Raw genomic sequence first — 72089 nt, forward strand, 5'->3', positions numbered from 1 at the left:
CCTGCATGTAAATGCCATGTTCTGTCATTAAGAAACCACTACCTCTTTTCTACAAACTTTAAAATTTCATGCCCAAACAGAATTCGCCTGCCCTTTCAAATCATGCCTGTAACAGCAGAAATGCAGAAGTCGGATCTGACTTCTCATTTTGCCCATTCTCCAAGGGTCTGTTTGCATTGGTCCCTCCCCGTTTCTCCCCTGCTGCTTCCTCCATCCACAGCCAGGTCTCACCCAGTGGAGAAATCCACTTAGCTAGCTCTCCTTCTTGTATCAGCTTTCTCATGCCGCTGCAACAAATTACCAGAATTTGGTGGCTATAAACAACACAAATACATTTCTAGGGGTCAGAAATCCGAAATGGCTCTTAGATAACTAAAATCAAGGTGTCAGCCGAGTTTCATTCCCTCTGGAAAACGCGGCACAGAATCTTTTGTTTGTTTGTCTCTTCCAGCTTCTAGAGGCTGCAGGTGTTCCTTGGCTAATGCCTCTCCTTCCATCTTCAAAGCACATCATTGCAACCTCTGCTTCCCTCATTCCAACCTCTGCCTCCATCATTCCAACCTCTGCCTCCATCATTCCAACCTCTGCTTCCCTCATTCCAACCTCTGCCTCCATCATTCCAACCTCTGCCTCCACCATTCCAACCTCTGCCTCCACCATTCCAACCTCTGCCTCCACCATTCCAACCTCTCCTTCCCTCATTCCAACCTCTGCTTCCCTCATTCCAACCTCTGCTTCCATCATTCCAACCTCTGCTTCCATCATTCCAACCTCTGCTTCCATCATTCCAATCTCTGCTTCTCTCATTCCAACCTCTGCTTCCCTCATTCCAACCTCTGCTTTCCTCTTTCCAACCTTTGCTTCCATCATTCCAACCTCTGCTTCCATCATTCCAACCTCTGCTTCCCTCATTCCAACCTCTGCTTCCCTCATTCCAACCTCTGCTTCCCTCGTTCCACCCTCTGCTTCCCTCGTTCCAACCTCTTCTTCCATCGTTCCAACCTCTTCTTCCCTCGTTCCAACCTCTGCTTCCCTCATTCCAACCTCTGCTTCCATCATTCCAACCTCTGCTTCCATCATTCCAATCTCTGCTTCCCTCGTTCCAACCTCTGCTTCCCTCGTTCCAACCTCTGCTTCCATCCTTCCAACCTCTGCTTCCATCCTTCCAACCTCTGCTTCCATCGTTCCAACCTCTGCTTCCATCGTTCCAACCTCTGCTTCCATCACTCCAATCTCTGCTTCCCTCATTCCAATCTCTGCTTCCCTCAAACCAACCTCTGCTTCCCTCATTCCAACCTCTGCTTCCATCGTTCCAACCTCTGCTTCCATCGTTCCAACCTCTGCTTTCCTCTTTCCAACCTCTGCTTCCATCATTCCAACCTCTGCTTCCATCATTCCAACCTCTGCTTCCATCATTCCAACCTCTGCTTCCATCATTCCAACCTCTGCTTCCCTCATTCCAACCTCTGCTTCCCTCATTCCAACCTCTGCTTCCCTCATTCCAACCTCTGCTTCCATCGTTCCAACCTCTGCTTCCATCGTTCCAACTTCTGCTTCCATCGTTCCAACTTCTGCTTCCATCGTTCCAACTTCTGCTTTCATCGTTCCAACTTCTGCTTCCATCGTTCCAACCTCCGCTTCCATCGTTCCAACTTCTGCTTCCATCATTCCAACCTCCTCTTCCATCATTCCAACTTCTGCTTCCATCATTCCAACCTCTGCTTCCATTGTTTCATCTCATTCTTCTGCTTTTGACTCTCCTGCCTCCCTCCTATCAGGCCCTTTGTGATTACACTGGGCATATTCAAATAACCCAGGATAATCTTCTCATCTTGAGATTCTTAATCACATCAGTAAAGTCCCTTTTTTGCCATGTAAGTCTATGTATGCACAGGTTTCAGTGATTATTATATGAATCTTTGGTGGGGGTTGGGGAGAAGGGCATAATTCTGTTTACCATGGGTCCTGAAGCCTTCTGGCTAAGCACAATTTTGATCACTTGCTCCTTTCACTGCTAAAAGGTATTGAGTTGAATGTGCCCCCTACCATGTCCACCCAGGAACTTAGAATGTGCCTTTTTTTGGAAATAGAAGATAAACATCTTATTCTTCTTCATATTTCTTAAAATCTCTGGAGATGCAATTCCTAAATCTCCCCTACCTTATAACTTTCTGCTTTAAAATGAATAAATAAAATTTTGTCAAAAGAAACTTGCAGCTGTCATAATTCATTTTTCAAATAAAGGATTCATTTTATAATTTTAACATAGTTTTTTGCAGGTATATTAGATAAAGATAAGGTCATAATGGATTTAGGTAGACCCTAAATCCAGTGTGACTGATGTCCTTATCAGAAGGGGAGATGTACACACAGACAGACACACAGGAAAGAAGGCTGTGAGACAGTGGAGGTAGATTGAAGTGATGCAGCTACAAGCCCAGCAATACTGAGGGATTGTTGGCAACTAACAGAAGCTAGAAAAAGGCAAGGAAGGATTATTTTCTAGAGGCCTCAGAGGAAGCATGGTCCTACTGACACCTTGATTTTGGACTTCTAGCTTCCGGCACTGTGGGAGAACACATTTTTGTTTCTCTTAAGCCCCCAGTGTGTGGTACTTTGTTATGGCAGCCCTAGAAAACTAATACAGTTGTGTAGGAAAAGAGGCACCCACTTTTGTTCATAGTCTAGTTTTCTCATGACAGTTTGACTGACATATCAGCTGACAACCCATAACAGCTTTCTTTGTTCCATTTGTAATACACAAGGATCTTCAAAAATTATCAACCCTGTCCCTGGGGCTTTTCCAGTTGAAACCTCAGACTGTCTTCTAGCATAGAGGAAATCAAGTGTTCTAGATCAGAGATTGGAAAAGAGTCTGTAAAGAGACAGATAGTAGATATTTTAGGCTTTGCAGACCAAGAGGCAAAAGTCTTACGTAACTACTTATAAAACAAGAAAGAAAACACATTTTCATGTATTTTTTACTGACAAAATTTAAAATATAAAAATAATTGAGTATAATTTTTTGTAGTACAGGTCTAATAATGACTGGAATTCTTTTGGGGGTAATAACATTTCACTGCATTGGGATTCAAATGTGATTGGCCCATCATCCATGTTAATTGCTAATGTTCATTTGTTAATGCTGATCTATGCTGAGATTGTATCTCATTGAGTATTGCAATTCCACAAGCGAATGAGTATTTCATCTTTGAAAATATCTTTTTACACAGATAAGAACAGCTAAATACTAATATTGATTCATGAGCATATGATTTTAATTGAGCATATTGATCACTTGAAAGGCATTTGTAGGGTTCTATTAAATGTTTCCCTTGACATTTTTAGCATATGATTACATTGCAAATTAATAGCTTCCAGTTGAAGTTTCAATGGAAGCCCTTCAACTGTTCAGTTAAATGGATTTTGAAATATGGAAATTTGTTTTGCCCTTGCATTGAGTCCAAAAGATGCTACTGAGACTGCAGTTAGAACTCAGAAAATATATCCACTGCAAATTTGCAAGGAAAATTGCATGGAGATCTCAATTCTTGTTTTATCTTTTAGTAACACTGGAAGTGTATAGGGCAGGTTGACATTCAAGTAATGTTAATTGTTGAAATGACTTTACTGCAGTATAAATTTCTTATATGAGCACTGCTTGGCCTTGTAATTTTAGGTGAAATTAATTAAGAAACACTGTGAAGTCTGCAGCAAAAACTAATTTCTAAAGACACTCAGTATTGCTTAGTAGTGGCTGAGGGCCGTTCTCATTTTAAACAATTTCAACCTCAGCCCTGAGCTCAAAAAAATCACAATAAAATGTTACCACTGCTGAACCACTGAATTGCTGTGTGGTACAGCAAGTCAGGATATTCAGCTTCTCTTTCTAATAAAAATTCATGGAACTGATTATGGTTATGTCCATGAGAGTGAATGAGTTTACCGTTGAAACTTGGATCAATGACACATACCAGATAAAAACATTTTCAGCAAAGAACACACTAATAAGTAACACAATAAATAAGTGTAGATTTTAAATGCCTTACATTTTCCCAACCTTTGTAAATTTATCCAACTAAGCATTTTGCAGCTTCATACATATTTTTACTACCATTAAGTGTGACATATCGTAGTAGATTCCGTCTCAGATTGTACTGGATTGGTATTTTCTCAAATTCTTTGAAAATCTCTTACAATTTCACACATATTTTTACTGCCATCAGATTTGATATATCTTAGCAGATTCTACCACAGATTGTACTAAATTAGTGTTTTCTCAAATTCTTTGAAAATATTCTCACCTCTAGTTGCTCCATGCAGACTATTTGTAGAAGCTAATTCTTCAGTCACTTCCAAATTGGCATTGACTCCTTGAATAAATAAAAACTGAGCAGTATCAGTAATATCGTGGGCTCATCAGGAACCAAGAAAAACCACTCTAAATAATTTGTCTTTTCTTTTTTTTAATTGACTATTGATGTTGCTTCCAATGTCCTCAACTCTCTGAGCAATTGTTCTTGCTGGAAGGCTAAAGGTCTCAAACAAGTTTGTTTTCTCTGGACACATTTCTTTGGCTGTTGTAATTGATCTCAATTTAGTTAACTCACCATGGGTAAACCGCTTTTCTTGCTTGGCTAACAAGCCATTCAGAAACTTTCTTTGGTTGCAAGCTCATTTTCATTTTTTGTTTTTGTGAAGAAATTCTGCTCTGATGAAAAATTCTAGTTTAAATTTTTCTAATCATTGCTTTCCTGTGAGATGAGAATGTCACGATGATTGTTCAGTCTGGTTATGGTGACATCTATTGTATTCTTTTAGCATAACTATAGTGTCATTGCATAGTAAGCAAAATGCTTTGCCAAGTAATTCTATTATATAGCAAAGTAATACACACTCAACTGTGTCTTAAAAGCTTGATATTCAAAGTCTACTTTTTCTTTCTTGTTATCACTTGATGGGTATTTACTGTTAATAATTAATAAGAAATAAACTTAAGAGGGGGAAAAGAGGAAGGAAGGAAGGAAGGAAGGAAGGGAGGGAGGGAGGGGGCAGGGGAGAAACAAAAATAAAGAAAGAAAAGAGGCCAGTCACGGTGGCTCACACCTGTAATTGCAACACTTTGGGAAGCTGAGGCAGGCGGATCACCTGAGGTCAGGAATTCTTCAAGACCAGCCTGGCCAACATGGTGAAACCCCATCTCTACTAAAAGTAAAAAAATTAGCTGAGTGTGGTGGCATGAACCTGTAAGCCCAGCTACTCGGGAGGCTGAGGCAAGAGAACTGCTTGAACCGAGAAGGTGAATGTTGCAGTGAGCCAAGATCATGCCACTGCACTCCAGCCTGGGTGACAGAGCAAGACTCTGTCAAACAAAGAAAGAAAGAAAGAAAGAAAGACAGAGAGAGAGAAAGAAAGAGAAAGAAAGAAAGAGAAAGAAAGAAAGAAAAAAAGAGAGAAAGAGAAAGAAAGAAAAAGAAAGAAAGAAAGGAAGGAAGAAAAAGAAGAAAAGGGAAGGAGGGAGGGACGAATGTCACTGTATGATGCTTGAAATACAGTTGAATTTTAACTTTCACTGCAATTTATAGCATTCCAAGCAGTAGTGCAAAGTGATGAGCACCATATACAGTCTCTGCCACAGCTACTCAACTTTACCATTATAGTGTGAAAGGACATAGACAATAGGGAAAAAAATGAGCATGACTGGGTTCCAATAAATTTTATTTGTGGACAGTGAAATTTGAATCTCATAATAACTTTCATGTGTCATGAAATATCCTGATTTATATTTTCCCCAATCTTTTATAAATATAAAAACCATATTTATTCCATGGCCATATAAAAACAGGTGGTCTGCCAGTTGTGGCTGGTGGGCTATAGTTTGCTGACTACTGCATAGATCATTAGGTCATTTCCAAAGTTCATCCAGCTCTGTGAGCCTAAGTTGCCCTTGAGACAGCAATCATCCTAGTTACTTCCTTTATGCAGGGCACGTGTCCACTTCTGTCTCCTTGAATATTTCAAAGAAAGGGATATGCAGTTTGCCTTACAACTTAACTTTTTTTTAACCATTTCATCTACTTTTATTTACTTTTGCCAAATTTATTCTTAGTTTGTTTTCTAATTGTTTACTTTTTTTAAGGAACAAAAAGCACAAAGGTGAGAGCCATAATGTGTTACATCATTTGGGATCCATACAAAGAAAAAGTCTTTTTTGATCTATTCATGCCCTAAAAATATACATTCCATAACAGTCCCAGAGGCTTCTCAATCCCACAAATGACTTAAGAACCAAAGTTCAAAGACAGACTAGTAGTTGTCAGGGTTGCAGGTAGGGAGAGAAATTAACTACAAAGAAGTAGCACAAGGGAATTTGGTGGTATGGGGGTAGCAGAACAGCCTATGTCTTGTTAGTGATGATGACTACAAGATTCCATGCATTTGTCAAAACTCACAAAACTACACCAAAAGAGTGAAGTTTACCATATGTAAATCTTAAGTGAGTAATAAAGAAACAAAATGTAACAGGGACATTGGTTTGAGCTCCAACATGTTAAGAACTTGGAAGTCATCTATGACATCAAAAGGAGAAAATTGATAGAGAAAATCCATAAAACCAAAAGATAGTTCTTTGAAAACATCAATCAAATTGATAAACTTCTAGCCAGGCTAACCAAGAAAAAAAGGCACAAATTGCTAGTATCACAAATAAAATAAAAATAACCACTACTAATCCCATGAACATTAAAAGGACAATAATAAAAGAATGCTATGAACAATTCTATGCCCACAAATTTAAGAGAGATATTTGTCTGTAGTTTCTCTTGCTTATAATGTCTTTATTTGGTTTTGTTATTAGGGTAATGTTGGCTAATTCTATGCTAACTTAAATGAAATGGACCAAATCTTTAAAACACATAAACTACTAAACTACTAAAATTCACACAAAGAGAAGCGGATAAGTTGGATAGTCCTATCTTATCAAATAAATTTAATCAAAAATTAATAATCTTTTAAAAAAAAGCACCAGGCCCAGATGGTTTTACTGGTTGAATTCATCAAACATTTGAGTAAAAATGATACTAGTTCTCTACAATCTCTTCCTGAAAACAAAAGCAGAGGGAACACTTCCAACTCATTTTGTAAAGCCAACATTACCCTAATAACAAAAGCAAATAAAGACATTATAAGCAAGAGAAACTACAGACGAATATCTCACTTAAGCATAGATGCAAAATTTCTCAATAAAATATTAGTAAATTATATCTAACTATGTATAAAAAGAATTATACAACATGATCAAGTGAGACTTCTTCCAGGTATGCAAGTGTATTAGTCAGGATTCTCTAGAGGTAGAGAGCTAACAGGATATATATAAAGCGGAGTTTATTAAGTATTAACTCACATGATCACGAGGTCCTACAATAGGCCATCTGCAAGCTGAGGAGCAAGGAAAGTCAATCTGAGTCCCATAACTGAAGAACTTGGAGTCCAAAGTTCAAGAGCAGGAAGCATCCAGCATGGGAGAAAGAGGTAGGCTGGGAGGCTAGGCCAGTCTAGTCTTTTCAAATTTTTCTGACTGCTTTATATTCTAGTCATGCTGGCAGCTGATTAGATGGTACCCACCCAGATTAAGGGTGGGTTTGCCTTTCCCAGCCCACTGACTCAAATGTTCATCTCCTTTGGCAACATCCTCACAGACACACCCAGGATCAATACTTTGCATCCTTCAATCCAATTAAGTTGACACTCAGTATTAACATCACAGCAAGGCTACTTTAACATTTCAGAACCAGTTAATGTAATCTATCGCAAGAGGATAAAGAAGGAAAATCATATGGTCATATCCACAGATGCAGAAAAGCATTTGGCAAAATCCAATACCTTTGCATGATTTAAAAAGAAAACAAAAATAAAACTCTCAGCAAACTAAGAATAGGGGTGATCTTCCTCAACTTGATAAAGAGCATGTAAGACACACCAATAAAAGTTATAGTTAATGGTGAGAAATGAAACACTTTCTGAAATTATCCTATAGCCTGATATAAAGAAGCCAGATAGGTGAAAGGCATTCAGAAAGATCACTTTCCTTGTAATCTCTTTAGAGGTTTACAAACCAAAATAAAAAAAACACATGTTCGTTCTTCCTCTTTCTATATTGTCACTTCATAGAATGGGATCAATAGCCCTCAAATATATCATTCCCTTCCCTCACCCATCAAACCATTTATCTGGGCTCTCTAAGCAGGGATCCATCTTTGAACAATCTTTTTACCTACTTGTGGTGTAACACACTCACTCCTCCCAAACTTTCAACTTTCAAAGTCCACACCTTCCAAGGTACCCTTCTTAACAACTTCCCCATTTAAGTTATATTCATTCCCAAGATACAGATTCTACGCCTTCCCTACATAAAAACATGATCAACTTGATTTTGAACAAAAACTACTCATAAATAGGACACATGTTTCTTCTTCCCATTGCACAGCAAGTTAGAGCCTATATTAATTGATAGAGATGATAAAATATCAGGACACAAAGAACAATTCTGATCTGTTGAAGCTTTTCTAGTTCAGCTCTGACACTAATGGTTGACTAGTCAACAGCTTGTGATTCTATCTTTAACTAGGTTGAAGAAAATGCAGCTAGTCAGATATTTAGAGTATAAAACTCTCAGACACCGAAGGGTAACTTATGTTGTCAGAGGGAAGTCATGTGCCGTCTCGGAGTTTACTTCTTCATTATTGTCGGAGGCATTCGAACTAGAGTGAACCCATCTTGAATAGCGACTGGGTAAAATAAGGCTGAGACCTAATGGGCTACATTCCCAGGTGGTTAAGGCATTCTTAGTCACAGGATAAGATAGGAGGTTGGCACAAGATACAGGTCACAAAGACCTTGCTGATAAAGTAAAGAAGCTGGCCAAATACCACCAAAACCAAGATGGTGACAAAAGTGACCTCTGGTCATCTTCACTGCTCATTATACACTAATTATATAATGCATTAGCATGCTAAAAAACACTCCCACCAGTGCCATTGACAGTTTACAAATGCCATGTCAATGTCAGGAAGTTACCCTATATGGTCTAAAAAGGGGAGGAACCCTCAGTTCTGGGAATTGCCCATCGCTTTCCCAGAAAACTCATGAATAATCCACCCCTTATTTAGCATATAATCAAGAATTAATAATAAGTATAAGCAGCCGAGGAGCCCATGCCTCTGCTCTGCCTGTGAATAAGCCATTCTTTTATTTCTTTACTTTCTTAGTAAACTTGCTTTCACTTTACTCTATGGATTAGCTTCGAATTCTTTCCTGTACAAGACCCAGGAACCCTCTCTTGGGATCTGGATTCAGACCCCTTTCAGGTAACATTACACATAGCTAAAAGATTACCTGTGAATAGCATGTCTGTCCTTATATTCTGTTGATTTTTTGGTTCTACAGGGTAAAATCCAGAGTTGCATAAATAATGGGTGATGCCACAAATCTTCACTGTTAGTCATTTGTTTAGATGTCAGTTTCAAAACCATGGTTGTCTAGACAGCTAAAACTGGCAGAGTGCAGGGAGTTTCCAATTTCCACAAATGGGAATTGATGGAAAGAGTCAGCTAAGGAAACCAGCCTGAAAGCATGATGTTTCTGGAACCTCAAAGATAAGCCATCAGCAAGCTGAAGAGTCACTGGCAACAGGTTATGCTTTAAATGGTTCATATATAGGAGCTTCTTAAATATAGCTTCAATATAGGCTCCACCTAATAACAAATGAATAGCACAAAGAGCAAAACTGAATCACAACAATGACAGCAATCTTTCCAGTAAAGAAGATACCAGGGAGATAATATATGCTGCACAAGCTGTACACTTGACAACTCTAGGGGTTGCCATTTACATTGTATTCCACATAAATCATGCCTGCTAGAGATGTGCAGCGCACAACTTGTGCAACCATAAGCAGAAAACCCCAAAAGATTCTGTCATTAATATATAATAAAAATGCACATGAAAAACAGCACAAATTTTATGTCTGAAGTTATAAGCATTATGAATTGTATTTATTTAAAAGAAAAAGACTGATAAATTGGATTTTGTCAAATTAAAACTTTTATGAAGGACACCTGTATTAGAACAAAAAGACAAGCTACAGACTGGGAGAAAATATTTGCAAATCACATATCTAGCAAAGATCTTTTATCCAGAATATTATATACACAAGTACATGAAAAGGAGCTCAGCAGTATTAACATTTAGGGAAATAAGGTGCCCTTACATATGTAAAAGAATGGCTAATATATATATATATATGAAGACAATACCAAACACTGGCAAGGATGTTGAGCAACTGCAACTGTCATGCACTGCTGCTGGGATGCAAAATGGTACAAGTACCTTGGAAAACAGTTTGGCAGTTTCTAATAAAGTCAAACATATGTTTTTCTTTTTTTTTTTTTTTTTTTTGAGACGGAGTCTCTCTCTGTCGCCCACTGCAAGCTCTGCCTTCCAGGTTCATGCCATTCTCCTGCCTCAGCCTCCCGAGTAGCTGGGACTACAGGCGCCTGCCACTGCGCCCAGCTAAATTTTTGTATTTTTAGTAGAGACGGGGTTTCACCGTGGTCTCGATCTCCTGACCTCGTGATCCTCCCGCCTCTGCCTCCCAAAGTGCTGGGATTACAGGCGTGAGCCACCGTGCCCGGCCAAACATATGTTTATCATATGACCTCACTCCAGGGTATTTACTCTAGAGAAGTGAAAACATGTTCACACAAAAACCCATACACAGATGTTTACAGCAGCTCTATTCATAATTGACCAAAACTGGAAATAACACAAATGTCTTTCAACAAGTGAATGGTTAAACAAACTCTGGAATATCCATACAATGAAATTTCGCTCAGGAAAAAAAAGGAACTATTGATATATGAATAATATGAATGTGTCTCAAAGGCATTATGCTGAATGAAAGAAAACAGTCTAAAAAATTAAATAAAATAAATTTCTATTTATATGATATTGTGGAAGTGCAAAGCTATGGAGATGGAGATCAGTGGTTGTCAGGGTTAGGATGGAGGAGGGGTTGACTACAAAGGGACAGCATTAGGGAATTTGGGGGGTCCATTGAACTGCTCTATATTTTGATGGGGTGGTGGTTATATGGCTCTGCGCATATATTAAAGCTCTGCCAGACATGGTGGCTCATGCCTGTAATCTCAACACTGAGACTGAGATGTAATTATTATATACTAATGACAGAATCTTTTGGGGTTTTCTGCTTATGGTTGCACAAGTTGTGCACTGCACATCTCAACACCGAGACTGAGATGAGGTGGAATGATTGCTTGAGCCCAGGAGGTTGAGACCAGCCTGAGCAACATAGCGAGAACCCGTCTTTACAAAAAATAAAGCTGGGCATGGTGGTGTACACCTGTAGTCCCAGCTACTCAGGAGGCTAAGGTGGGAGGATCACTTAAGCCCAGGACTTCAAGGCTGCAGTGAACTGAAGTCATGCTACTGCACTCAAGCCTGGGTAGTAGAGCTAGACCCTGTCCCCCATCACCCTCCTCAAAATTAAAACTCACAGCACTGCCCACCAAAAAAAGTTAATTTTATAGTAGGTTAATTAAACTATAAAAAAGCATTTTAAAACTCTCAAATCTCTCTACTATACCACTCCTGCCTCCACTCTCATTCCTGTCATTTTCACCTCTCCTAGACTACTGCAATTGACTCCCAGCTAGACTTCTCTTCAATTGCAATATTCAACTCTGTTTTCTCGATGAATTATTATGAAATATTTCTATTGCACAAAATTTTATAAAGAAAAACAAAATCAGTCATATCTAAATAGCTCTACCCTCTCGAGATTTGGCAGGTACTCCACTCCTTATGGTTTCCCCAAAACTGAGACCAAACGTGAAAATTAAAATAAGTATCCAAAAGAATATATGCTTGTATTATGTTACACATTTATACCATAGCTTAACAGAAATACAGCTTTATCATGGTGCTGGAAATAGAGTTTATTTTTATTTTTTATTACCTTTTTTTGAGACAGAGTCTCGCTCTGTCACTAGGCTAGAGTGCAGTGTCATGAACTTGGCTCACTGCAACCTCTGCCTCCTGGGTTCAAGCAATTCTTCTGCTTCAGTCTCCTGAGTAGCTGGGACTAAAGGTACATGCCACCATGCCCAGCTACTTTGTTTTGTATTTTTAGTAGAGATGGGGTTTCACTATGTTGGCCAGGATGGTCTCAATCTCTTGAGCTCGTGATCCGCCCACCTCGGACTCCTCCCAAAGTGCTGGGATTACAGGCGTGAGCCACTGCACTCGACCAGAAATAGAGTGCATTCCTATACCCAGCCTATTTTATTCATTTGTGGTTCATTTCTGTGTCTCCTGACCTAGCCCCTAAGCCTACTGCTTCTGGCAGGTGCTAAACTAGTCCTAGTTGAATTGAATTTTTTAGCTGTTTCAACTCAGCAGCTCTTTTGACCTGTTGCCTTTGTCATGTGAATGTGGAGAAAAACTGGATGAAAGAATTAACATGCTAGACTTGGCACAACAATACTAATGCCTGGAAAAGAGCAACAACATCCCAGAGATAGCATCTATTAAACAATTAATTGGCCATTTAAGAAACATGAGCTAGAAAATAGAAGAAAGAGAATTTCCCAATGGGCTACTAAAAAAAAATGCACTGGGGTTAAAAATTGAAAGAAAAATAAAACAAAAGTATTTTATCCCAATGTTATTTTAGGTGCTCCTGGATTAACTAGACAATCGTGAGGCAAGTGATTTTAAAACAAACAAAAAAATTGTAAAATATGCACTGGTATAATTTAGCAGATAATCAGAGCTGCAGCAGAAAACTACCTTTATTTGGAAATAATTAGTATGCCATAGCTACTCAGAGGAGCCACATTTATTGCTAATAGCTGATGCTCAGGTGGTGCTGATAGTTCTATCACCAAAACTAATTAAGGGTCTTAAAGAGGAGGAGGGAAACCACACGGGGAGACAGAGATGGCTGAACAGATGGGGTGGCTCAGAGGCTCCATCAAACAGGATGCCTTCATTGCAAAGTGAATAATTAGCCTGGAAATTCAAACACACACACAAGGCCTGCAGGCCCCAGCACTAGTGCTGAGAAAATTAGGGGTCAAGCAGAAGAGCTAACAGTCATTGAGCACTTACTCTATGCCAGGCACATTACCTGATGGAAGCCTCACAACCACCTCTGTTTGCAGAAGAAGGAATTGAAGCTTAAGGAAGCTTTGTAGTCTGCAAAACTCACACAGCTTGTAAAGTCATGCAGGTAAGCTCTACACCCAGTCATTCTGACTCCAGAGCCCATGACCTTACTCACAACATACTGTCTCATGCATCCAAAATCAAGCTGTGGTAACTGCTCTGGTTCAACGTCTTCTCCAAAAGACATGTTAAAATGTAATGGCCATTGTGACAGTATTAAGAAGCAGGACCTTTACAAGGTGATTGGGTCATTAGGGCTCTGTCCTCATAAATGGATTAATGCCATTATCATGGGAGTAGGCTAGTTATGTTGGATGTGGGCGACTGATTAAAGGATGAAGTTTGGCCCACATTTCCTCCCTCCTGTCTCTGCCCCTCACACCCTCTTGTGTGTACATTCTTTCTCACCATGTGATGCCTTCTGCCATGTGCGACACAGCAAGAAGGCCTTCACCAGATGCAGCCCCTTGATCTTGGAATTCCCAGCCTTCAGAACTATGGGCCAAATAAATTTTTCTTTATACATTGCCCAGTCTGTGGTATTCTGCTATAGCAGCAGAAGATAGACTAAGACAAAGATCCTTGCACAATTTCTGATGACTAGTTTCACAGATACAGGCCTTGACTTACATTCAGAAATTTTCTAATTGTAGTGCTCTCTCTCCACTCCAATTTGGAATTTACTTGTTTTCAGAACTCTGATCTCTGAGCTGAAATGATGTGAAAACTAAATTTGAAAAATAAATAATTGGATTAATGTATCAGGATGTTATTCCCTGATCTTAGCAACTTATTTACAGCTATCAGAAATATAATATGATGATAGAAAGACATATTGTGTCTAATTTCATCCATCGAGGCCATACCCTGGAAGAAAAGTTTTGGGGCCAGCACTTATTTTTCTTCAGTCATTCATCCACACCACATGAAGAGTTGCCTGCTTTGTCCATGTGTAGGCTTGTTGGTAATTTTACTTCAGGTTTCAAGAAACAGAGACCCATTCAAGCTGTCTTAAGTAATGGGGGTTTGTTGTAAGGGTGAATGTGGAAAAATACAGGATTCTCAACTACTGGATCACACTACAGAGAAAAAGAGGAACCACAACAAAGCCAGGCCTCCCAGACACTGTGATTAGTTCAGAAATTGGCAAATCGGTGACTGAGTTACCCATCAGCCTCTCAGCAACATGACCTGTTGATTCCTGTTTCAGAAGCTGGCTACTATTGCATTTATTTTCACTGTCATTTTTTACCATATTGTGTCTGCTCATTCAAATATTCTGCTCACTTGTGCTAACTGTAGAAACATATGGAAAATATAGAAGGTAAAACCACCATTCAGGTGGTTCTTCAGTATTTTTTTTACACATACACTATATTTTTAAAAATAAAAAGATCTACTCAGCAAGTGGTGCTGGAAGTAATTGAATATCTGCACAAAAAGACAGAAAAAGGTCAGGCGCAGTGGCTCATGCCCATAATCCCAGCACTTTGGGAGGCTGAGCTGGGTGGATCACTTGAGGCCAGGAGTTCAAGACCAGCCTGACCAACATGGTGAAACCCCGTCTCTACTAAAAATACAAAAAATTAGCCAGGCATGGTGGTGCATGCCTGTAATCCCAGCTATTCGGGAGGCTGAGACATGAGAATCACTTGAGCCTGGGAGGCATAAGTTGCAGTAAGCTAAGATTGTGCCCCTGCACTCCAGCCTGGGTGACAGAGCGAGACTCTGTCTCAAAAAACGAAAAAAAAAAAAGAACAAGAAAAAAGAAAGAAAAGAAAAAAACGAACTTCAACATTGGATCAGATAATATACAAAAATTAACTTAAAATGTGTCATAAACCTAAACCTAAAAGCAACAGATATAAAATTTTTATTTAAAAAAACATAGAAAAGTATGATGACATTAGGGTAGGCAAAGATCTCTTAGATCACAAGAAACATAAGCCATATTCATTGACTGTGATAAATGTATCATACTAATGTTAATAGGAAAAGGTGGGTGTGGAGCATATGAGAATCTTCTGTGCTATTTTTGCAAGTTTTCTATAAATCTAAAACTAAACTAAAAACTTTATATTGAAAAAGCATCAACCATTAAATTAAAGAATGAATAAATTGATAAATTAAAAGCATTTGCTCTTTGAAAGACACTATTATAAAAATGAAAAGACAAATTATAACCTGGGAAGAAATATTTGCTGATCACATATCTGACAAAGGAATTATATGCAACATATATAAAGAACTCTCAAAAATCAGTATTAAGAAAATAACCCCAATTTTTAAAAATTTGAATAGAAGTTTCACTAGAAAAGATATATGGATAGCTTATAAGCACATGACAAGATGATTGATGCTAGTCATTATGGAAAGGAGATACCATTACATACCTATAAGCATGGCTCAACTTGAATAGTACCTTGAGCTGAGAGAATACAAAGCAACTGGAAGTCTCATGTGTTGCTGGTAGGATTGAAAAGTGGTACAGACCCTTTCAGAAAGAGTTTGGTTTTTTCTTAAGCATACACTTACAATGCAACAAAATAATTCCTCTCTTAAGATGTTCACTGAAGAGAATTGAAATATACGGCCTATACACAAATATTCATAATCATCAGAAACTGGAAACAATCCAAATGGCTGGAGCTGGTAAATAAATAGATTGTGATATATCCATATAATATAATGCTTTTCAGCAAGAAAAGGAATGAAGTATTGATACACACAACATAAAAAAACTTCAAAAGTGAAAAAGTGACATGAAAAAGGCATATATAGTATATTATTTTATTTATCTGATATTCTGGAAAATGAAAAACTATAGTTTTCTAGTGCTATGGTCTAAATGTTTGTGACTCCCCCAAATGCATATGTTGAAACCTAATCTCCAATGTGGTATTAGGTGAGGCTTTCGGGAGATGATTAGTTCATGAGGGCTCCATCCTCATGAATGGAATTTCTGCCCTTATATAAGAAACCCCAGAGAACTGGTTAGTCCCTTTTACCATGTAAGGACACAGAGAGAAGGCACTGTCATGAGGAAAGGAGCCCTTCCCAGACACCAAATCTGCCAGTGCCTTGATCTTGGACTTCCCAACCTCCAGAACTGTGAGAAGCAAATTTCTATTACTTATGAGTTACTTAGTCTAGGGAATTTTGTTACGGCAGCCCATACGAACTAAGACAACCAGAGACTGGGAGTAAAGGGAAGATATTGACTACAGAGGTGCATGAGGAAACTTTCTGGGGTGGTGAAAAGAGTCTGTATCTTGATCATGGTTGTGGTTACACCACTGTATACATTTGTCAAAACTAATCAAAGTATATACCTGAAAAGCAAGAATCTTACCATATGTAAATTGTACCTCAATAAACTTGAGTTTAAAAAATAAAACTGAGATATCTTCTATATTATTTTATATAGTGTCTCTCTCTCTCTCTCACTTAACATCAGAGCACTAAATACGCCATGAAAACATGACTTTAATGACTACATCAAATTTTACTGTGTGAGTATATGGTAACTCATTTAATTATTGTCCTATTGTTCAACAATGTTTAGTTCCAATTTTTTAAACATATATTCTCACATGAACATCTTTGTATGGCAGTTCAGTCTTTCATTTCATTATTGCACTGGAACAAATTCCAGACATGAGCCAAGGGTATGAGTGCTAGTGTAAGGTTTTGAAAATTTACTGCCAATTTTCTTCCCAGACAAGCTTACACACCTATCATTGGAATAGTGGGTCTTTAATAAAAATCTTAAATATATCTTTTTTAAAGAACATGAAGCAATAACACAAACAGAGGTTTATTCAAATTACTCTGGGTTTGTAAGAAAATGAATAAATCTACAGAAAAGACAGTCTTCTGTGAAATTTCCAGAGGTCCTCTACAATCAGTTTTTTAATAATATTTTCCATTTAGAAGAGAGATTACTTTTTCCATTTATAATATATTGCTTTGCATGATGAAGAACAATTGGCAAAATAATTCATCAAAATCCTATTTACACTTGTATTTTCAAGAGCAACCATTTATTTCAAATAAGATGTCTCCCTTCTTTTAACCCTTTTAACCATTAGTGCCCACAACAAGTAAGATTGTTAGAATGTTCATAGGAATCTTTCAGTGTTACAAATCCTGTATTTCACAATAAAATCCTAAGCTCACAATATTTTTTCATGTTCTGATGCCATATTCAAGGCACAATTTATGCTAATAGATGACTCTTCCTTATAATAGAAAAACCCAACCTTATTGAGTTTCTAACAATGTCCCTACTCACACGTTAGCTCTGCTGCAACTAAGATAAACACATTGCTTACCTAACATTTTAACTATAAAGTAAGCAAAATAGAGCAATAACTCTTGACAAAGTTGAATTCAGTTTCAAAATGTCTTCATGATGAGTAAATAAAATTTCTAAACCTGGGTCATGTGATCCTGGAGTTCTGATCACCATCTTTCATTGCTGACTTTAAAGATAAATAATGTTTGTCTGAATAGCTCCATCTGAAGCCCTCTTTTCTGAATTATTTATACAGGCATGAATTTTGATAGTACAGTTTCATGCAGAACTTTAACCACATCATGAAACTTCAGAACACAAGGAACCCTGATTTGCCCAAATCCTCACAGCAGGTTGGCAGTCATAAGACTGTGAACTCAGATTCCAAGCCTTGGGATCTTCAGGCTCAGCCCACTCCACCTCTCTCTCTGTTCTACCTTGGCTTGGGTAACACATTTGACTATGCATGTCAGGTTTCTCCTGCCATATTGCTCAGTCTGTTAAGTGAATTAGAATTACACCAATGAAAGTTCTATTCCAAACCATCCTTAATATTCCATTACATCTTCCAGAGAAACCAAAGCCAACTTCTAAAATCAAAGAAATGTATTTAGGATTTTTTAACAATGTACACTTCTAGCATATCAATTTCTACATCTAATTTTATTAACTGTTATTTTTATGACTTTTTTTTAAAAAGGAAAATGCCACATTTTAAATAGACAATCAGAATAAATAAGAGATCCCTCCACTGATGTTTTCTTCGTCTCTCTCTCTATCACACACACACACACACACACACACACACACACACACAGAGTTTCCCACAGACTGTTGGTGTACACACCACCAAGGAACCTACCCAAGCAATACCAAGGCCATAAATCTCCCCCAGCCAACTGTTGGGTTTTAGACAAAGCCAAGTCTTTCCTCTCAGGGCTGAATGCCATGGACTGAGGACCATTCAGCTCAGACATTCTCAAGAAGGCCATCCCAGGCCAGGTGTGGTGGCTCACATCTGTAATCCCAGCACTTTGGGAGGCTGAGGCAGGTGGATCACTTGAGGTCAGGAATTTGAGACCAGTCTAACCAACATGGTAAAACCCCTTCTCTACTAAAAATACAAAACTAGCCTGGTGTGATGATGCATGCCTGTAATCCCAGCTACTTGGGAGGGTAAGGCAGGAGAATCACTTGAACTCAGAAGGCAGAGGTTGAAGTGGGCCAAGATCACACCATTGCATTCGAGCCTGGGCAACAAGAGCAAAATTCCATCACAGGAGAAGAAGAAGAAGAAAAAAAGAGGAGGAGGAGGAGGAGGAAGAAGAGAAAGAGGGAGAAGGAGGAGGAGAAGGAGAAGAGGAAGAAGAAGGAAGGAAGGAAGGAAGGACGGAATGGAGTGAGGGAGGGGGGCAACCATCCCAAAGCAAAATTAAAGGAGGCAGTGTGTCCATCGGTCCACTCTCCACTCGTAGCATTTCTCTCTCCTTGTGCCTTCTCTCCTTCCAGGCATCCAGGCCTCTTGTTCCCCTGCTGTCCCCAGTTCCAATTACCTGAGAAGCCTATCTCATGTTTGATTCCCACAGCAAAACACTCTAAAAACAAAAGTCTGAGAAAAGCTAAGCCTTCCCAGCCAAATGAATCAGCAGAAGAAACATTGGACAGAGGACCAGATGATGTGGATTCTCTTTCCAGCTACCCAACTCACTAGCTGAGCAACACTGGGCAAACCCTCTGGCTCTCTGGACCATAGCAGTGAAAGGAATGAGGTGGGCTGGGTTGTTTCAGGAGGTTGTACTGAGCCACACCTCTCATGGTCTAGAAAGGCTACACCTTAATTGGAATAAAGAGCCCTCCAGCATCAGGGAGTCAGTGAGTGATGGAGATACTTCAGGTGCAGCGGATGAAGCAGGTACACCCTGGCAGCAGCTCCTCCTGCCATGCTCTTGAGAGGACACTATGGAGCCCTCAGCCAACTGTCAAGCTCCACACTCAGAGGCTCTGTAGCCCAATCTGCATTTGTTCCCCAGGTTTGCATAGTTACCCCAAACTAATTTGTCTCTTGACCAAATACTTCAGCAAAAAGCCATTGAATGTTTATCAGACCCTCAGGACATACAATTTTGATGAGCCCCTTCTGGTTTATGTTGCTTTGTTTTAAATATCCAACTTGAGAGCAAACTAGATTTTCAACAACAAAGAGAGTTCATTTCACCAAGATAATATACATGTCCAGAAGTCCTTTCACTATAGCCATGTGTATCCCCAGAGCATTAGATTCTACCCCATACATAATTAAAGAAGCAGGCATTCACCTGCCAGTGACAATTAAAAAGCAGCAGAAGGTCACAGAGTGACCCACCTGGTGTAGTGGCTGTGGATACAGAACATAAGAAAGAATCACCTACCAGCCTGCAAGTGCCATGGGGCAGGGATTTTATCTGTAGAACAGATCCTGCACATACAGGCTGTCTTAGTCTTCTCAGGAAGTTATGACAAAATACCACACATTGGGTGGCCTAAACAACAGACGTTTATTTCCCACAGTTCTGGAAGTCTGAGATCAGAGCACTGGCATGGTCAGGCTCTGGTGAGGGCTCTCTTCCTGGTTTGCAGATGGCTGCCTTCTCACTGTGTTCTCACACAGCAGAGAGTGAGACAGCAGGCAAACTCTCGTGGCTCTTCTTTAAGGGCACTTATCCTATGATGAGGGGCCTACCCTCATGACCTCATCCAAACCTAATTACTTCCCAAAGGCCCTGTCTCCAAATGCCATCACATTGGTGGTTAGGGCTATAACATGCAAATTTGGGGGCTATAGAATCCATTCCATAACAGAAGGCTTCAATAAAATTTTGTTGAGTTTCTCAATAAAACCATAGGTGGATAAATGAACTGAGAAGAAGAAAGAAAGCAAAGTATGACTGATATAAATCTACCTGTTCTATGGAATTATAAGGAAAAATACAAGCTTTTAGCCAAACCAGCCATCAGATAAACATTACAGGGCAAGTTCTATCAGTGGTGTTTTGTTTCTCATGATTGCAAAGGGCAGTCGATCCATCCTACAGCTACGCAATGTGTGTAAGTGGATACCATGTGCTGGGGGCAACAAGTTCTGGTACAAAGGAATGCAAAGGTCAATTTTCCACCTCTGTTAGAATGTGAACTTGCATTTAAAGACTCTAGGAGTCCCCCTCTTCCTGTATCACCATCCCATTTACTCACACATATCTTGTTTTTATTTGAGTATTTTTTTTGGTCCCATGTCCATTATCCTGGGTTTTTTATTTATTTGTTCATGCTGTAGTTTATCTAAGTAAAACCTGGGAATTAGAACTTTATGAAGGTGTTTAGGAGGGAAAAGAGAATCAGAATGAACTCAGAACCTTGTCCACCTTGTCTCATAATGGTCCACAGAGTAGATATCATAATAAATTGGAAGAAGTGTCTGTAATGGGAGCTGTAGAATTCCAATACAGAGAGGCTCCAGGATGGCAACTGTGGGGAAGGAGGGCTTAAAGCTCTGTATGACTCTCCATGTTTAGATTTGTGAAGTCTATTTTTTATAGACTTTACAAGTAATTTGAGACAAATGTTATATTAAATAACCTTCTCTTTTACCTGCTTGTGGAAATTAGAAGAGGAGACATATAGAATGACTTTAGACCATACAGATTGCCACGAGATCCTCCACCAAACTAAACAATCTAATCACAGGAGGAAAGGAATTTGTGCTTTTGTTCATTCATTCATTCTTAGACTTATTCATTTCCCAGACATTGAGTGAACATCTACGCTGTGATGAGAAATGCAAAGGTGAACAAAACAGGGTTCCTAAATTGATTTTCCCCATCTTGGGATTTCACAGTCCTAGAGGAGGTTCCTCCGGGGCTGATTAATTTATTTCACTTCCTCTAAAAGTGTTTACAAAGATTAGTAGAGAAAATGAGATGAGACAGATGTGGTTTTAAATCCCAGCTCTGCCACTTAGATGTGTGATATTTGGCACATTTCTTAACCACTCTAAGCTTCAGTTTATTCATCTACTAAATATGAATGATAATATCTATCTCATAGGATTGTTGAGGTTTACTTTAAAAAAAAAAAAACAAGCATAAAGAGCCTGGGATAGTACCTGGTGCACAGTAGGAATTAAATCAATGTTAGTTTGTTTCTTCTATCACCCCATGTTTTCCTGATTATTTTGCTATCAGGTTGTGCTGAGTCTTGTACATCACTGCACTCCTCACAACACCCAGCATCCTTTCACACATACCACTTTTAGTGAATTGGACCTCAATCTCCCACATAAGTTTGGCTGCAACTGACATTTTATGGACTTCAGCCTTTCTTCTTTGCTTCTCACACACGCCAGTATAAAAATTTCAAGTAAGCTAACGGAGGCTTTATAAAGTTTTTTACATTACTACTAATAAAAGCTAACATTTATTGACTTGAGGCAAACCATGTTCCAGGCACTATTCTGAAGTGTTTTACATGTGTTACCTCATTGGATTCTCATAAGAGCCCTATGAGGTAGGTGCTATATTGTGCCTGTTTTTACAGCTGAGTAAACTGAGGAACAGAGAAGTTAAGTAGCTTGCTAAAAGGTCTGCTGCCAGCAAGAAAGGGAGGAAGGAGTTTTAAACCAGGCAGCCTGTCCCCCGAGGCCAGCCTCTTAACCACTGTACCACACTACCTTTTGCTTAGAGAGATTCTGAGGTAGTGATGATAAGTGGTATTGGGTTGCAGGTACAATAAGAGACATCAGAGTCTACAGCCAACTCATTTGGTCACAAAATGCTAGGAATTCATCAAAAGTGTATTTGATAGGTTTCTGTAAAAAATTGTAACTCCATTTACAGATTGCTTCTGTTACACATAAAACTGAAGCAACACAACTAGTTTTTCTGTAAGATTTGGGAGCCAGTGTTCCAGGTTTGTCTGAACTCCATAAACACAATTTATTCATTCAACACCACTGAGCACTGTGCACAAGACCAGCAATGTTGTAATGATACAGAGACAAGAAAGACGAGTCCAGCCAATGAGAAATTCACTATCTAGGGAAGATGAGAGAAATACATAAGAAAGTATAATAATAACAACATAACTGCCCAGTGTGAAGTACTGTGGACATGCAAGGGTAAAATAAATATCCTCCAAGACACTTTACTTAATAAGGAAAAGGAAGAACTTCCTTTTAGAGTTCTGGAGGCATCCTTCCAGTGGGCTTTCATGAGTACAATTTTCACTCATTTCACAACAATTGAGAGTTGAACTCTGCTGAGCCAGCACCTCCCAAGATAAAAGTCTCCTCTTCTCAGCTGACTTCAAGCAAACCTGAATATTCTGCACATCTTCAAACCCTCCCTCTCTGCCATCCAACTCCTAGACCTCTCAATGTCTAGCTTTCTAGAATAAACAACATATAATGTTGAATCAGACAGTTCTTTCCAGAGACAGGGTCTCCATTACACTATAGATCATTTCAATGGAATCCTGCCCAAGGACTAGAAGAAGAACACTATGAACCCAAGTCTCAAATGCTCGGTTTTATGACAATTTAAGTTTGCTGGGCTTGGGTTAACATAGTTAATGTTATTCCCAATCTTAGAGCTGGTTTTGTATAAAGGATGGAGAAGAAAATAACTAATACATAAAAGACTTTTTTTTAAAGCTCCGCTGTAAAATAGAGGAAAACATAGGGGGAAAATGTCTTTTCATTTCATTTTAAGAGCAGAAGGAACAAAACTTCTTTAGCTTTGAAGAAGAAAGGAAGAATAATAAAAAGCAAACTTTTTGAAGGCCAGCTTTATAAAAGTCCATGTATCCACTTTGGAAAACTGTTTGGCAGTATCTACCAAAGATGATCATTTGCTGTGACCCAGTGTCTCAGCAAATTCATTCCTAGATATATACTCCAAAAAAAAAAATACACGCATATGTTCACCAAAAGACACGTTTTAGAATATTCATCAAAGCTTTATTTATAATTGTTCCAAACTGGAATCTACCCAAATGCCCACCAAGACTTGAATAAATATATTGTGGAATATTCCCACAGTGGAATTCTATACACCAATGAGAATAAATGATCTACAATTATAGTATACACCACAATATAAATGAATCTCACAAACATAATTTCAAGTGAAAGAAGCTAGACACATTACCAATAATTCCATTTATGTAAAGTTCAAAAATAAGCAAAAAATATGCTGTAAGAAATCAAAATAATGGTTATCTTGGGCAAGAAGGTGAGTAGGTAATGACTGATGGGGTGTTAGGGAGGACTTCAGGGGTACTCATAACTGTATTTTTCTAATCCGAGTGCTAGTTCCATGAGCCTATTGAATTTATGAAAATTCCTCAAACTACATTTATATGTACTTTTTATACATTTGTTTTTGCTTCAATAATTTTTTTACTCTGTAAGATTTAGAACCCTAAGCCACACTCTTTTTTTTCCTGTACTCTTTAAAGAATATGTACTTGAAAAAAATCCTTGAAAAGAGAAATATGTACACATTTTACAGTTAATTGTACTACTTGGAAGAATGTCAATTTAACTTTTCTATGAATGCTTTCAGAAGCTAAATACATCCAGTTTTGGGTTCAGTAGACTACTTATTCAAATTTTCTGGGCTAAACATAGTGTTTGGTGTTTTTATGATTATTACCTTCCAATTGGGCTTCAGATATGTTTATGTTATAGATCATGGTTTAGAATGACATTTACCAAGACATAAGAGAGTGATGACAGTGAGAAGTCATTTCTTTTGTGAAATCTGCAATTAGGCTCAATTTTTAGCTTCTAGTTCTTGTATGACTTTCATCCAATAATTTTCCAGGAAATTATTTTGTGTCAACTTTAGATAACTGCAACTTTGGCTTGTTCACCAATTTAGAGGATGTTCTATTCTTTGTGCTATGAGGAATTAGATCTAAATTACAGGCTTTATATCTGACATCCAAAAATGAGTGTGTCAATGTTTCAAATACAAGATTATTTTTTACTTTCAGTAATAATTTTCTGGTGTTTCAAGCACAGCTATTGTACTCACCTTGTTTCCTTTAACACCTGAATTATAAACTTTATACAAACTAATTATAGCTTGGTTCTATGCATATAAATTAACATAGTTTATAAGCAACACTTACTGAGCTTACTCTAGCAAATATGTAGTCCAAAACTTTTGTAAGTTCTTGGATCAATAGCTTTAAATCTATTACTGTTATAAATTCTCAGATAGTTTAAAACACGTAACAGCACATTCAAATGTCTTTTAGAGATATAACAAAAGAAGATGTGAATCTTTAAAAAAAACTCCAACAATGAAAATTGTAATAAATCAACTTAATCCAATCTCCTACTGCATAGTCAGCAAACTAAAAAATTATATGATTTCCTTATGTCTTCGATTTTATTCATGCACAAATTCTCTTCTCTTCATTTATCTTACAGCTTTCCCAGACCACACAATATTCTTGGGATGCTGAGAAACCTGGAGAGCTAAACTCACAACGGACCACTCTCAGTATATATACCTATTCTCACTGTGCATACCTGTAATTACTAGCATTTATTTAGCACCTCCTATGTGTCTAGCATTACTACCCTTTGAAAGAGGTAGTTATTAATCTTTATAATATCCCAATAGTTTCTTTCACTAATCACATTTGATAGTTGAGGAAGCTAAGGCACAAAGATTTTAAGTAACTTACCTACAGTCTCAACACTTGCAAGTCACAAACGTATGCATAATAATTCCGCCCCAGCACTGTGACTCCACAACTATTACACTACACTGCCTCCAACTAATAGGAACTCAGGTACAAAGACAAATTCAGCCCACACAGTACTATCTATGAATCCGGCTCTTGCTGTGCTGTTCACTAATACTCCACTTCTGCCTTCTAGACTCTAATGAAAATTCTAGCTCTGCGCTTATTCTGTGGAACAGCCCATACCACTGGTATTCAAACGGAGCACTCTTACTTCCTTTCATGCTATGAAAGAGCAAGAGCTTTAGACCTTTTGTCATCGTCACAGGGGCACCTCAGGTCAGGATTTAGAGAATTCTAAATTTTGATGCATTTTTTTTCGTAGGATATTTTATTGCTGGCAAACTGGTTAATAAGTTGGGCTTGTAGCGCCATCCTAAAAATTCGCTAGATAATTAAAGAATTGATGGAACACAGACTCCCGAGATAGCACAAAAAACAAATCTCGAGATTTCTGGGAATTTGAAGTTCACAAAAAAGTCAAAATTTATCAAATTGTAAATTAAGATGTTTTCTGAGTCACATGCAAATACAAAATACCATTTCAAAAATGTTCAAATCATTAGAAAAACTAGACACTATGTATTCTCTAAAATTTATTTACAGTTAATAAGTTAAAAAGCAAAGTACAAGCAGATTATAAATCTCAACCATAAGCACATCAAACTGTCCAGGGAAACACTTTGATTCCATTACAAACAATTTTTTTCTAATGCGCTTAAGACATAATAGTCTATCAAAAAATATTTTAAACACACCAATAAAGTAAATATTAGGCATATATGTCCATTAAAAACCATTAAAGAGTCCTGTGGCAATCCTTAAAACAATGAAAAACTTTTGAGTTCAAAATTGCTCAGATATTTTGTATTCAAATATTTTTAAAATTTACTTAAGAGTTTTCTAAAAAATAGTACTATCATTTGCACACAGCAGATCAATAGGTGTCAGTCACCAGCTTAAGTTACAGTTGTCAATATTCAAACTTGAATAAAATACACATCACAACAGCGACACTTTGCACTATCAACAATGGAGCTTGCCCTCAACAATTATGACGTTACTGGTTTTAGTAACATAAAAATACATTGCTGGTTGACAGGAAGGATAAAAATGACATCAAGAATCTCAAAAAGTTATGTGAGGTGCCAGTCACCACATTTAGGCACTCAGGAATTAAAAATCAAATAAAAGCATAGCAAGGTGATGAATTTCCTCCTGGCTTCCCCCTCTACTTGTGCCATATGAGATAAAAAAGAAGGCAAGAGAATGAATGAAGATCATGAGATTTCTTTCAAAAACTATACACAAGCTAAGCTACAGACTTCACTTCAGAGGACAGTAAGTGGATGCCTGATCATAAAGGCCACTATGCCAAGTTTCTTTTCACTTTCTGTGACAAAGTACCCATGAAACACTTTCACTTTCCTATTAGTATACCAGTCAACTATATTAGATGTTGCTTCACATTTTAAAAGTTGTAACATAGGTTTTTACCAAAGGAAAGGGCAAAAATAAAGATTTTTCACATCTTATTTCACAGACTAGAAATGGCATAATTTTTTAATAGCCCAGATGAATATCATATTAAATTCAAGATGGACAATCAGCTCCAAAATGGAATCAGACAGCCCATGTAATCCAAAGAAGCATTTATGTGAGTTCAAGTATGCTAAAGTAACAAGGCATAGGAGAGAAAAATGTCAAGAATCTCAGTTAAAATAAATGAATGGTGTCAATGGTTATGTTTCAGTTGTGTGCTGAGCAGTTATCCTCCCAGTTAAGCCAAATTTCAAAATCCTCTGGAAAACTATCTAGATAAGCTATATGTCAAAATTGCATTCTAATATGGCCATTGGGTTTATTTTTCATTATTATAAAACTATATACAATAGTGAAGTTGTACAAATACATTTTTTCCAGGTGCTAGTTAGCTATAAAAGTTAACAATATATTTTTGGGAAGAAAACCTTATGCATCTGAAATACAATTGGCAATGGAAGCTAATAACCAAAAGATATGTCTAAGCTTCCTATCACAAATATAATTTAACATTCTCCATCTTCTAAGGAATTATTCATTTTATTTACTCGTGACAGTGTTTGTACAATGCATTATCATTGAGTAGTGAATAAAAGACTGAAGCTTACTAGAAAACTGGCATCAAGTTACATGTATGTGTGTATATATATATAATTTTTTTTCTTTTAACAAGAACACTGAAATTAAAGTCACAACACTCCTATATGGACTACTAAACTTGAAATACTCATTTAGAAAGCTATGCCATTTGAATCCTAGGAACACAAGAGTCAAAATTCTAACTCTCATTATTCTCCTAAAAAGCTGCCAAGCAGAGATAAGCTTTAGTATTAAAGATTTCACATGTAAGTTCCAGCCCAGTATGGATCGTTTCATGGCAGAATACTTAAATTTGAAATAACAGTGGTACAAAAACACTACTTGACCCTTTAGGTATTGCAGTAAAAGCTGGCTGTGGCACTGCTGGCTAAAAACTATTAAGTTTTCCTGCCACAAATGACCAAAGGCACTTGGATAATCAAGAATTCCACACTGGGCCATATGGTATAAACACTATAAAAGCGTAAAGAAGGGTCAATATTCTGTGTGGCTCGCCTGTTTGATTCCTGTGGTCTTCAGCTGTCAAAGACCTAGAACTGCAAACATATAATGAGTGGCAAAAAGGTTAAAAAAATGTTGGGACAAAAAAGTCTTAGAACTAAAAGTCAACTAATTTTCATTATGTTTGTAAAACTGATGAATATTAGTCTAGACATTTCTTGTTATCCAACAACAAAAACAAAAAGGAAATAGATTTATTTCGCCCAAAGTAACCTTAACCAGTTATTTGATACCAAGAAATGCCTCCACCCCTCTTGATCATTAATAGTTCTAAGAATTCTAATGGGTATTCTGTTTATCATTTTAGTCATAATGTTTACACACATCCATCTCTCCTATGCAACTCCCATTTTAAAATACATTATCCTTGTAAAATACATTACAAGGATAATGTATTTTAAAATACTTGAACGCATAATATTCCTGGATTTGTATGTTAGACCAGGACAGCCGGCCAAATCATCTCCAGTCGGATTCCAGTGACTCCTGTAACCAAAACCAGTTCTTCACAATTTATTCATTTTTTTAATCACACACCAAATGGTTTCAATACATTTTTTTATTCAATTCAAAAGAATTTAACAAGTTAACTTTTCCTAAACAAAAGTTTTCCTGTGTATTCTACCATTTTTAGGAGCTCAGTAAATATAAACATTGTTTCAATACAAAACCTTTAGAAACACCTTGAAAATGTTTAAACAGCTGTATTTTGCATGTCTTTGTTTGTAATCACTGAGCCCATACAAATCCTTGCACTACTAACAGTCACAAGCTTGAACCTCTTAAAAAATATCCTCGATCAAAACTTTGGAATCCAGTAAAAATTAGGAAACGAGTGGGCTTCAGAATACCCTGAGCACAAACTAGTGCAACACCACATGTTCGAACTTCTGTCCGGAAAGAGGGGTGGCAGTGAAATAGAAAAAGGGGGAGATAAAGAGCAAGTAAATTCTGGCTTTATTACACAAGCACGAAACCAAATTCCTTTGGAAAAATAATGTCTTCGGAGGACTTCCAGACCAGTGAGGTAGAGTCCAACAGGGAGAAAACGGATCTGCCCCTAAGGTCCTGGAGACGTCTCAATCTGGGGTCAGGAAGAAAGGGACCTCCCCTGCGGGTCCAGCTGTCCCCTCCCTCTGCAGGCCGGGTGCGGGAGGCAGCAGAGGGCACACCTGCCCCGGCGTCCAAGACGACGGCGCCGTGGCCCGGGACAGGGACAACCATCCGGCAACTTCTTCGCGCGTAAAGTGCACTGGGGGCCGGGGTCCTGGCCGGATCTGTAAACACTCGACTGACACCTGTTCATTCCTCCGGGCGGAAGGTCTGTCCCAGGGTCGGGGCCGGCAGGAGGCGCCCTGGAGGCCGCGCCTCATGCCCGGGGCACCGGGAAGCGGCGGAGCCTCACCATGGGTTCCAGGTTCACTCGCAGGACCTGGTGCGCCCTGCGCCGCGCTGCCGCCAGGCTGCGCTCGCCCCACACGTCGCTGCCGACGCGGATGGTGGGGAAGGTGGTCAGCGTCGGAGTGGCCGCCCTCCAGATCTCCTCCAGGGTGCGGCCCCCGAAGCAGGGCCCGGGGGCCACGGGCTTGGCCGGGCAGCTCTCCTCGGGGGGCGGCGGTGGTGGGGGCGGCGGCCGGGGCTTCCTCCTGCGGGCAGCGGCCGCCCGGGCTCCGCGGCGCCTCCTCCTGGACGCTGCGCGCGGAACCGGCCGGCGCGCCTGGCCGCGGGCTGTGGGGGGCCCCGGGGGGTCGGGCACCAGGGCCCGGCAGGAGGAGTAGCCGTAGACGTCCTTGCTGCGCAGGATGTGCGGGGAGAACTGGTGCTTGAGGCTGCAAAGGAAGCTCCAGAGCTCCGCGTCCGAGCTCATGAACTCCGTGCTGCGGGGCATGAAGAGCTTGAAGGCGTCGCCCAACGCCTTGGTGCTGTCAGCCAGCGACAGTTGCGACCGCGAGTACACCACCTTCTCCTCCCGCGCCTCCAACCCAGCCCCGTCTTCTGCCCTAAAGTCGCCGCCCCGGGCAGCCGCGGCCGGGGCGACCGGGGGCCGGCGCCGCCGCCTCTTCATGCTGCGCCGCATCGAAGGCCGCTCGGGGCCGCTCGCGCTCGCCGGGTCCCACTACTGCCGCCGCCGTCCCAGTCCGCGTCGGCTCCGCGGCGGCGACCGCTGCTGGTGTCTCTCGCTACTTTTCTCGCCTCCGCCGCCGCCCCTCCCCCTCCGAGGGCGGAGGACGCGGGCGAATATCCTGCCGCCCGGTACAAAATGGCGGCCGGCGCCCACCCCTGGGCTTTGTCATTGGACGGCGCCTCGCCCCCCTGGTTTCTCTTTCTTCTCCTCTCTTGCCTCTTTTCGCCGGCTGCCTTTCTTTAAATGTGCCCGCCTCAGGCCCCTCCCACCGCAGCCCTGACTCCACCCATTGGGTGCTCTCAGAAGAGGGGCGGGGACTGATGGGGGAGAGGCCAGTTCCTGGAAGATGGTGCTGGGGTGGGTGATGGCCTTTGAACGTAAGTCAACGGTTGGGTGGATCTAGGAGGGCTGCCACGTCTAGAGTAAGAGGGTGGATGTTGGCTACACCATGGGAAGAGTGACTCTTAGAGTGAGGGGGTGTGCAGTTGTGGATTGAGCTGGGAGCTCTACCAGTGTGGATAACAAAGGGAGATTTCCCTGAAGGATGTTCCTGGTATCACAGCTAGGGAATTTGGGTTTAAGTCTAGGGGAAATGGGCCTTTCGCAATTCCCATCCACCCTCTCAAAGGCCTCTTCTGGCATCTTCATTAAAAACTCTTCCTTGTCTTGACCCCAGCCCATCTCAAGAAGCCAGTAGTAATCCAGAATCATTCAGGTAACGTGCGTGGCTGGCAGCTGAGAGATTTTAGTCTCCCTCTGGACACTGGAGCCATCTTCATATTTAAGAGAGACCCTGCTTATCCAGAAAGCAAAACATCTCATACCCTATAAAACTAAATACTCTTTGCTCAAGTTGATCAAAGATCTATTATAATAAAGCCATTCTGCGAAAAGAAAATAGTTTTAAATACACAGTTCTTTATGGATGCCAATTCGTTTTTCATTTAGTTTTAAAATGTCAAAGCCATCCCTATCATTTAGAAAGGATGCATCATCGCAGACAACAGGTAAGGTTTCGTTGAAAAACACAAATTGTTCAAAACACATTACCTTTTGTATTGGGAGGAGAGTAGTGGACATTCTTTAGTCATCTTTTCTGTCCTCTGTACCTAACTCAATTCCTGTCAGGTAGTGGGCACTCGATGTGTTTGCCAAATGAATCAATGAAATACCACTGATTATCCCAAATAGTGTCAGAAATGTTGAAACTGCTTAGAACAGGACAATTAGATATTTTATATTGCAATTTTCACAGAACTCCTTTAAATTTCTTAAGGTTAAAAAAAAAAAATCTCCTGACACTTAGAACTTTGAGGTGGGCATGTGGATTTTACCCAGGAAACATCTTATTTTGCAGTAATGAACAAAGTATAGGAGTTTTGTGATTTACATATAGTTGCTAATGATTTCTTCAAATATTTGACCTGAAAGAGACCTAGTTCATTCTCCTTATTTAACAGGTGAGGAAATCTGTACCCATAGAGGTTCAGTAATACAGCTTGCTGATAGCAGAACTGGGATTCTAAATCTTTCGATTTCTAATCTAGTGATCTTTGTATTTCACTGAAGGTTGTTCAAACTGTGCTGTCCAGACTCTACGGAGTTCAATAGAACATGCTTTATACATAAGTAGAATGACCAAGGACAGAGCTGTACCCCTATTCCTACTTCCACCCCACCCAGAATTGAGCAGTTTTTCTCTGTCTTATAATAGATTTATGAATAATATTTTGTTTGTTCAGTTTCAATAAAACCTAAAATAAATAATTTGAAAGCTCTACACCAGAGATTTCAAATTCTTGAAAGCTCTCACCACACAATGAGTTTATGGCAAAAATAAAACTCCACACAATGGGCTTATGGCAAAAATAAAACATTTAACCAGGAACCAGCTCTCTAGCAAAATCATGGTAACTTTCTGAATAGAAAATCATTTTCCTAGAAAAGCACACTCTGATCTCAGAACAAGATTACGGAGCCAAATACCAGCTTCCTAAATCCTTATAAAGGAATGATATAGCAACAACTCTTTGCATCACAATTTGCTCTTTCCGTAATTCTGAGAACACATGGTAAAGTGAAATTTGAATAATTTCCATTGGAATACCCAAAATCTAGAGTGAGCCATGGGAAAGTTAGGGGCGCTTCATAATGAAAAACAAGGATAAGACAAGGATTAAAGTAGACCTGGCTTTTCATATTTGAATCCCCTCCCTTCCTTGATAATCATCATTTTATAAATTCTTCAGGGTCTTTGCCACATAAATATATTCCAGACATTTACATAAATGTATAGAACTTATTTCAATTAAGAAGATAAACCTTTTTTAAACACAATTTTGGTTCTAAGAAAACATAAGATCTCAACTTGCCAAGTATTCAAGAGTTCATTTTATAATGCATGCTCATTTAATTTACTTAAAACCAAACAATATTTTTTATGAAATACTTTTAGGAGCTAATATCGTGATAAAGTGCTTATGTTATTGTATACATTTAAATTTGACATTATTTGCTGTATTCTGTTTCCTGTATTATTTTTAATTTTTTCTTGACCTCCACCTTTTAATTAACTCTAATAGTCTTGCAAATGGTTCCTTATCTGTTCTCCATAAATGAACGAAATTTACACGTAGAAATAATGTATCTCTTCTAGTTCCTGAGACTTTCTTGAGATACTATGAAGTTTATGGAAAGTTGGCAAATTAAATTTTTGCTCTTGAGTAATGATATTTTACAACCCTTAGTTTATTCCTTTACCTCTCAAGGGTAATAATGCCTCCTGTGTCTGCTAAATAAGTGATGAATAATAATAAACAAAAAAGCTATATGTATTTACTTTCTGTATTCAATATTTATGTAGTTAAAAAATAAATCCAAGCTGAATAAAGTGATGGGAAAAATTAAATAAAATGTATCTTTTAGCTACCCAGAAGTATTGCTTTAGAATCCAATTTCTATAAAATAATCTGCCTCTTGAAAAGTGGCCAAAAAATTTTTGAAAATCTATATAAGTGGTTGCAAACATCAGCTCTGGAATCAAATAAACTTGGGGTGAATTATATCTTTACAAAAAAAATATTCTTAGACACATTTTTCACCTTTCTGAGCCTCAGCATTCTCATCTATAAAATGAGTGTAACTTCTAACTTCAAAGTTTTAAGAACTGGATGAGAGAATATTCATAAAACACTTACTGTAGTGCCTGGAACACAGCATTCAATAAAATCTATTCCTATTTGTCTTATTTATTTTTGAGGATTTTACTTGGTTTAATCAATATATTTTAAGCCCTGTATTACAGAATGTCTACATATTTTTTTAAAGTAGTAGCATTGATGAGAGGAAAATAAAAACTTTACAGCTAGAAGAAACTTAGAGATCATCTAATGAGCCCAACATTGTTAATTCAGATGAGAAATCTGAGATGCCAAGAGATCTGCCTAAGGTCACAGAGCTGTAGAGTGGAAGATTCTGAGCTAGAACCTGGATCTCTAACTCTAGTACAGAATTGTTTCTAACATTCTACATTTTGTACTTAACCAAGGAGATAGCATTAATAGCTGGTTTAAATAACATAAAATATAGCATGATTCAGCAAGAAAAAACTCAGCCTTGTCATTAGACCTATTCTAAAAGTAATTTAGATTTTTATACAAAAGTTAGCTCAAACCCTGATATGCTCTAAAACTGCTTAATGTGAAAAACATAAAGACCATATAAACTGAGAGGATAGGACTTTCTTTTGCTTATAGGAATACCTGTATTTTCCCTATTTTTCCCACTAATTGCAACTAAAAACCTTGGATGTTATATATAAAGTATACATAAGAAGACTCTGAAAAATGGAGAAGAGAAGGCAGACAGGCTGGAGACCTCAGAGAACCCAAAGAAGGGCATGGCAGTGAGTTCCCTGGGTCTCCTTTCTTCTTCTTTTCTCTTTTTGTAGCAAATCTGAGACTGGGTGCTAGACAAGCCAACAACCCCAAAATGCCAACAGAAGCAAACATAAAAAGCCCCAACAAAATCTTCTTCTCTCTAGCTATAGGACCGGGAAAGGAGGGGCAGCCTAACAAAAGGGAAAGCTTTTAGAAAATAATTTTCCTACTGCTGCAAAACACCATAGAAAAAAACTATGACTTCTACCCTTGCCAGGCTATAAAAAGGCACCCCCACCACCTCTGCTAGGGTGGTATGAGAGGAGGCTGGATAAGAAATCAGGACTTTAATCCTTGCTAGGCAGTAAACAGGCAATCAGTACCCACAGTGTCAGTGGAGACCATGTGGTGAATATAACAAGACAATCCTACCCACCTCCCCAGCCCTAGTGAGAAGCCAGAATTCCTACCCCCATTCAGCAGTAATGAGGGGCTCCTTTCCACATTTCAGGTATCAGTGGAAACAGAGGAGAAATCTGGACTCTGACTTGGCAGTACTGAGGCAGTGCCCACCCCACCCCCATGAGGACAGTGTCAGAAAACCAGCTAAAACAGATTTTAAGATCCAGAGTTGTATAATGTAATACCAAAAACATTCAGGTTTCAATAAGAAATTACTTACCAGAAAGCTCTAAAACTGAATGAAGAAAGATTATCAGTAGATGCCAACATTGAGATGAGAAAGATGTTAGAATTATATAAAAAAGATTTTAAGCAGCCATCAAAAAATATTTCAATAAGCAATTATGAACACTCTTAAATGAAAAATACAAAGTTACTTCAAAGAAATAGAAAATCTCAGCAAAGAATCAAGAGATATAAAAATGAACTAGATGAAAATTTTAGAACTAAAAAAAAATACAACCACCAACATAAAAAGCTCAGTGGATGGGCTCAACATTAGAATAGAGGACAGAGGAAATAATTGGTGAACTTGAAGATAGGATAATAGATATTATCCAACCTGAACAAAGAACAAATAGGATGATTTTTTTAAAAGCCCTCAGGAGCCTCTGGGACTATAAGATCTAGTATTTGTGTCATTAGAGATCTGGAAAGAGAGGAGAAAAAATATGAGGCTGGAAAAAGTACTTAAAGAAAGAATGGCTGAAAATGTTCCAAATTTGCAAAAGACATAAACCCACAGATTCAAGAACAAACCCAGATAAGGTTAACCCAAAGAAATCTACATCAAGGTACATCAAAGTCAGCTGGGCATGGTGGCGCACGCCTGTAATCCCAGCACTTTGGGAGGCCAAGGGGGACAGATCACAAGGTCAGGAGATCAAGACCATCCTGGCTAACACGGTGAAACCCCATCTCTACTAAAAATATAAAAAATTAGCCAGGCATGGTGGCAGGCGCCTGTAGTCCCAGCTACTCGGGAGGCTGAGGCAGGAGAATGGCATAAACCCAGGAGGTGGAGCTTGCAGTGAGCCAAGATGGTGCTACTGCACTCCAGCCTGGGCAACAGAGCAAGACTCTGTCTTTAAAAAAAAAAAAGAAAGAAAGAAAGAAAAGAAAAAAAAAAGAAACATCAAAGTCAAACTTCTGAAAACTAGAGATTGGATTAAGTTAAGTTTGTACTTAATCTAAGGAGATTAAGATCAAGAAAAAATACTGAAAACAGCCAGATAAAAACAACACTTTACTTACGAGAGAAAAGCAACTCAAATGACAGCAGATTTCTCATCAGAAACCATGGAGGCCAGAAGGAAGTGGCTCAACTTTTTTCACATGCTGAAAGAAAAGAACTGTCAACTCAAATTCCTATACTGAGTGAAAATATCCTTTAAGAATGAAAAGATAAAGACATTCTGACATGAAGGAAAACAGAGTATTTGTTGCCAGTGGACCTACGCTAAAGAATGACTAGCAGAAGTTCTCTAAATAGAAAGGAAACAATAAAAGAAGGATTCTTGGAATATTAGAATGGAAGAAAGAACATGGTAAGCAAAAACATGAGTGAACAGAATAGACTTTCCTTCTCTTCTTTAGTTTTCAAAATTATATTTGATGATTGTTATGGACTGAATATTTGTGTCCTCCCAAAATTTGTATCTTGAAGCCCTAATCCCCAGTGTGACTGTATTTGGAGATAGAGCCCATGAGGAGATGATAAAGGTTAAATAAAGGTCATAAGAGTAGGACCCTAATCCAGAAGGGCTGGTGCTCTTATAAGAAGAGAAAGATGTCAGAGGTCTCTCCTTCGCCACTATATGAGGATACAGTAAGAAGGCAGCCATCTGCAAGCCAAGAAGAGAGCCTTCACAGGGAACCAAATTGGTTGGCACCTTGCTTGATCTTAGATTTCCCTGTGTCTGGAACTACGAGAAAATAAATTTCTATTTTTTAAGCCACACAGTCTGTGATATTTTATTATGGCAGTCCAAGCAGACTAATCCAATGGTTGAAGTAAAAATTAGTAACACTGATGTGGCTCTGTATGTATGTAGAGAAAATACTTTAAACAAATATGTTAAGAGTCACGATAAACGGACATAAAGAAAGATAAGGTTTCTATATTTCACTAGAATTGGTAAAAACGACACCAGTAGTCTGGGATAAGTTATGTATATACAGTTAACCCTTGAACAATGTGGGGATTAGAAGCACTGACTCCCTATGCAGTTGAAAATCCAAGTTTAACTTTTGATTCCCTAAAAATTTAACTACTAACAACCTAACTGTTGACTAGAAACCTTACCAATAACATAAAGAGTTGATTAACAATATTTTGCATAAATATTATATACTGTATTCTTACAGTAAAGCAAACTAAAGAAAATGTTATTAAGAAAATCATGTGGCCTGTAATCCCAGCACTTTGGGAGGCCGAGGCAGGTGGATCACAAGGTCAGGAGATCGAGACCATCCTGGCTAACACGGTGAAACCCCATCTCTACTAAAAAAAAAAAAAAAAATACAAAAAATTAGCCAGGCGTGGTGGTGGGCATCTGTAGTCTCAGCTACTCAGGAGGCTGAGGCAGGAGAATGGTGTGAACCTAGGAGGCAGAGCTTGCTGTGAGCCGAGACTGCGCCACTGCATTCCAGCCTGGGCAACAGAGCAAAACTGTGTCTCAAAAAAAAAAAAAAAGAAAATCATGTGGAAGAGTCATCATATTCATTAATCACTAGTAATCACATCACTATTCATTAAGTGGAAGTGGGTCATCATAAAGGTCTTCTTCCTCTTCATCTTCATCTTTACATTGAGTAGGCTGAGGAAGAAGAGGAAGAAGAGAGATTGGTCTTGCTGTCTCAAGGTGGCAGAGGTGAAAAGAGGTGGAGAGGGTGGTACGGAAAACAGGAAAGGCAGGCACACTTGTAACTTTAATTAAAAAAATCCATATAGAAGTAGACTCGCACAGTTCAAATCTGTGTTGTTCAAGGGTCAACTGTATAGTGTAATACCTAGAGCAACCACTGAAAAAGCTATAGAAAGATATGTTCAAAAACATTACAGATAAACCAAAATAGAATTCTAAAAAAAGTTTAATGCACAGAAAGAAAAAAATAGAGAAATACAAAACAGAATAAAGAGAAAACAAACCAAAAGGATTAGGCTGTAACATAATATTTTGTATCAGTGCTTATTTATTACTGATTGATCAGAAATTGCCCAAATTGGAAATGGACCAAGAAATTGGCCAGACCCGAAATTAGTTAGGCCTGATATTAACCAAAATCCTAAGGAACAAAGGGAAAAAGTTTTTTTTCACGTTTAGTCCAAAACCTAGTTCTGTTTTCTTTTACCCATTGCCCTGTCTCCTAGAACTTCATAGAACCAATATCCAAAAGTAAATTTTAGATTATGCCAAAACTGCAATGTAAGCAATTTCTTTATATTGTTAACACATATTAAATTTAAAGTCAACTAGAAACCATTTTTTCCCATATGAATTACTGCAAAATTAAGTGTGCCCTGAACTATACTGTACTTGGAGCAGGGTCTCCAACCTTTTTGACACCAGGGACCAGTTTTGTGGAAGATATTTTTTCCACAGACACCTCAGCTCATTAGACATTAGTTAGATTCTCATAAGGAGCATGGAACCCAGATCCCTTTGCATGTGCAGTTCACAATAGGGATCATGCTCCTATGAGAACCTAATGCCATTGCTGATCTGACAGGAGACAGAGCTCAGAGAGTAATGCTTGCTCACCTGCTGCTCACTTCCTGCTGTGCAGACTGGTTCCTAACAAGTCATAGACTGGTACCAGTCCACGGCCCGTGGGTTGGCGACCCCTGACTTAGATGACTTTACATTTATCTCTGTTAAATTTCATTTTGTTGATTTCAGTACAACATTCCTACCTATTGTGGTACTCTTGGATCTAAATTCTATAATATCCGATTTTGATTAATCCTTTTAGTAAATTAGACCAGCATCCTTCCACCTTAAACCAAGTCACCAACGGCACTACCAGTTGGAATAGACTCAATGACGAAGACTGTGTCACTCTACTGGAGACTTGATCATACTGATACACATCCATCTGTAAGCACTTTTTGCTTATGGTTGGCCCATTAGCCTCAAGACTTTTGTTATTATCACCCAGATCACAATTTATTATCCAGGAAGGTATTATAAGAAACAAAATCAATGGAACAGAACAGAGCCCTCAGAAATAACGCTGCATATCTACAACTATCTGATCTTTGACAAACCTGCAAAAAACAAGCAATGGGGAAAGGATTCCCTATTTAATAAATGATGCAGAGAAAACTGGCTAGCCATATGTAGAAAGCTGAAACTGGATCCCTTCCTTACACCTTATACAAAAATTAATTCAAGATGGATTAAAGACTTAAACGTTAGACCTAAAACCATAAAAGCCCTAGAAGAAAACCTAGGCATTACCATTCAGGACATAGGCATGGGCAAGGACTTCATGTCTAAAACACCAAAAGCAATGGCAACAAAAGCCATCATTGACAAATGGGATCTAATTAAACTAAAGAGCTTCTGCACAGCAAAAGAAACTACCATCAGAGTGAACAGGCAATCTACAAAATGGGAGAAAATTTTCGCAACCTACTCATCTGACAAAGGGCTAATATCCAGAAGCTACAATGAACTCAAACAAATTTACAAGAAAAAAACAAGCAACCCCATCAAAAAGTGGGCAAAGGATATGAACAGACACTTCTCAAAAGAAGACATTTATGCAGCCAAAAGACACATGAAAAAATGCTCATCAGAGAAATGCAAATCAAAACCACAAGAGATAACATCTCACACCAGTTAGAATGGCAATCATTAAAAAGTCAGGAAACAACAGGTGCTGGAGAAGATGTGGAGAAATAGGAACACTTTTACACTGTTGGTGGGACTGTAAACTAGTTCAGCCATTGTGGAAGTCAGTGTGGCGATTCCTCAGGGATCCAGAACTAGAAATACCATTTGACTCAGCCATCCCATTACTGGGTATATACCCAAAGGACTATAAATCATGCTGCTTTAAAGACACATGCACACATATGTTTATTGCGGCACTATTCACAATAGCAAAGACTTGGAACCAACCCAAATGTCCAACAATGATAGACTGGATTAAGAAAACGTGGCAAATACACACCATAGAATACTATGCAGCCATAAAAAATGATGAGTTCATGTCCTTTGTAGGGACATGGATGAAATTGGAAATCATCATTCCCAGTAAACTATCGCAAGGACAAAAAACCAAACACTGCATGTTCTCACTCATAGATGGGAAATGAACAATGAGAACACATGGACACAGGAAGGGGAACATCACACTCTGGTGACTGTTGTGGGGTGGGGGGAGGGGGGAGGGCTAGCACTAGGAGATATACCTAATGCTAAATGGCGAGTTAATGGGTGCAGCACACCAGCATGGCACATGTATACATATGTAACTAACCTGCACATTGTGCACATGTACCCTAAAACTTAAAGTATAATAATAATTAAAAATAAATAAATAAATAACGAAGAGAACTGGGGTTTGAAGACAATATGGAATAAGATGGTTGGTGCTCTTTAGCCTTCTAGAGTAGGCCTGTAAGAAAACATTCACAATGGGAGGCTGGGCGTGATGGCTCACGCCTGTAATCCCAGCACTTTGGGAGGCCAAGGTGGGCAGATCACAAGGTCGGGAGTTCGAGACCAGCCTGGCCAATATGGTGAAACCCTGTCTCTACTAAAAATACAAAAATTAGCCAGGCGTGGTGATGGATGCCTGTAGTCCCAGCTACTCAGGAGGCTGAGGCAGGAGAACTGCTTGAACCCGGGAGGCAGAGGTTGCAGTGAGCCAAGATTGGGCCACTGCACTCCAGCCTGGGAGACAGTCAAAAAAAAAGAAAGAAAACATTCACAATGGGAAAGGCACATGTGAGCAAGGATCAGCAAGGATCAGCAATAAGGAGTTACCTATGTGGCTGTTTCTTTGTGGGCATTGCTATTCAATAGACACACAACACACATTTATGGGCTTAGAAGCTGTATTCACTATGACTCATGCAGTATTTGGGAGACAGTGAAAGAAAATAGTTGATGCTTCCATGAAATTGGGCAACAGAGAATTTTTTTAAAAGATGGGGTCTGGCTATGTTGCCCTGGCTAGAATGCAGTGGCTGTTCACAGGTGTGGTCATAGTACACTACAGTCTCAAATTCCTGGGTTGAAGTGATCCTCCTGACTCAGCTTCCCAAGTAGCTGGGAGTACAAGTGCATGTCACTGTGCCCAGCTCAACAGAGACTTTTTAAAAAATAGTTGTTTAAAAGTTTTTCTTCCCGGCCTGATTCCTAAGAAGTAATTCTTGAAGTTATATCTGAAAATGACAATTTGTCACAGAAGGAATTTGTATGAGGACAGAGGAACAAAACATGATTTTAGTTTGAGTCTCTTCTAAGAGGAAAGAGGCTTTTACATTTAGTATTTCCATCTAATTTTAAGATCTAACTTTTTTAAAGTTTTCCAACCCATTCCCTCTATTGTTTCCTAAAACATACAAAAAAGAGAAAAGTCTTTAATACTTCAACTAAGGCATGGATTATTATTTGGAAATTTGTATATTTGAAAATTCACGCTTTAGAAGTGCTTCTGGATTGAAAGTTTAAAAATCATACAAATTAAGAGGAACAGATTCAATGAGAACTATGAGGAAACTATCCAAATCCTTTGGGAAATAAAAGTTCCAAAACCTAAAAAAAAGAAACATGGTCACATTTTTGTTGAAATCAAAATATGCTGTGTCTATGAGTTTTCCCCTAACCTACTAAACCTGATAAACCTATTAAAAATAAAATGAAGTCATCCCATAAATTTTTATAAGGTCTCAGACTATTCGATATCAATTGTGGACCACGCTTGTACTCTCCTCTTGCTTAATAATTTTGGAGCTCAACTCTAATTACATGTAAAAATAATTAGCCAGTTTGACACTATTAGTATCAGATTGGAAGAATATTAACATATTAAATCATAAACATGGAAAAAAGATCTAAGTACTATAATTAAACAAGAGTCAACAAATTCATATTATTACTTTAAAAACAATATGATGCTTTTAGACACATAAGTAGGATGCATAAGTAGGCATATAAAATTCCAGAATCATAAAATAATCTTAAAAAATTTTTTACTCAATACCACCCAGATTAAACCCCTAAAACACAATCCTGTCCCTTTAATGCTCAGAAATCCTGAGTGGATCTACATTGCCTACCAAATTGAGAACAAACTCTGTAACCTGCTATTCAAAAGCCTTCAAATTATGACACTATCCAGCTTTTAGGACCGATTTATGCCTAGGCCAGAGCAAAACTTCCCACCAAACTTCACCACAACATGTTCCTAGAATGCCTATTCATTCAATCATTCAAATAACTTATTGAGAATCTGCTATAGCTGGAAGGCTGGGAATAAACTGGGAGCAAATTGTATCAGGAATTTGCTTCATGATGCTTATAGACTAGTATATTAGTTACCACAAATTTGGTGGCTTAAAACAACACAAATTTATCATTTTGCCATCATTCTGGAGGTCAGAAGTTCCATATTTTTTTTTTGAGACAAGGTCTTACTCTGTCTCCCAGGTTGGAGGGCAGTGGCACCATTTCAGCTCACTACATCCCTGTCTCCCCAGGCTTAGGTGATCCGCCCACCTAAGCCTCCTGAGTAGCTGGGACTACAGGCATGCACCACACTCAGCTAATTTTTAAAATTTTTTAGAGATGAGGGCTCATTATATAGCCCAGCTTGGTCTCAAATTCCTTGGCTCAAGCCATCCTCCCACCTTGGCCTCCCAAGGTTTTGGGATTATAAGCATGAGCCACCATGCCCAGCCTTAATGTAGATCTTACTGGGGTAAAAGGAAGATGTCAGCAGGGCTGTGTCCTTTTCTGGAGGTTGAAGAGGTGAATCTGTTTCTTCACCTGTTCCAGTTTCTAGAGGCCACCCACATTCCATGGCTCATGGCTCCCTTCCTCCATCTTGAAAGCTAGCAATGTTAAATCTCTCTGACCATCCTTGAATAGTCACATCTCCCTCTGACTCTCCTCTTCTGCTTCCTTCTTGCATTTTTAGAGACCCTTGTGATTGGATTTGGCCTATCAGATAATCCAAGATAATCTTTTGTAAGTTCAGCTCATTAGCAACCTCAATTCCATCTGAAACCTTAATTCCCCTTTTTCCTGTAACTTAATGTATTTGCATGTTTCAGGAATTAAGATATGAACATCTCTGGGGCACCATTTTTCTGCTTATAGAGCTACCGGTTTAACTAGGAATCATACAGGTGTAACATATGTGAATACTCATATTCTATGCCAGACCCTGTGCTCCGTATTTCACATGGATTACTTCATGTAATCTCACAGCAGTCCCATGAGGTAAGTACTATTCTATATGCCCCACTTTACAGCTGGGCACAAAGAGACTGTTCTTTCCCCTTTCCAAATTTTACCCATCCTTTAAGGCTCCTCAACAAAGCCATTGGTCCCTACATGTTCTCTTCCTTCTGTGAAGGCTGTGGCATTTTCATTTTCATTTCTCTTACAGCACACTTCCCCACCCACCCACACCCCCACCTTACCCTCACCCCTAGAAGAACCACTGTTACTGGGGGGGATGGGTTGTATCTCTCAATTCTGTTAGAGCAGAAGAATAATTGTGAATCATCTAGATTATAAATTTCCTCACAGTAATGCTGTGTTTTATTCATCATTTTATTTGTAATTGTGTGTAGCAATAACACCTTAGTATTTTCTCTGAAGATAGTACACTAAAGTTTAAAGAATACTTTATCTGATGTGATCTTCAAAGAGCCAGATGAGGGAAACAAGAAAAAATATTCTCATTTTACGGATGAGCTTCAGGTGAAGCTCAGTAAGGTGCTCCAGTTGCTAATTGACGTGCTCCAGTAAAGTGATAAAGCTGAATCCTGAATCACAGTTTTCTGATTCAAAGAGCAGCACTCGCCCCATTTATAAAAGGAGGTTGAGTGGGTGGTTCCAAGATGGCTGAATAGAAACAGCTCTGATCTGCAGCTCCCAGCGTGATCGATGCAGAAGACGGGTGATTTCTGCATTTCCAACTGAGGTACCAGGTTCATCTCACTGGGACTGGTTGGACAGTGGGTGCAGCCCACGGAGGGCGAGCCAAAGCAGGGTGGGGCATCACCTCACCCGGGAAGCACAAAGGGTAGGGGGATTTCCCTTTCCTAGCCAAGGGAAGCCATGACAGACTGTACCTGGAAAAATGGGACACTTCTGACCAAATATTGGGCTTTTCCCAAGGTCTTAGCAAGCAGCAGACAAGGAGATTCTCTCCCATGCCTGGCTTAGTGGGTCCCACACCCATGGAGCCTTGCTCACTGCTAGTGCAGCAGTCTGAGATCAAACTGCGAGGCGGCAGCCTGGCTGGGGGAGGGGCGTCCACCATTGCTGAGGCTTGACTAGGTAAACAAAGTGACCAGGAAGCTTGAACTGGGTGGAGCTCACCACAGCTCAGCAAGGCCTACTGCCTCTAGAGACTCCACCCCTGTGGGCAGGGCATAGCTGAAAAAAAGGCAGCAGACAACTTCTGCAGACTTAAACGTCCCTGTCTGACAGCTCTGAAGAGAGCAGTCATTCTCCCAGCATGGCGTTTGAGCTCTGAGAACAGACAGACTGCCTCCTCAAGTGGGTCCCTAACCCCTATGTAGCCTAACTTGGAGATACCTCCCAGTAGGGGCCGACTGACACCTCATACAGATAGGTGCCCCTCTGAGACAAAGCTTCCAGAGGAAGGATCAGGCAGCAATATTTGCTGTTCTGCAGCCTCCACTGGTGATATCCGGGAAACAGGGTCTGGAGTGGACCTCCAGCAAACTCCGACAGACCTGCAGCTGAGGGACCTGACTGTTAGAAGGAAAACTAACAAACAGAAAGGAATAGCATCAACCTCAACAAAAAGGACATCCACACCAAAACCCCATCTGTAGGTCACCATCATTAAAGACCAAAGGTAGATAAAGCCACAAAGATGGGGAGAAAACAGAGCAGAAAAAGCTGAAAATTCTAAAAACCAAAGCACCTCGTCTCCTACAAATAGAGAATGACTTTGATGAGTTGACAGAAGTAGGCTTCAGAAGGTTGGTAATAACAAACTTCTCCAAGGTAAAGGAGTGTGGTCTAACCCATTACAAGGAAGCAAAAAACCTTGAAAAAAGGTTAGACATATGGCTAACTAGAATAAACAGTGTAGAGAAGACCTTAAATGACCTGATGGAGCGGAAAACCATGGCACAAGAACTTCATGACGCATGCACAAGCTTTAGTAGCCAATTCGATCAAGTAGAAGAAAGGGTATCAGTGATTGAAGATCAAATGAATGAAATGAAGTGAGAAGACAAGGTTAGAGAAAAAAGAGTAAAAAGAAATGAACAAAACCTCCAAGAAATATGGGACTATGTGAAAAGACCAAATCTACGTTTGATTTGGTGTCCCTGAAAGTGATGGGGAGAATGGAACCAAGTTGGAAAACACTCTTCAGGATATTATCCAAGAGAACTTCCCCCAACCTAGCAAGACAAGCCAACATTAAATTCAGGAAATACAGAGAACACCACAAAGATACTCCTTGAGAAGCACAACCCCAAGACACATAATTGTCAGATTCACCAAGGTTGATATGAAGGAAGAAATGCTAAAGGGCAGCCAGAGAGAAAGGTTGTGTTACCCACAAACGGAAGCCAATCAGACTAACAGCAGATCTCTCAGCAGGAACCCTACAAGCCAAAAGAGAGTGGGGGCCAATATTCAACATCCTTAAAGAAAAGAATTTTCAACTCAGAATTTCATATCCAGCCAAACTAAGCTTCATAGGAGAAGGAGAAATAAAATCCTTTTCAGACAAGCAAATGCCGAAAGATTTTGTCACCACCAGGCCTGCCTTACAAGAGCTCCTGGAGGAAGCACTAAACATGGAAAGGAACAACTGATACCAGCCACTGCAAAAACATGTCAAATGGTAAAAACCGTTGATGCTATGAAGAAACTGCATCAATTAATGGGCAAAATAACCAGCTAACATCATAATGACAGGATCAAATTCACAGATAACAATATTAACCTTAAATGTAAATGGACTAAATGCCCCAATTAAAAGACACAGACTGGCAAATTGGATAAAGAGTCAAGACCCATCAGTGTGCTGTATTCAGGAGGAGAGACACACATAGGCTCAAATTAAAGGGATGGAGAGAAATCTACCAAGCAAATGGAAAGCAATAAAAAAGCAGGGGTTACAATCCTAGTCTCTGATAAAACAGACTTTAAACCAACAAAGATCAAAAGAGACAAGGCCATTACATAACGGTAAAGGGATCAATTCAACAAGAAGAGCTAACTATCCTAAGTATATATGCACCCAATACAGGAACACCCAGATTCATAAAGCAAGTCCTTAGAGACCTACAAAGAGACTTATACTCCCACACGATAATAATGGGGGACTCTAACACCCCACTATCAATATTAGACAGATCAACAAGACAGAAAGTTAACAAGGATATCCAGGACTTGAACTCAGCTCTGCACCAAGCAGACATAATAGACACTTACAAAATTCTCCACCTCAAATCAATAGAATATACATTCTTCTCAGCACCACATCACACTTATTCCAAAACTGACCACATAATTGGAAGATAAAGCACTCCTCAGCAAATGCAAAAGAACAGAAATCACAACAAACTGTTTCTCAGACAACAGTGCAATCAAACTAGAACTCAGGATGAAGAAACTCACTCAAAACCGCTCAACTACATGGAAACTGAACAACCTGCTCCTGAATGACTACTGGATACATAACGAAATAAAGGCAGAAATAAAGATGTTCTTTGAAATCAATGAGAACAAAGACACAACATACCAGAATCTCTGGGACTCATTTAAAGCCGTGTGTAGAGGGAAATTTATAGCACTAAATGCCCACAAGAGAAAGCAGGAAAGATAGAAAATTCACACCCTAGCATCACAATTGAAAGAACTAGAGAAGCAAGAGCAAACACATCAAAAGCTAGCAGAAGGCAAGAAATAACTGAGATCAGAGCAGAACTGAAGGAGATAGAGACACAAAAAACCCTTCAAAAAATCAATGAATCCAGGAGCTGGCTTTTTGAAACAATCAACAAAATTGATAGACCACTAGCAAGACTAATAAAGAAGAAAAGAGAGAAGAATCAAATATACGCAATAAAAAATGATAAAGGAGATATCACCACCGATCCCACAGAAATATAAACTACCATCAGAGAATACTATAAACACCTCTATGCAAATAAACTAGAAAATCTAGAAAAAAATGGATAAATTCCTGGACACATACACCCTCCCAAGACTAAACCAGGAAGAAGTTGAATCTCTGAATAGACCAATAACAGGCTCTGAAATTGAGGCAATAATTAACAGGCTACCCACCAAAAAAGTCCAGGACCACAGGTATTCACAGCTGAATACTACCAGAGGTACAAAAGGGAGCTGGCACCCATCTCACACCAGTTAGAATGGTGATCATTAAAAAGTCAGGAAACAACAGGTGCTGGAGAGGATGTGGAGAAATAGGAACGCTTTTACACTGTTGGTGGGACTGTAAACTAGTTCAACCATTGTGGAAGACAGTGTGGCAATTCCTCAAGGATCTAGAACTAGAAATACCATTTGACCCAGCCATCCCATTACTAGGTATATACCCAAAGGATTATAAAGCATGCTGCTATAAAGGCACATGCACACGTATATTTATTGCGGCACTATTCACAGTAGCAAAGACTTGGAACTGACCCAAATGTCCATCAATGATAGACTGGATTAAGAAAATGTGGCACATATACACCATGGAATACTATGCAGCCATCAAAGAGGATGAGTTTATGTCCTTTATAGGGGCATGATTGGAGCTGGAAACCATCATTCTCAGCAAACTGTCGCAAGAACAAAAAACCAAACACCGCATATTCTCACTCATAGGTGGGAATTGAACAATGAGAACACTTGGACGTATGAAGGGGAACATCACACAATGGGGCCTTGTCATGGGGTGGGGGGAGGGGGAAGGGAAAGCATTAGGAGATATACCTAATGTAAATGTCAAGTTACTGGGTGCAGCACACCAACATGGCACATGTATAAATATGTAACAAACCTGCATGTTGTGCACATGTACCCTAGAATTTAAAGTATAATAATAAAAAAAAAAAGTAAAAAAAAAAAAAAAGGAGGTGGTACCATTCTTTCTGAAACCATTCCAATCAACAGAAAAAGAGGGAATCCTCCCTAACCCATTTTATGAGGCCAGCATCATCCTGATACCAAAGTCTGGCTGAGACACAACAAAAAAAGAGAATTTTAGGCAAATATCTCTGATGAACATCAATGTGAATATCCTCAATAAAATACTGGCAAACCAAATCCAGTAGCACAACAAAAGGCTTATCTACTATGATAAGTCAGCTTCATCCCTGGGATGCAAGGCTGGTTCAACATACACAAATCAATAAACATAATCATTAACATAAACAGAACCAATGACAAAAATCACATGATTATCTCAATAGATGCAGAAAAGGCCTTCAACAAAATTCAGCAGCATTTCATGCTAAAAACTCTCAGTAAACTAGATATTGATGGAATGTATCTCAAAATAAGAGAGCTATTTATGACAAATCCATAGCCAATATCATACTGAATGAGCAAAAACTGGAAGCATTCCCTTTGAAAACCAGCACAAGACAAGGATGCCCTCTCTCACCACTCCTACCCAACATAGTGTTGGAAGTTCTGGCCAAGGCAATCAGGCAAGAGAAAGAAAGAAAGGCTATTCAATTAGGAAAAGAGGAAGTCAAATTGTCTCTGTTTGCAGATGACATGACTGTATATTTAGAAAACCCCACTGTCTCAGCCCAAAATCTCCTTAAGCTGATAAGCAACTTCAGCAAAGTCTCAGGATACAAAATCCATGTGAAAAAATCACAAGCATTCTTACACACCAATAATAGAAAAACAGAGACCAAATCATGAGTGAACTCTCATTCACAATTGCTACAAACAGAATGAAATACCTAGGAATCCAACTTACAAGGGATGTGAAGGTCCTCTTCAAGGAGAACTACAAACCACTTCTCAACAAAATAAAAGAGGGCACAAACAAATGGAAGAACAGTCCATGCTCATGGATAGGAAGAATAAATTTCAGGAAAATGGCCATACTGCCCAAGGTAGTTTATAGATTCAATGCCATCCCCATCAGGTTACCATTGACTTTCTTCACAGAATTGGAAAAAACTACTTTAAACTTCATATGGAACCAAAAAAGAGCCTGCATTGCCAAGACAATCCTAAGCAAAAAGAACAAAGCGGGAGGCATCATGCCACCTGACTTCAAACTATACTACAAGGCTACAGTAACCAAAAAAACATGGTACTGCTACCAAAACAGAGATATAGACCAATGGAACAGAACAGAGGCCTCAGAAATAACACCACACGTCTCAACCATCTGATCTTTGACAAACCTGACAAAAACAAGAAATGGGGAAAGGATTCCCTATTAAATAAATGGTGCTGGGAAAACTGGCTAGCCATAGGTAGAAAGCTGAAACTGGATCCCTTCCTTATACCTTATACAAAAATTAATTCAAGATGGATTAAAGACTTAAATGTTAGACCTAAAACCATAATTACCCTAGAAGAAAACCTAGGCAATACCATTCAGGACATAGGCACGGGCAAGGACTTCATGACTAAAACACCAAAAGCAATGGCAACAAAAGCCAAAATAGATAAATGGGATCTAATTAAACTAAAGAGCTCCTGCATGGCACAAGAAACTACCATCAGAGTGAACAGGCAGCCTACAGAATGGGAGAAAATTTTTGCAACCTACCCATCTGACAAAGGGCTAATATCCAGAAACTACAAAGAACTTAAACAAATTTACAAGAAAAAATCAAACAACCCCATCAAAAAGTGGGCAAAGGATATGAACAGACACTTCTCAAAGAAGACATTTATGTAGGTAACAGACACATGAAAAAATGCTCATCATCACTGGTCATCACAGAAATGCAAATGAAAACCACAAGAGATACCATCTCACACCAGTTAGAATGGTGATCATGAAAAAGTCAGGAAACAACAGGTGCTGAAAAGGATGTGGAGAAATAGGAACACTTTTACACTGGTGGTAGGAGTGTAAACTAGTTCAACCATTGTGGAAGATGGTGTGGTGATTTCTCAAGGATCTAGAACTAGAAATATCATTTGACCTAGCGATCCCATTACTGGGTATATACCCAAAGGATTATAAATCATGCTACTAAATCTTTATAGACACATGCACACGTATGTTTATTGTGGCACTATTCACAATAGCAAAGACTTGGAACCAACCCAAATGTCCATCAATGATAGACTGGATTAAGAAAATGTGGCACATATACACCATGGAATACTATGCAGCCATAAAAATGGATGAGTTCATGTCCTTTGCAGGGACATGGATGAAGCTGGAAACCATCATTTTCAGCAAACTATCACAAAGGAAACCGAATACCGCATGTTCTCACTCATAGGTGGGAATCGAACAAGATGAACACTTGGACACAGGGCAGGGAACATCACACACTGGGGCCTGTTGGTGGTGTGGGGGTCTGGGGGAGGGATAGCATTAGGAGAAATACCTAATGTAAATGACAAGTTGCTGGGTGCAGCACACCAACATGGCACATGTATACCTATGTAACAAATCTGCACATTGTGCGCATGTACCCTAGAACTTAAAGTATACAAAAAAAAAAAGACCAGCACTCTTTTCAGCCCTGTTTCTCCTTGCTCATAGTAAAAGCATTCTACAATTGTTTTGAAACAAGTATTTTAATGTTGAACATTACAGAATCTTGTTTGGCTATCTATAAAACTTAACCCTTTCCATGTTTATCTTTTTCTAATTTAAGTCCTGATTGACATGAACAAACTAGATAATCTATTAAGATATCATCAAGCTCTTAAATTCTTTGAACAAAAGAGGTATAGAATAAATATTTTTAAAAGATGAGAAGACATAGAAAGTAAAGCTTAGCGGTTCTCAACCAGCTGGGAAACCAAGCCTATGGAGCTGATGTAGTGGCCCAGGGTCTGTGACCAGGGGTCCCTCATAGATGTGTCCAGTGGGGGATGTGCCAGCCCAAGTGAACATAAAACACCTCCCAGCTGGGGCAAGGGCTCCCGCAGCACTGGCTTCCTTCAGGCAGCAGCTACCACATCCCGGCCTGGGCACACAATTTGTAGGGAATTCTCAAGGAATTACATTTGGTATGATTGTGGAAAAGAAAGAAAGAGGGAAGTTAGTTTAGATCCCAGTTCGTGGTCCTCCGTAAGAGCTACCAAACAACCTTAGGTATAAGCTCAAGTTTATGCTGGGTCAGGCATTGAGTATATGCCTGTTAGTCAATGGTGAACTTCTCCTACCAAAAAAGAAAAAGCAGTTACTCCTCTCAAACTCTACCGCACACAAGAACTTGCTCCTACTTAGCCAAACTTACTTCCTCTTTTAGAGGAGCTTTTTACTGGCCATAGACAACGAGAGAGGGCCACAGTAACCTTTGCTAAGAGGCTTATCTTTACTATCTCACCATTACAATCAACATTTTCTCCAACTCAAATCAACATCTGAAGGGTATGACACACTACCTGTTCTTTCCTGCTTTGGACTTGAGAATGAGAGGGCACGATCAGCAACATTGTTAAACCATCAAATCAACCCTGAGACTGTTCCAGCTCAGACATCTAGTTAATGAATCAGTAAATGTCCTTAAATGTCCTGATGTCAGCTGTTACTTGCAGCTCTACTGATACTGATACAGACCCCCAGGAGACTGTGACACGCACTTCACCCCTTCAACGATGGGCCCGACCCTACCGTGACCCCACTGACTGCCAATGTTAGAGATTTCCCAGAACTGTTTTAGATTTCAAAATATGTGGAAATTACTTTCTTGAGAAATTCTCCCACATTCAGGTAGAAACATAATAAATAATCATTGCCTCAAGCAATAAATACATGAATAATATGGAAAATATGTTGGAGAAGGAAAGACCAAAGAGACCAAAGGGTTCTGTCACTTACATGATATTTTGATGTAAATTACTTAACTCTTATTTTCAAAGATTTGTATCTAGATTTACTGGAATTATTTTCCCCAAATTGTGCCCAGGAAGACATTTCTACTGTCTCATCAACCATCTCTCACTCTTTGTCGAGTAACTAAGCTGTATTTTAATGATTCTTTTCTTTTCTATCTAAATGAAAAGGATCAAGGATCCTCTTCCAAATCATTTTCCCAGCTTTTTTTGCATTTTCCTCTCATAAAGATTTTTCAAAATAATCAGATAGCACAATATTTTTATATGGTAGTAAATTTTAATATAAAATGCATTTCTTATGAAAACAACATTATAGTCACATTAATAAAAATTAAAAATAAAAAATACACTTGGAGTATCAATATTCAAATATCTATTTTTATATTTCTTTAGTTCTTTTCTTGCTTTTGTCAATTTTATATTGTCATATAGTTTTTTCACTTATATAATCGATGCTTTTAATTCTGGCTCTTCATCATAGTATCGTATTTTTCCTATCAGCTTGCTCAAATACAATATTTGTGAGACATTGAGGATATTAGGACATGGTTTTCAGCTTTTATAGATTATAAATAATTTATTCATATAAATATGGAATATAATAATATGCCTTTTGAACTTTTATTTTTCTTCTTTTCACTATGTCTCTAAGATAGATTCCCTGGGTTGAGAAGAAGAAATTTGAAACTTCTGAAGACATATTGCCGTGTTGATTTTTAAGCAGATTACACTGAGTTACAATCCTTCCAGCAATATATGTCTCACCTCAACCTTTCCAGCTCTAGGTGTTTTATATATTTTAAGCATTTTTTCCTGTCATTATTAATTATTAGTTTCGTTGCATTTATTCTATTATTAGTGAGAGTAAGCATTTGATTTTATATATCTTGACCTACACTTATTTGCATTACCTTTTCATGATCTCTTACCCCTCCTATGGTTTCTATTATTTTTTGACATTTTAATCAGTAATTTGGATGACAGTTGACAGGCTTATTGGTTTATTTATTTAGAGACATGGTCTCTCTCTGTTACCGAGGCTGGAGTGCAGCAGCATGATCATGGCTCACTGCAGCCTTGACCTCCCAGGCTCAAGCGATCCTCCCATTTCAGCCTCCCCAGTAGCTGGTGTGTGCCATCACACCCAGCTAATTTTTATATGTTTTGTAAAGACAGGGTTTCATCATATTGCCCAAGCTGCTTCTGAACTCCTGGGCACAAGCAATCCAACATGTTGGGATTACAGGCATGAGCCACCATGCCTGGTAGGTTTATCAGATTCAGAGTTCCCATGGAGCAATAAGGGAAAGCTAATATCTCCTTCTAAACTACCTGAAATAATGAACCAATTCTACAAAAAGTAATTTCACAGAAACAGGTATAAAATCTATAAGCAAGGTCCAGAAACAACTATGGAAGTGTACCATAAAAGAACTGTATCTTAGAAGCTGGGTGTGGTGGCGTGCTCTTATAGTCCCAGCTTCTCAGGAGGCTGAGAAGGATCACTTAAGCCCATGAGTTCGAGGTTACAGTGAGCTGTGATCACACCACTGCACTCCAGCCTGGGCAAGAAAGTGAGACTCTGTCTCTTAAAAAAAGAAAACAACAATAACAACAGAAACAAAAGCAAAAACAAAAAAAACCCTACTACCTGGATGGAAAATTACCTAAAGAAAAAAAAAAAGTAAAACAAACAAACAAAACCAACTACTTTATGGCAAAAACCACAATTACATTTGTACCAACCTAAAACTATAAGATCTATATCTTAATAGCAGTGATGTTTAAAGGATAAAGGGACCTTCCATTTTGCAGGTGTTCACTGCTCAAAAACTATTGTGATTCTACAGCTACCTTACTAATACTAGATCTGTTCTGCACTCTTTTGACCATTCCTGGAGTACTGTGTATAGTTTTGGGACAATGGAGCCTATTCCCAAGGGAACAACCAGGAAAATAAAGTGACTCAACACTAGGTCATGGAAAGAATGGATAGATGTCTGGGGATATTTTGCCTGGAGAATACAAGTCTCGTGTGGGATGTTATTAATGACCTGTAAGCATTTTAATCTTTGCTTTTTCCCTGAGGTTCTAAGCAGAGCAGCACCTAGCCATGGAGCCATTGTATGATAAAAAAAAGCATCTCCATTGGGCAGATGAGTTGAGAAAGGTTCCCTCTTCTCTGGGCAGGTAGAGTGTCACACTTTGGAGCAAAGCATAGCAAGGGAAGTGTGGCTGCATTTCTGTCCCCATTTATCCCCTTGGTTCCTTATTTTGTGTCACAAATGGTTCAACTGTATGCAGTGGCCCTAGCTCTAAAATGGATCAATAAACTGTGGCCAAAGACCAAATCCAGCCTACCACTTGTTTTGTAGATAAAATCTTGTTGCAATTCAGTCACACTCATCCATACTGTCTAGTTTGCTTTCCTGCTACAATGGCAGAGCTGAATAGTGGCTCTATGGCCCACAAAGCCTAAAATATTTACTGCCTACCCTTTCACAGAAAAAGTTTGCCAACCTTTGTTCTATAATGGCTTTAGTAATCTACTGTCAAACATCAGGATTTGGAGTGCCACTTAGGGTTCTGAAGGGTGAGTGCCTATTTTTTAAAAGCAAATTTTGGGAAAAAAAAATTATCTTCTCAATTATTACACTATTTGTTTTCCCTTTAGTCATCTGACACTATTAGAGTATTTATGTATTAGAATGCTTCTGCTTGTAAATAACGGAAACTCATTTGGTTTCAACTGAGCAGAAAGAGGATATTGGATGGGTAGCTTGGCATCTCTGAGAACCCAATCCTCAGAAAAGGACCAACAGCAAGGCCAAGCATGGTTAAGTATCCTAGAAGTCTTTGATCTCCATTTCCCATCTCTGCTTCTCTCTGTGCTTCCAATTTATTTCATTTTAAATAAACTTTTAATCAAAAGGTGATACTGATAGAGTTTTAAACTCATCAAGTTACATAAGGCTTAAACAAAAAAATAACAGTCCCTGCCCACTGTAACTCACTTTCCAATTTTCATTTCCCAGAAGCAACCACTTTCAACTCTTCTAGCATTTCATCTGCTCATGTGTCCAATAACATACTTGTACTGCTATTTCTTGATTCTTCAGTGTTAAGTATTGTATGTATGTATTTCTTACTATAAAAGGTGAGGATTCTCCTTTGCTCTACCTCCTAATATATTTTTATCACTTATTTTTGCTAAGTCTGTATTTGGCATTTACATTGCTATGATTATGTAAATAAAGCAATCTTTCTAACAGTTAATGTTATCCAAAAATGGAAAAGTGTCTTGTAAGTTAGTGAGCTTCTGAAAACTGAATATACTTGGAAGACATATGTTTTATTTTATTTATCTTTATATCTCCAATATCTTCTACAATGCTTGCATTTGTGAGGTAATCTCTAAATGCTTTTTGAATGACTGAATGTCAATAAAAGTATTCAAACAGACATTGATTACTGCTTTTAAGAATCTATCATAGAGGATTTTTGCATTGGGTGAGAGTGGATTAAATAAATTAGCAAATTTGATAGTTTTATGATCTACCTAAACCCATGGCTTCATCTACCTCTTATATTCTGACATGTCCTTGGAAGGAGTATATCATATTTAACCTCGTGTCCCTAAAATCAAAGACAGTGCCTGGTAAAGACTAGACATCCAACAACTCAGTGAACAATGGATTAATGAATGAATCACTGTTCTAGATTCCTAGTCAATTCCCTATAGACATCTTGGTGTCAGTTGCCTTCTCAATCTATGCTTACATTGTTTTTTTTTGTTTTTTTTTTGAGATGGAGTCTCACACTGTCACCTGGGGTTGGAGTGCAGTGGCACAATCTCGGCCCATTGCAACCTCCACTTCCTGGGTTCAAGTGATTCTTCTGCCTCAGCCTCCTGAGTAGCTGGGATTGTAGGCACTTGCCACCACACCCAGCTAATTTTTTGTATTTTTAGTAGAGACAGGGTTTCAGCATGTTGGCCAGGCTAGTCTTGAACTCCTGACCTCATGATTCACCTGCCTCGACCCCGCAAAGTGCTGGGATTACAGGCTGGAGCCACTGCGCCTGGCCCTACATTGTTCTTACACTTCCTTTTTATCTGTTTAAATCCTTTCCATCAAGTGATCACTTTCTACTGCACCAAATTATTTAGTAACTACATTAATCATTTGGCATTTACTGTGTGTGACTTTGTTTTGTTAGGGATGTGTGTGAACACACACCTGTCTCATCATTTCATTGGGAAAGGCTGCATCTTCTACTTTGAATCCCTGGTTTTCATCACAGTGCCAATGCATGACTGTATGTATCCATTGATTGGTTGATTCTGTCAACCTCAAAATAAAATGTAGGTGAGATCCACTTTGAGAATATTTGGTATACTAAAATTCAAACTTTAAAAATGGAAAATTGAGAAATATTATAAAATCTTTTATTATTATACTTTAAGTTCTAGGGTACATGTGCACAACGTGCAGGTTTGTTACATATGTATACATGTGCCATGTTGGTGTGCTGCACCCATTAACTTGTCATTTACGTTAGGTATATCTCCTAATGAAATCCCTTCCCCCTCTCCCCAACCCCATGACAGGCCCCAGTGTGTGATGTTCCCATTCCTGTGTCCCAGTGTTCTCATTGTTCAATTCCCACCTATGAGTGAGAACATGCGGTGTTTGGTTTTTTTGTCCTTGCAATAGTTTGCTGAGAATGATGGTTTCCAGCTTCATCCATGTCCCTACAAAGGACATGAACTCACCCTTTTTTATGGCTCCATAGTATTCCGTGGTGTATATGTGCCACATTTTCTTAATCCAGTCTATCATTGATGGACATTTGGGTTGGTTCCAAGTCTTTGCTATTGTGAATAGTGCCACAAAAAACATACGTGTGCATGTGTCTTTATAGCAGCATGATTTATACTCCTCTGGGTATATACCCAGTAATGGGATGGCTGGGTCAAATGGTATTTCTAGTTCTAGGTCCTTGAGGAACCACCACACTGTCTTCCACAATGGTTGAACTAGTTTACAGTCCCACCAACAGTGTAAAAGTGTTCCTATTTCTCCACATCCTCTCCAGCACCTGTTGTTTCCTGACTTTTTCATGATCACCATTCTAACTGGTGTGAGATGGTATCTCATCGTGGTTTTGATTTGCATTTCTCTGATGGCCAGTGATGATGAGCATTTTCTCATGTGTCTGTGGGCTGCATCAATATCTTCTTTTGAGAAGTGTCTGTTCATATCCTTTGCCCACTTTTTGAAGGGATTTTTTGTTTTTTTCTTGTAAATTTGTTTAAGTTCTTTGTAGATTCTGGATATTAGCACTTTGTCAGATGAGAAGATAGCAAAAATTTTCTCCCATTCTGTAGGTTGCCTGTTCACTCTGATGGTAATTTCTTTTCCTGTGCAGAAGCTCTTTAGTTTAATTAGATCCCATTTGTCAATTTTGGCTTTTGTTGCCATTACTTTTGGTGTTTTAGACATGAAGTCCTTGCCCATGCCTATGTCCTGAATGGTATTGCCTAGGTTTGCTTCTAGGGTTTTTATGGTTTTAGGTCTAACATTTAAGTCTTTAATCCATCTTGAATTAATTTTTGTATAAGGTGTAAGGAGGGGATCCAGTTTCAGCTTTCTACATATGGCTAGCCAGTTTTCCCAGCACCATTTATTAAATAGGGAATCCTTTCCCCATTGCTTGTTTTTCTCAGGTTTGTCAAAGATCAGATGATTGTAGATGTGTGGTATTATTCCTGAGGGCTCTGTTCTGTTCCATTGGTCTATATCTCTGTTTTGGTACCAGTACCATGCTGTTTTGGTTACTGTAGCCTTGTAGTATAGTTTGAAATCAGGTAGCGTGTTGCCTCCAGCTTTCTTCTTTTGGCTTAGGATCGACTTTGCAATGTCAGCTCTTTTTTAGTTCCATATGAACTTTAAAGTAGTTTTTTTCCAATTCTGTGAAGAAAGTCATTGGTAGCTTGATGGAGATGGCATTGAATCTGTAAATTACCTTGGGCAGTATACCCATTTTCAGGTTATTGATTCTTCCTATCCATGAGCATGGAATGTTCTTCCACTTGTTTGTGCCCTCTTTTATTTTGTTGAGAAGTGGTTTGTAGTTCTCCTTGAAGAGGTCCTTCACATCCCTTGTAAGTTGGATTCCTAGGTATTTTATTCTCTTTGAAGCAATTGTGAATGGGAGTTCACTCATGATTTGGCTCTCTGTTTGTCTGTTATTGGTGTATAAGAATGATGGTGATTTTTGCACATTGATTTTGTATCCTGACACTTTGCTGAAGTTGCTTAGCAGCTTAAGGCGATTTTGGGCTGAGAAGATGGGGTTTTCTAAATATACAATCATGTCATCTGCAAACAGGGACAATTTGGCTTCCTCTTCTCCTAACTGAATACCCTTTATTTCTTTCTCCTGCTTGATTGCCCTGGAAAGAACTTCCAACACTGTGTTGAATAGGAGTGGTGAGAGAGGGCATCCCTGTCTTGTGCCAGTTTTCAAAGGGAATGCTTCTAGTTTTTGCGCATTCTGTATGATATTTGCTGTGTCTCTGTCATAAATAGCTCTTATTATTTTGAGATATGTCCCACCAATACTTAATTTATTGAGAGTTTTTAGCATCAAGCGCTGTTGAATTTTGTCAAAGGCTTTTTCTGCATCTATTGAGATAACCATGTGGTTTTTGTCTTTGGTTCTGTTTATATGATGGATTATGCTTTTTGATTTGCATATGCTGAACAAGCCTTGCATCCCAGGGATGAAGCCCACTTGATCATGGTGGAAAAGCTTTTTGATGTGCTGCTAGGTTCGGTTTGCCAGTATTTTAGTGAGGATTTTTGCATCGATGTTCATCAGTGATATTGGTCTAAAATTCTCTTTTTTTGATGTGTCTCCACCAGGCTTTGGTATCAGGATGCTGGCCTCATAAAATGAGTCAGGGAGGATTCCCTCTTTTTCTATTGATTGGAATAGTTTCAGAAGGAATGGTACCATCTCCTCCTTGTATCTCTAGTAGAATTTGGCTGTGAATCTGTCTGGTCCTAGACTTTTTTTGGTTGGTAGGTTATTAATTATTGCCTCTTCAGAGCCTGTTATTGGTCTATTCAGAGGCTCAACTTCTTCCTGGTTTAGTCTTGGGAGGGTGTATGTGTCCAGGAATTCATCCATTTCTTCTAGATTTTCTAGTTTATTTGCATAGAGGTGTTTATAGTATTCTCTGATGGTAGTTTGTACTTCTGTGGGATCGGTGGTGATATCCCCTTTATCATTTTTTATTTTGTCTATTGGATTCTTCTCTCGTTTCTTCTGCATTAGTCTTGCTAGCGGTCTCTCAATTTTGTTGATCTTTTCAAAAAACCACCTCCTGGATTCATTGATTTTTTGAAGGGTTTTTTGTGTCTCTGTCTCCTTCAGTTCTGCTCTGATCTTAGTTATTTCTTGCCTTCTGCTAGCTCTTAAATGTGTTTGCTCTTGCTTCTCTAGTTCTTTTAATTGTGATGTTAGGGTGTCAATTTTAGATCTTTCCTGCTTTCTCTTGTGGGCATTTAATGCTATAAATTTCCCTCTACACACTGCTTTAAATGTGTCCCAGAGATTCTGGTATGTTGTGTCTTTGTTCTCATTGGTTTCAAAGAACATCTTTATTTCTGCCTTCATTTCATTGTGTACCTAGTAGTCATTCAGGAGCAGGTTGTTCAGTTTCCATGTAGTTGAGTGGTTTTGAGTGAGTTTCTTAATCCTGAGTTCTAGTTTGATTGCACTGTGGTCTGAGAGACAGTTTGTTATAATTTCTGTTCTTTCACATTTGCTGAGGAGTGCTTTACTACCAACTATGTGGTCAATTTTGGAATAAGTGCAATGTGGTGTTGAGCAGAATGTACATTCTGTTGATTTGGGGTGGAGAGTTCTGTAGATGTCTATTAGGTCCAGTTGGTGCAGAGCTAAGTTCAATTCCTGGATATCCTTTTTAACTTTCTGTCTGTTTGATCTGTCTAATGTTGACAGTGGGGTGTTAAAGTCTCCCATCATTATCATGTGGGAGTCTAAGTCTCTTTGTAAGTCTCTAAGGACTTGCTTTATGAACCTGGGTGCTCCTGTATTGGGTGCATATACATTTAGGATAGTTAGCTCTTCTTGTTGAATTGATCCTTTTACCATTATGTAATGGCCTTCTTTGTCTCTTTTGATCTTTGTTGGTTTAAAGTCTGTTTTATCAGAGACTAGGATGGCAACACCCGTCTTTTTTTGTTTTCCATTTGCTTGGTAGATCTTCCTCCATCCCTTTATTCTGAGCCTATGTGTGTCTCTGCATGTGAGATGGGTCTCCTGAATACAGCACACTGATGGGTCTTGATTCTTTATCCAATTTGCCAGTCTGTCTTTTAATTGGAGTATTTAGCCCATTTACATTTAAGGTTAATATTGTTATGTGTGAATTTGATTCTGTCATTATGATGTTAGCTGGTTATTTTGCTTGTTAGTTGATGTAGTTTCTTCCTAGCATCGATGGTCTTTACAATTTGGCATGTTTTTGCAGTGGCTGTTACCAGCTGTTCCTTTCCATGTTTAGTGCTTCCTTCAGGAGCTCTTTTAGGGCAGGCTGGTGGTGACAAAATCTCTTAGCATTTGCTTGTCTGTAAAGGATTTTATTTCTCCTTCACTTGCGAAGCTTAGTTTGGCTGGATATGAAATTCTGGGTTGAAAATTCTTTTCTTTAAGAATGTTGAATATTGGCCCCCACTCTCTTCTGGCTTGTAGAGCTTCTGCTGAGAGATCTGCTGCTAGTCTGATGGGCTTCCCTTTTTGGGTAAACCGACCTTTCTCTCTGGCTGCCCTTAACATTTTTTCCTTCATATCAACCTTGGTGAATCTGACAATTATGCATCTTGGGGTTGCTCTTCTTTAGGAGTATCTTTGTGGTGTTCTCTGTATTTCCTGAATTTGAATGTTGGCCTGCCTTGCTAGTTTGGGGAAGTTCTCCTGGATAATATCCTGAAGAGTGTTTTCCAACTTGGTTCCATTCTCCCCATTACTTTCAGGTACACCAATCAGACGTAGATTTGGTCTTTTCACATAGTCCCATATTTCTTGGAGGCTTTGTTCATTGCTTTTTACTCTTTTTTCTCTAAACTTCTCTTCTCACTTCATTTCACTCATTTCACCTTCAATCACTGATACCCTTTCTTCCAGTTGATCGAATCAGCTACTGAAGCTTGTGCATGCATTACATAGTTCTCATGTCATGGTTTTCAGCTCCATCAGGTCATTTAAGGACTTTTCTACACTGGTTATTCTAGTTAGCCATTTGTCTAACCTTTTTTCAAGGTTTTTTAGCTTCTTTGCATTGGGTTCGAACTTCCTCCTTTAGCTCGGAGAAGTTTGATCGTCTGAAGCCTTCTTCTCTCAACTCGTCAAAGTCCTTCTCCATCCAGCTTTGTTCCTTTGCTGGCGAGGAGCTGCATTCTTTTGGAGGAGAAGAGGCGCTCTAATTTTTAGAATTTTCAGCTTTTCTGCTCTGTTTTTTCCTCATCTTTGTGGTTTTGTCTACCTTTGGTCTTTGATGATGGTGACATACAGATGGGGTTTTGGTGTGGATGTCCTTTCTGTTTGTTAGTTTTCCTTCTAACAGTCAGGACCCTCAGCTGCAGGTCTGTTGGAGTTTCTGGAGGTCCACTCCAGACCCTGTTTGCCTGGGCATCAGCAATAGAGGCTGCAGAACAGCAAATATTGCTGAACAGCAGATGTTGCTGCCTGATCGTTCCTCTGGAAGCTTCATCTCAGAGGGGTACCTGGCCGTGTGAGGTGTCAGTCTGTCCCTAATGGGGGGTGCCTCCCAGTTAGGCTACTCGGGGGTCAGGGACCCACTTGAGGAGGCAGTCTGTCCATTCTCAGATCTCAAACTCCATGCTGGGAGAACCACTACTCTCTTCAAAGCTGTCAGACAGGGTCATTTAAGTCTGCAGAGGTTTCTGCTGCCTTTTGTTTGGCTATGCCCTGCCCCCAGAGGTGGAGTCTACAGAGGCAGGCAGGCATCCTTGAGCTGTGGTGGGCTCCACCCAGTTCGAGCTTCGAGGCTGCTTTGTTTACCTACTCAAGCCTCAGCAATGGCAGGCGCCCCTCCCCCAGCCTTGCTGCCACCTTGCAGTTCGATCTCAGACTGCTGTGCTAGCAGTGAGTGAGGCTCCGTGGGCGTGGGACCCTCTAAGCCAGGCGCGGGATATAATCTCCTGGTGTGCCATTTGCTAAGACTGTTGGAAAAGCGCAGTATTAGGGTGGGAGTGACCTGATTTTCCAGGTGCCGTCTGTCACATCTTCCCTTGGCTAGGAAAGGGAATTCCCTGACCCCTTGCACTTCCCAGGTGAGGTGATGCCTCACCCTGCTTTGGCCCACACTTGATGGGCTGTACCCACTGTCCTGCACCCACTGTCTGACAAGCTCCAGTGAGATGAACCTGGTACCTCAGTTGGAAATGCAGAAATCACCCGTCTTGTGCACCGCTCATGCTGGGAGCTGTAGACTGGAGCTGTTCCTATTTGGCCATCTTGGAACCGCCCCCCGGAGCCACGAAATCATTTTTTGATAAAGTAATTCACCATGATGATACATTATTCTACATAATTTACATTTCATTTCAGTCACAATTTTTAGGGACATGTAATATAAAGTGAGGCACTACCAGAATAACAGATGGACTGGGCACCTGCTTATAGCAACTCAGAGCAAGGCACGTAATAATGGGAATGTGTATTGTGAAGGAATGTGGCATCTAATATTTCCCAAAGGAGCATCAAAGTAGTCACTATGGGGAAAAAACAGAACTTTATTCTACTTCCTTCCTCTTATTTAGCAATTTAGGTTGTAGACATTAGCAAAGAAGAGGAGGAGCACCAAATCCTTTCCAATGCTTTAGGCTTCCAAAGGCATTCTGTCATCCTCAATGTGTGGATTTTGCACACACATTTCACACTATTAAGTATATGATGGTTTGGTCTTTTCCAAGGTGACAAAGATTGAGATAAGGTTTAATCTGGATTCAAGACATTTTTATTCTATCTACTGAGATGCCATATATATCCGGACAAATGCATGAATTTTTGTTACATCAGAGGCTACATAATGTTCAGACAGAACTTGGAGCAGAGCAGGAAGTGGGGTTCTATGTAGAACACCAGGTAAAATGTATGTGACTAAGATATAAACCAGCATCAACCAGGGCCTTTATTTAAACTTTTAAAAATATTTTGACCTGCAGCATTAGTATCACCTTTGTGATAACTATTATTCTGGGATTTTATATTATAATTATTATTTCACTTTACTTTGATGAGTCCTTCTTTCACTTGAAAGTACCTTAATTTAGTTTATCAATTTCTCTCATAGTATAACATGGAGGAGAAGTAAAGGGTATTATCTTTTGTTCAGCAGAGTGCCAGCCTCTGAGTACGATGTTTTACTACATTAATTTAAGTAATATACCATGAAAACCAAGGAAAAAACAATCCAAAAACTTTCCTGAGTTTGAGCTGTAGGGTTGGTCTTCAGTGAAAAAACATGAACTTTCTCAGATTTTCTCTTAGAGGAATTTCTGCTTTGATGTAGAATTGTAGCCTTGACTAGGAGTTGCAAAGCCATAGAAATGCTTTGTTTGAACTCCACAGAATTTTAATAATCCTGAAAGGTTACAAGAAATTTCTGGCTGTTTTTGAAAAGTTCTTACATCTGTTCTTACTGGGTCCTCAATCAAACATGATCACAAGGTTTTTTGTAACCTGTGTGCTCATTAATATATTTGAATGTGCAATCCTCGGACTCCATGAAATTTCAAGGCTATCAAATCAAAGCTCATGGCCTTAATACTAGTGGTACTGTTTGACACCCACCCCCTTCACTATTTATCTGGCTGTGAGAAGCTTCAGGGGATTGAAGATACATTTTGGTACTTTGAGGAACAAGTTATATATTCAGAAATCATAATAAACACAGAATACTTTTACACTGTGTAATGGACAAATCTTTTTCATAATGACATCTAGCACATTCATATTTTTTAACTCTATCATCTTGAAACTGGTCTTCTGCTTTTGATTGTTTGCAAAAAATTTTGGACAATATTTATGAGGCAAAAGTCCCTACAGGCCATCTATTCCCTTAGAAAGGTAAAATAAACTCAATGGAGAAAACATTTTTTTGATAGGATACAAATGAGTAATATATTAAGTAAATGAAGAATTGATGCTAGAAAAAGTATAACTACATTACAGGATTAAAACAACAGGACATCATTTTCCTGAATTCCCTGAGGACCTTTGTAAATTACCAAAGACACTCAGGCCTCACTTTGAAAACCACTGACCCAACATAGACTCATAGTAATAATAGCGTGTCAATGCCTCTTGCCCAAACTTTAAATCAAAATGTCTACAATGAACAATTTGAATTTTAATGAGTTGATGTCATTCTTCAATAAATTATAAATATTATAGAGAAATTAAGCATTACTACCTATCTGAAGTAGGTAGATTTACAGTAAAAAAAAAAAAAAAGCAACTCTCTCATCTTGTTCAGTTAAGACTACTGGCACTACTTCTTATGTAATTAAACAAAGGATTTGTAAAGATGAAGTCTCACTGTGTTGCCCAGGCCAGCCTCGAACTCCTGGGCTTCTCCCATGTCAGCCTCCCAACATACTGGGAATACAGGCATGAACCACAGCACATGGCAGTTATGTAACTTTAAACCCATACCTGCATTTTAGCACTTACCACATTATTTTGTTCTTGTTCTATATTTCTGTTTTCTAGAAGTCTTGAAGTCATGAATCAACTCCAATTTCCTTCAAATCCCCAGCTCTTAACAGAGTACTTGGCATTTAGGTGTTCAGTAAATATTTGTTGAATGAATATATCAATTCACTAATTATACAGCAGGCAACTTTTGGGGTAATCATATTACCATTCATGTTCTAGTACTACTACTCATTACTAAATTATTAAATTACTCATTACTACTCATTACTAAATGTTCAAACTTTTAAAATTTGGGTTCTAAAACAATCTAAATGATTGATCTCTCCCTTAGTTTCAAGTCCATGTGTGAGAGAGAATGTGTGTGTGTTTTCTCTACCATCTTGAGAGAATAAATAAAGGTTTTTTTTTTTTACTTGGCATCCTCTAAAGAGGACCGAAGTCATCACAGGGCAGTCTAGGTCTCAGGCTTGGCAAAAATGCCCATTCTGGCCCACGTAGTTGACAGAAGTTACAATGTACTTCAATAAGCATGAAAGGTAGATTCTTAGACAAGAACACCACAGTTGCTATGTGATTTCTTGTGTCTTCGAGTGAGAGACTTCAGCTCATAACGAGACAATCCGCCTGTTCCAGATGAGGTCCTACCAGATGCAACAAAGCGAGTGGGACCCAAACAAGCCTCTTACACCCTCCAAACATGTCACTCTGAAACTCCAACATAATTACCTTAAATGGCTTTGGGAAAACAAAAAACTGTTTTTCACAGGTCAAGCCACCCAGATTTCCCATTTAAATGGCTGACACTATTTCTTACTAATGCCACCAGGGCCTTCCTGCTACTTTGTTCACCTATTATATTATAGTGATTAGACATGAAATATGCCAGCTGAATTCATATTATAACAATGACCAGTGTGTGTAGACATACACAATCAGTTTCCTGCAAGACTGGGAAGGGTCTACACACGGGTCACATGTCCAAAGCCTACTTCTATAGCAATGTGGAGAAATGTATGCACTGGAATTCCAGAAGACTGCTGCTCTGGAGAAAGGCAAAGTGGAGGAAGTATTACACTTCCTGTGGATTTAACAGCTTTTGAAGGTTTCTGAAAAGTTTTTAGTTGGGCTTGCAAAAGGCCCAGGGCCAAGAATTTGCAAATTTGAGATTATATCATCTTTTCCAGCTCTAACATTTCAGATGGCTAGAGTAAAACTCCACATGTATAAAAACTACCATTACTTAGGAGAAATGTACACTGTTGTGCAGTTAACAGAACTTCTCATCGTTTTAAAATGAACTGAGTGGTAAGCAGTGCTTCTGGAACTTGAGAGTGCATATAGATCACCTGAGGATATTTTTAGACTGTAGAATTGGATTAAGTATGTCTGGGGGAGAACTCAAGATTCTGCATTCCTAATGATGTCCCAGGTGATGGCAATTCTGCTGGTCTGCAAACCACACTGTGAGTCACAAAGTGGAGTGCTTAGTGTAAGATTTTACTCAAAAACCACTAGTTCCTCACTTTTAGGGTAAAACAGCATCTGTGCAGTATCAGTAGATTTGGATAATTCACAATCTGCAAAGTATTTGATCTGCTCCTCTTTCTGATATATAATGTCATTGTTTAACATTATATAAACTACATGATTTGTATATAACAGATTAAAATAGTTTTTAAAAAGAATTGCACTTCTGAAAGCTTTGTTCATAGTACAAAAGGGTCAATGTTTCAGAACACAGATTGAGAATGGTCATGTGATTACCACGATACACACGACAAAGAAGGAAACAAAGAAAATGGCACACGCGTGCAGTCTGACAATAAGAAAAAGGAGGAGATAATTTCAGCAGCTTTTAGAGAATTCCATGATTCCAAGAAGGGTTTCAGATACACTGTGTAAATCTCCCAGACACGCCTCTTTCTAGAAAACCTAGAGCAACAATCACTGTTTTTTTGTTTGTTTGTTTTTTAAGGTTTCTGGAGTAGCACGAGAATATTTATTTCTGCTACACTTATAAATAGTGGCCAGGTTCTCTTTCTCTCTCTCCCTCTACCCACTTCTCTCTGCCCTTTCTCTCTCTCCCACTCCCTCTCTCTTTCTGAACTTCCTACTCTCTCCAACTTCCACGCACAATCCCCCATCAACAGAGCAGTGGTTCTTTCTTTGAGTGTTCATCAAAATCACTTGAGGAACTTGTTGGACATATCTTCCTGGACCCTACTCACAGATATGAGGAGCCAGCTAACCTCAGATGGTAACAAGTACCTGAAGTGATTCTGATGAAACTGGCCCACAGATAAAACTTTGAGAAACACTTCATCAGAGGTTAAATTATCCTTTGTTATGCACCTTATCAATAGCAGCAATCTACCGGTGATCTTTCACTCCCACATTCCAGGTCTCCATACATTCTTTAAGTATCTTTCTTTGGTTACAACTCAGTTTTCAACTGAGTTACAAAAATAGGCACAGAAATATAACTATTACTCTTCTGTTTTAAAACAAGTCTCTCATGTGCTTTCCTCTTGACCATCAGTTTCTGTGATATGTTCTGATGGGAATTTCAGATTGTATAAAGCTTTTTAATGGGATTTTAAATTGTTCAGAGGAAAAGAATTTTTTCCTTTGATGTTTTATTTGAAAGCATTAAAAATGTGTACAATTTCCACAAGCTTGAAAAGAAAAAAGAGAAAGCCACTAGAATGAGTGACAACTTTATAATACATGTTTATGAATTTCTGCTTAGTTTAAAAACAAAACAAACAAACAAGCCAAAAAAAACCTTAAAAACTTGTCGATCAGTGTTTCCCTCTAGAAAACTTTCAAGAAACTTCACAGATGACAAAATATTAAGTCAGCTAAGATTATATCCTAAGTTCACCACACACCAGACAAGCTTCCAATAATCTTCAATGTCTTTGTAGCTATACCTATTCCCCAGAGACAGGGTCTAATCTTTATAACATTAGCAGTTCATTTGTTGCATTTGAAGTTCAAGAATTAAAGGAAATGGAGCACAGTAGTTTCCAGAGGCCTATATTTTCACTAAACCAAACTCTTCCACTATTCTGTGTTTCCCGTTTTCAAACACTTTTCATCCTTTTGTGAGGATCTGGTCCATTGAGATGTCTGAAATGTGCATCCTTTTGGTGTGCTTAACAAAAAAGCCCTGCATGGCTGGACCACTCCAGTCCATCCCTTGTGAATGAAGTTGAATGTACTTGAGTGACAAATGATGTATGAGCACCTTTCAAAAGAATGACACCAGTGATGGAGCTTCAGCATCACTCTGAACACTGAACCCTTCAAGATGCAATGGATCAATATCTGCCAAGTCAAATGGGAACACAAATGCAAACCATTTAACATGCCAACAGCTCTATTTAAATAGCAAAAGAAACAAGGAGAATAAGTTCATGCTTATGATAAGATTTTAGTGGGCTTTTATTAACAAGTGAAGCCAAATCAGCAAAGCAAGTATTTATTAAGTACCCCCATGTGCAAAAGTGTTGATTGAAATGTTTATATCACTGTAGGACCCAGAAAGCTATTGCATTCACTGAGATGTATTCCTGCCTCCAAGCTTGGCTCCAGAGGACTTGAAGGAGACTGTTGGCTCCAATGTGAGATGGTCCCACTGAACCCTGTCTACCCCTAAACCACCTCAGGAGTCTTGTTGGTGCACTTGACCAAAGATCAGTGCTGAGTGGGAATCAGGAAGTTTTCTGTGAGGGGTTGGGTCCAAAACACGAAATGTTGGATTAGATTAGTGTTTTTCAAATCACAGTTCACGAAATTAATTAGTGAGTCACAATCCAACACATTTTCTTAAAAAATAGAGAAAAATAGCATTAAAAATATCAGCAGATTACAAATAGTAAGCCTAAGCATTGTTTCATGAAATATATATTATGGTTTTGTAGACGCAAAGTGTGTGTGTGTGTGTGTGTGTGTGTGTGTGTCCTAGGTTGTTATGTGACATATATTCTAATGGTGAGCAGTAGTCCAAAAAGTTTGAAAGCCACTGAATGATCTAGTAACATCTTTTCCAATACAACGATCATACAGTTGTCAAATTTTCTAATTTCTGTATGATTTTAAGTTAATATGTGCCAGTTATGCTTGTATATAAATTTTTTAAAGAGTGATTTTAGGTTCAGGTACAGAGATTTCCCATATACTCCCTGCCTCTGCATATGAATAGCCTCCCCCACTATCAATATCCCCCATCATAGTTGTACATTTGTTACCACTGATGACCTATTTTGATCCATCCTTATGACCCAGTGTCCATAGTTTACATTAGGGTTCACTCTTGGTGTTCTACATTCTACGGGTTTAGATAAATGTATAATGACATGTATCCACCATTATAGTATCCTACAGAGTAATGTCACTGCCCTAAAAATTCTCTGTCTCTGCCTGTTCATCCCTGCCTTCTCCTTAAACCCTGGCAACCACTGAGCTTTTTGCTGTCTCCCTAGTTGTACCTTTTCCAGAATGTTATATAGTTGGAATAATACAGCATGTAGACTTTTCAGATTGGCTTCTTTCACTTAGTAGTATGCACCTAAGTTTCCTCCATGTCTTTTCATGGTTTGATAGCTCATTTCTTTTTAGGGCTGAATAATATTCCACAGTCTAAATATACCACAGTTTATGTATATTTTCACCTATTTAATGTATACAAGCACCTTGGTTTCTTCAAGTTTGGGAAATTATGAACAAAGCTGCTATAAACATATGTGTGCAGGTTTTTGTGTGGACATCAAATTTTAATTGCTTTGGGTAAATACCAAGCAGTACAACTACTGGATCATATATTTCATTTTGTAAGATACCACAAAACTGTCTTCCAAAGTGGATGTTAAATTTTGCGTTGCTACCAAGCAAAGAATGAGAGTTCCTGTTGCTCCACATCCTTGCCAGCGTTTGGTGGTGTAAGTATTCTGGGTTTTGGCCATAGTAATAGATGTGTAATGGGATCTCATTTTTTCCATTTGTATTTCCTTGATGACATATGAAATGAAACATCTTTTCATATGCTTATTTGCCATTTTGTATATCTTCTTTGGTAAGATGTCTGTTAAGGTCTTTGGTCCATTTTTTAATCTGATTGTTTTCTTATTGTTGAATTTTAATAATTCTTTGTATATTTCAGATAACAGTCCCTTGTCAAATATTTTCTTTCAGTCTGTGGCTTGTCTTTTCATTCTCTTGACAGTGTCTTTCATAGTACAGGAATTTTAAATTTTAATCAAGTTCAACTTATCAGTTCTTCCATTAATGAGTCATGCCTTCAGTTTTATATCTAAAAAGTCATCATCAAACTGAAGATCATCTAGATTTTCTCCTATGTTTTCTTTCAAGAGTTTTATAGTTTTTCATTTAGGTCAATGATCCATTTTTGAGTTAAATTTCTGTGAAGGATGTAAGGCCTGTAAAAATTCTTACTTTTGCATGTGGGTGTCCAGTTGTCTCAGCACTATTTGTTCAAAAGATTTCTAGTTCCATTATATTGCTTTTGATCCTTTGTTAAATATCAGTTTACTATATTTATGTTGGTTCATTTCTGGGCCCTCTATTCTCACCCTTTGTCTATTTTTCACCAATACCACATTGTCTTGATTATGGTAGCTTTATGGTAAGTCTTAAATTCAGCTAGTGTCAGTCCTCCAATTTTGTTCTCCTTCAATATTGTATTGGCTATCCTGGTTTTTTTGTTTTTTGTTTTTTTGGTTTTTTGTTTGTTTTTGCTTCTCCATGTAAACTTTAGAATCAGTGTGTCAATATCCACACAATAACTTGCTGAGATTTTGACTGGGATTATATTGAATTTATAGATCAACCTAGGAAGAACTAATATCTTGACAATATTGTCTTCCTATCTATGAATATGGAATATCTCTCCATTTATTTAGTTCCTTTTTAGTTTCTTTCATCAGTTTTCTGGTTTTTCTCATAAAGTTTGTGTACAGATTTTGTTATATTTATTTCTCAGCACAGTTGTCCCTTGGCATCCATAGGATGTTGATTTCAGGACCCCTCCACAGATACTAAACTCCAAAAATGCTCAAGTTTCTAATATAAAATTGTGTAGCATTTGCATGTAACCATGCACATCCGCCTGTAGATTTTAAATCACCTCTAGATTACATATAATACTTAATACAATGCAAATGCTAGGTAAATACTGTATTATACTATATTTCTATTTGTCTTGTATTTTATTATTGTTACTTTTTATTTTTTTAATGAGTATATTTAATCTGCAGGTGATTGGATCCACAGACACAGAACTCGTAGATACAGAGAGCCAACTTTATTTCATCTTTTTGGATGCTAACATAAATGGTATTGTGTTTTTAATTTCAAATCCCACTTGTTCATTGCTGATATATAGGAAAGTGATCGATTTTTGTGTGTTTACTTTGTTAACTCTGCATCCTGAAACCTTGCTATAATTGCTTTGCTTTTCTTCTTCTTCTTTTGGGACAGAGTCTTGCTCTGTCACTCATGCTGCAGTGCAGTGGCATGATCTCAGCTCACTGCAACCTCCACCTCCCAGGTTCAAATGATTCTCGTGCCTCAGCCTCCTGAGTAGCTGGGATTACAGGCATGCACCACCGTGCCCAGCTAATTTTTTCTTATTTTTGGTAGAGATAGGGTTTCGCCATGTTGGCCAGGCTGGTCTCAAACTCCTGACCTCAAGTGATCCGCCCACCTTGGCCTCCCAAAGTGCTGGGATTACAGGCATGAGCCATGATACCTGGCCTATAATTGCTTATTAATGCCAGAAATCTTTTTTGTGGATTCTTTCAGATTGTCTATATAGATGATCATGTCATCTGCAAATAAAGACAGTTTTATTTCTCTTCCTATCTGTATACCTTTTATTTCCTTTTCTTATTGTATTAGCTAGGACTTCCAATACAATGTTGAAAAGCAATGGTGAGAGGGGATATCTTCCCTTTGTTCCTGGTCTTAGAAGGAAGGCTTTATGTTCCTCACCATTAAGTATAATGTTAGCTGTAGGTTTTTTGTAGAAATTATTTATAAAGTTGAGAAAATTCTCCTTATTCCTAGTTTACTGAGAGTTTTTACCAGGAATGATGCTTTAATTTTGTCAAATACCTTTTCTACAACAATTGATATGATCATATGATTTTTCTTATTTAACCTTTCGATGTGATGGATTTCATTAATTCATTTTTAAATGTTGAAACAGCCTTGCACACCTGGGATTAATCCTAATTGGGTTTTGGTATATAATTCTTTTTATACATTATTAATGCAGTTGGCTAATATTTTGTTGAGGATTTTTGCATCTATGTTCCTGAGAGTTGTTGGGCTGTAGTTTTCTTTTTTTGTAATACCTTTGCCTAGTTTTGGAGTTAGAGTAATACCCAGCCTCATTGAATTAGTTAGAGTCAGAATATTGTCTCTGCTCCCATTTTCTGAAAGAGATTGTAGAGTATTGGTATAATTTCTTCCTTAAACATTTGGTGGAATTGGCTAGGCATGGTGGCTCACGCCTGTAATCTCAGCACTTTGGGAGGCTGAGGTGGACAGATTGCTTGAGTTCAGGAGTTTGAGACCAGCCTGGGCAACAT

At 38.8% G+C, this 72089-nt stretch overlaps 1 protein-coding gene across 1 annotated transcript; it reads right to left on the reverse strand.

Annotated features, from left to right (window-relative positions):
• Nucleotides 1-25918: 25918 nt before the first annotated feature.
• Nucleotides 25919-30323, reverse strand: CCDC71L (coiled-coil domain containing 71 like). The gene has a single exon (XM_054496230.2). It carries the CDS (start codon nucleotides 30051-30053, stop codon nucleotides 29346-29348), a length of 708 nt encoding a protein of 235 aa, XP_054352205.1. The 5' UTR covers nucleotides 30054-30323; the 3' UTR covers nucleotides 25919-29345.
• Nucleotides 30324-72089: the final 41766 nt, after the last annotated feature.

The sequence above is a fragment of the Pongo pygmaeus genome, chromosome 6 (assembly GCF_028885625.2).
Source record: "Pongo pygmaeus isolate AG05252 chromosome 6, NHGRI_mPonPyg2-v2.0_pri, whole genome shotgun sequence".
NCBI lineage: Eukaryota > Metazoa > Chordata > Mammalia > Primates > Hominidae > Pongo > Pongo pygmaeus.

Excerpts from the sequence above, each read along its gene's own strand:
- CCDC71L (XM_054496230.2), bottom strand. The coding sequence starts at position 30,053 with ATGCGGCGCAGCATGAAGAGGCGGCGGCGCCGGCCCCCGGTCGCCCCG.